Below are 72,089 nucleotides of genomic sequence, written 5' to 3' on the forward strand. Positions count from 1 at the left end.
CGTACATATCTATTCTATTTATTTTATTTTGTTAGTATGTTTGGTTTTGTTCTCCGTCTCCCCCTTCTAGACTGTGAGCCCACTGTTGGGTAGGGACTTTATATGTTGCCAATTTGTACTTCCCAAGCGCTTAGTACAGTGCTGTGCACACAGTAAGCGCTCAATAAATACGATTGATGATGATGATCATCACCTAGTAAGCGCTTAATCAACATCAGGATTATTATTATTATTGGTGACTTGGGGAGGAGGCGGGAGAGGGGCAGGGCCTCTCCCCCTGAGGGGAGCCGGCCTGCGGTTGCCATGGCGACGCGCAGGGCCTCTCCCCCTGAGGGGAGCCGGCCTGCGGTTGCCATGGCGACGCGCAGGGCCTTTCCCCCTGAGGGGAACCGGCCTGCGGTTGCCACGGCGACGCGTGGGCCGTCCGCCGCGCTGATTGGCTGAGGGCGGCCGCGGAGCATGCCGGGAGCGGCTCCGGGAGGCGAGGCCTGTTGGCATCTTTCTTCCTCCTCCTCCTCGGCCCGCCATGGCGGGTCCTGGCCGACGACCACGGCGGGAAAGGCGCCTCTCCCCGCCCCCCTGTCGCTTCCCCGAGGACCCTCAGGAGGTGGCAGCCCCGGGCCCCGCTAGGTAACCGCCTTTCCCGCGGCCTCGGCCTCCCCACGGCTGCCCTGTCACCTTGGCCAGCCATACCAATAACCATCTGTTCAGCGCTGACTATGTGCAGAGCGCTGGGGAGGTTACAAGGATGATGATGATGATGGTATTTGTTAAGCGTTTACTATGTGCAGAGCGCTGGGGAGGTTACAAGGTGATGGGGTTGGCCCACGGGGGGCCCACAGTCTTCATCCCCTTTTCCCAGATGAGGGAACTGAGGCCCAGAGAATGTGTTAAGCGCTTACTATGTGCAAAGCGCTGTTCTAAGCGCTGGGGAGGTTACAAGGTGATCAGGTTGTCCCACGTGGGACTCACAGTCTTAATCCCCATTTTACAGATGAGGGAACTGAGGCCCAGGGAATAATAATAATGATAATGATGGGATCTGTTCAGCGCTTACTATGTGCAGAGCGCTGGGGAGTTTCCAAGGTGATGAGGTCCCACGGGGGGCTCACAGACTTCATCCCCTTTTTCCAGATGAGGGAACTGCGGCCCAGAGAATAATAATGATGGTATTTGTTAAGCGCTTACTATGTGCAGAGCGCTGGGGAGGTTACAAGGTGATCACGTTGTCCCATGGGGGGCTCATAGTCTTCATCCCTTTTTTCCAGATGAGGGAACTGAGGCCCAGAGAATAATAATAATAATAATAATGGTATTTGCTAAGCGTTTATTATGTGCTAAGCGCTTGGGAGGTTACAAGGTGATCACGTTGTCCCACGGGGGGCTCACAGTCTTCATCCCCATTTTCCAGATGAGGGAACTGCGGCCCAGAGAATAATAATAATAATAATGATGGTATTTGTTAAGCGCTTATATGTGCAGAGAGCTGGGGAGGTTACAAGGTGATCACGTTGTCCCACGGGGGGCTCACAGTCTTCATCCCCTTTTTCCAGATGAGGGAACTGCGGCCCAGAGAATAATAATAATAATAATGATGGTATTTGTTAAGCGCTTATATGTGCAGAGAGCTGGGGAGGTTACAAGGTGATCAGGTTGTCCCACGGGGGGCTCACAGTCTTCATCCCCATTTTACAGATGAGGGAACTGCGGCCCAGAGAATAATAATAATAATGATGGTCTTTGTTAAGCGCTTACTATGTGCAAAGCGCTGGGGAGGTTACAAGGTGATCACGTTGTCCCACGGGGGGCTCACAGTCTTCATCCCCTTTTTCCAGATGCGGGAACTGTGGCCTAGAGAATAATAATAATAATGATGATGGTCTTTGTTAAGTGCTTACTATGTGCAAAGCGCTCTTCTAAGCGCTGGGGAGGTTACAATGATGATGATGATGATGGTATTTGTTAAGCGTTTACTATGTGCAAAGCGCTGGGGAGGTTGCAGGGTGATCAGGTTGTCCCACGGGGGGCTCACAGTCTTCATCCCCTTTTTCCAGATGAGGGAACTGAGGCCCAGAGAATAATAATAATAATAATGATGATGGTATTTGTTAAGCGCTTACTATGTGCAGAGAGCTGGGGAGGTTGCAAGGTGATCACGTTGTCCCACGGGGAGCTCACAGTCTTCATCCCCATTTTCCAGATGAGGGAACTGAAGCCCAGAGGAGAATAATAATAATAATAATAATAATAATAATAATAATAATACTAATAATAATAATAATAATGGTATTTGTTAAGCGCTTACTATGTGCAGAGAGCTGGGGAGGTTACAAGGTGATCACGTTGTCCCACGGGGGGTTCACAGTCTTCATCCCCATTTTCCAGATGAGGGAACTGCAGCCCAGAGAATAATAATAATAGTAATAATAATAATAATGATGGTATTTGTTAAGCACTTACTATGTGCAAAGCACTGGGGAGGTTACAAGGTGATCAGGTTGTCCCGCGGGGGGCTCACAGTCCTCATCCCCATTTTCCAGATGAGGGAACTGTGGCCCAGAGAATAATAATAATAATGATGGTATTTGTTAAGCACCTACTATGTGCAAAGCGCTGTTCTAAGCGCTGGGGGCTTACAAGGTGATCAGGTTGTCCCACAGGGGGCTCACAGTCTTCATCCCCATATTCCAGATGAGGGAACTGAGGCCCAGAGAAGAAGAAGAATAGTAATAATGATGGTATTTGTTAAGTGCTTACCATGTGCAAAGTGCCATTCTTAGCGCTGCTCCTCCAGCGTGGCTGGATCCATCCATCCATCCATTCATTCAGTGGTATTGATAAAGCATGTGGCTCAGTGGAAAGAGCCTGGGCTTTGGAGTCAGAGGTCATGGGTTCAAATCCTGACTCCGCCAATTGTCAGCTGTGTGACTTGGGGCAAGTCAACTTCTCTGGGCCTCAGTTCCCTATCTGTAAGATGGGGATGAAGACTGTGAGCCCCACGTGGGACAACCTGATTACTTTGTATCCCCCCAGCGCTTAGAACAGTGCTTGGCACATAGTAAGCGCTTAACAAATACCATTATTGTTATCATTATTATTATTATTACAAGAGAAGCTCGTATCTACCCCAGCTCTTAGTACAGTGCCTGACACATAGTAAGCACTTACAAAATACCATTAAAAGAAAAGAAAACAAAAAAAGAGGCTTTCCTCAACTAAGCCCTCATTTCCCCTACTCCCTCCCCTTCTGCATTGCCATCACACTTGGATTTGTGTCTTTTCTTTTAATGGCATTTATTAAGCACTTACTACGTGCAAAGCACTGTTCTAAGCGCTGGGGAGGTTACAAGGTGATCAGGTTGCCCCTCGGGGGGCTCACAGTCTTAATCCCCATTTTCCAGATGAGGGAACTGAGGCCCAGAGAAGTTGTGACTTGCCCAAAGTCACACAGCTGACAATTGGTGGAGTCAGGATTTGAACCCTTGACCTCTGACTCCAAATCCCGTGCTCTTTCCACTGAGCTACGCTGCTTCTCTTTTATTCACCCCTCCCTCAGCCCCACAGTACTTATATACATATCAGTAATTTCATTTTAATGTCTGTCTCCCTCTCAAAACAGAATGCTCCTTGTGAGCAGGGAACGTATGTATCTACTCCGTTCTACTCTCTCAAGCGTATAGTACAGTGATCTGCATACAGTAACTGCTTAAAAAAGTAGAATTAACTGATTTGATTTGAGTAGCGTGGCTGCAGTATCACTAGACCTCGGGACAGTGTGTAGCTATTTGTGCGGAAAGGAAGGGGCATTTCTGGGAAATGTCAAATAAAAATAAAAATTAACTGTCAGGGTCTAGCTGTGGCAAGGAGGGAGAGGTGAATAAAGGGTTCAAATCCAAGCGCAAAGGTGAGAGGAGATGAAGACTTAGTCTGGGAAGGCTTCTTGGAGGAGATGTGCTTTTAATAAGGCTTTGAAGGTGGGGAGAGTGAACATTAGTCGGATATGAAAAGGGAAGAAAGTCCAGGCCAGAGGCAGGATAATAATAATAATAATAATGGCATTTATTAAGCGCTTACTATGTGCAAAGCACTGTACTAAGCTCTGGGGAGGTTACAAGGTGATCAGGTTGTCCCTTGGGGATGCAGTGAGTGAGGGGTCAGTGGCAAGATAGACGAGATCGAGGTACAGTGAGTAAGTTGGCATTAGAGGAGCCCAGTGTGCGGACTGGGTTGTAATAGGAAACCAGGGAAGTATAGTAGGAGGGAACAAGGTGATGGACTGATTTGAAGTCTATAGTAAGGAGTTTGAGGCGGAGATGGGCCACTGGAGGTTCTTGAGTGGGGAAACATGGACTGAGTGATTTTGTAGAAAAGTGATCTGGGCAGCCAAGTCAAGTATGGACTGAAGTGGCAGGGAGGTCAGCAAGGATAGATAGGATAATGTTACTTACTGAGCACTTTGGTAATGCAATGCAGTGGACTAAATGATTTGCAAGGTACAACAGAAGGAACAGGTTGGCGTCTACCACCGCTGTTGTATTCTCCCAACCACTTAGTAGAGTGCTCTGTGCACAGTAAGTGCCAATTGATCGCCTGCCCTCATTGATGGGAAAGACAGATTTAAAGCTGTTTACGAATATAATAATTAGGAAAGCTGATAGTGTGTACAGTGGAGTTTACACTGGTTTTGAGGGTAGGTACAGATACATGTTCAAGTGCTAGAGGTAGTTGTCATGGTGATCTGACTTGGGATATTGAGAATTAATGGGGGTAGGCCTGATGGAGAACATAGAATTATAGGAGACTTTTGAAGCAGGGAAGACCTGTGTACCGACAGTTTTGAGGAAGGAGGGGCATTCTGGGCTGGGGAGCATCGTAAGCTAGGGGACTGAGATGGAAGAATCCAAAACGAGGAACATTAGAAGGAGGTAAACTTGGGAGAATAAACTGAGAGAGCTGATATGAAGGGTGAGATGAGTTGGTGGGAAACGTTGAACTGATTTTGGGAAGTCTGCTTGATGCAGAGCAATTTGGGTAAGTCAGTAGAGGATTTGGGGAGTGTTGTGTATTTAGCTATGCTTCAAGGAAATGACCCATGCAGCATTGTAGCCTGGAGGCAGAGAGACCAGTGAGGAGGCTGATCAGTCAATCAATGCTACTTATTTGGAGGCTGAACCAGTTAGCCTCCAAAGCACTTAATCACCATACCCGCCTCTTACCTTACCTTGCTTATTTTATACTACACCCCAGCCCATTTATTTTGCTCCTCTACCAGACTACTCTCTGTACCTCCATCTTATTTATCACTCCACCGACCCCTCGCCCATGTTTTGTCTCTGGCCTGAAACTCCTTCCTCCTTCATATCTGACAAATGATCACTCTCCCCACCTTCAGAGCCTTATTAAAATCACATCTCCTTCAAGAGATGTGAGAGATAGAGATAGAGAAGCAGTCTGGTCTAATGGTCAGGGCACAGGCCTGGAAGTTCTGGGTCCTGGCTCCGCCACAGGTCTGCTGTGTGACCTTGGGCAAGCCACTTCACTTCTCTGTGCCTCAGTTACCTCAACTGCAAAATGGGGATTAAAACTCCAAGCCCCATGTGGGACATGGACTGTGTCCAGCCTGATTTCCAGCGCATAGTACAGTGCCTGGCACATAGTAAGCGCTGAACAAATATCATCATCATCATTAGCTTGTATCTACTCCAGCTCTTAGTACAGTGCCTGGCACATACTAAACACTTACCAAATACCATTAAAAGAAAAGAAAACAAAAAAGAGGCCTTCCTCAACTAAACCCTCATTTCCCTTACTCCCTCTCCCTTCTGCATTGCCATCGCACTTGGATTTGTATCTTTTATTCACCCCTCCCTCAACCCCACAGTACTTATATACATAGTAATTTTATTTTAATGTCTGTCTCCCTCTCAAGACATTGTGAGCAGGGAACGTGTGTATCTACTCTGTTGTACTCTCCCAAGCGTATAGTACAGTGATCTGCATACAGTAACTGCTCAAAAAGTAGGATTGACTGATTTGATTTGAGTAGCGTGGCTGCAGTATGACTAGACCTTGGGACAGTGGGTAGCTATTCGTGTGGAGACGATGGGGCGTTTCTGGGAAATGTCAAATGAAAATAAACTATCGGTTTAGCAGTAGATTGGATATGAGAGTTGAAGGAGTTTGATGTTGGTGTGGTGGTCTACTGCAGGAAGATTAGGAGGAGGAGTAGATTTAAGTATGGGCTTGGTGGGTTCTTATCCCCGCTCAGCCTGTGTGATCTTGAGCAAGTTACTTAATTTCTCTATGCCTCAGTTTCTTTAACTGTAAAATGAGGATTCAGTACCTGTTCTCCCTCTTACTTAAACTATGAGTCCCATATGGGTCAGGGACTGTGTCCAACCTGATTAACATATCTACCCCAACTCTTAGAACAATACTCTATACACAGTAAGGGCCTAACAAATACTATAAAAAAAGGATTAAGTTTGAGGTGCCAGTGGGATAGCCCAAGAGGAGATGTTTCGGAGACAAGAAAAGATGAAGGGTTACAGGCTAGAGTGGTAGATTTAGTAGTTGTCTGCATAGAGGTAGTAACTAAAGCCATGTTAGTCTTTGAGGTCCTTAAGAGAGTAGTTACAGAGTGAGAAGAGGAGGGGTCCCAGGACAGAGCATTGTCCATCAACAGGAAGGGAATGAGAGGCAGCGAATGAAACTGAGAAAGAGTTGTCAGAGAGGTAGGGAAACAACCAGCCTAGTACCACATCTGCAAAACCAAGGCCTGAAATAGTTTCAGTGTATCCTGTAACAATATGTCCAGTAAGGATATGCAGAGATCTCCATATTTTGTTATTCCCCATATTCTCTGGGGCAGTATTCAAATAGTAAATCATCAGTAGACGTTGTAAAGCTCTGTTGAAAAAAATGGCTTGGGGGGAAAAAGCCATCCCAGCTGCTTTATCCCCCTCTGGCCTTGGGGATAGCAATGCACATTTCAGCAGTCATGGTCTTTGCTGCCGGGATTAGGTCACTCCTCAGATATCCCCCGATCCTGTCCTCGTCTCTATCAGGATGTTTGGGATTCCACTGCAGCCCTCGCCCCATTGTTTGGGTTTTCGGACCAGAGACCCAGTTTTAGAAACAGGAGAAGCAGCTGGGGCATGGGCCACCATCTAAGGCAGTGATGAAGATTCTGGCCAGACGAGAGATTGTGAGACACATAATAATCATAAAAGAATAGTAATAATAATTGTGGCGTTTTGAGTTCTTTCTCTGTGTTAGGCAACGGGCCGGATACATGAGAACTAGAGACCTAGCAAATAGAGCGTGGGCCTGGGAATCACAGGGACCTGGGTTCTGATCCCAACTCCGCTACTTGTCTGCTGGGTGACTTTGGGCAAGTCACTTCACTTCTTTGGGCCTCAGTTTCTTCATCTGTAAAATGTGGGTTCAGGCTGTGAGCCTCATGTGGACATGGACTGTGTCCAACCTGATTAACTTTTATTTACCCCAGTGCCGCGCACATAGTAACGCTTAACAAATACCATAAAAAAAGATGTTCAGGTTGGCCACAGCCTCTATCTCACATGGAGAACTCACCATCTAGAGGAGAAGGAGAACAGGTATTGACTCTCCGCTTTGCAGATAAGGAAACCGAGGCACAGAGAAGTGAAGTGACTTGCATGGGGTCTGTTAGGAAAGTGGCAGATGCCGTGGATCCAGCTCCATAGGATGTCTCTGGCCATGAACAAAGGCCTGAATGGGCTTAGCACTCTAGGTTAGGCAAGGCTTGGGGTGAGGGAACCTCAACCTAGTTGGGGTGGTCATGGCTCTCCCTGGAACCCCAACAGGCCTCCCCTCCCATCCCCTCCCCTCTCATCTTCCCCTGTTCCCTCCCTTCCCCAGGCTTTCGGGCTTCTGCTGACTGGTTTATAGAGCTATCTTTAATAAAAATGCTAATATGGAAGTCATTTGGTAGAATGACCACTTTCTTTTCAGTAAACATGTTAAATATCAATTTCATCGAACCGAGAGGTAGACGATTATTTGACCATCAATTCTGGGAAATGACCCCCAATTACTTTTTGGCAGTGTTGAAGCATCAGAATACACAGAAGAGGAGGAGAAGCAAGGGCCTTTATCAGAGGTTACTCTAACACCTTGGGAAGAGTGGTTCGTGTGCAAAGAAAAAGAACAACGAATCCGACTACAAAATCGAGCTCTGGAGGTAAGGGCTTGGTTGTTTGAAAGTGGAATTATTTAGATGAAATCATTTTTTGATTCCGAATAAACACATTGCAATTGCATTTGTTCTTATCAATGTTATGCGTGCGGTATGTGCTGACTTTTAAGTAATCAATGTTATGCGTGCAGTATGTGCTGACTTTTAAGTATAGATTCTTGCCCACTTGCTGTGACTGTTAAAAATTAGCAACCAAGCAGGTGGGTGAGCATTTTAATTAGGAGCATGGTAGGGTCCTAATTAAAGGACCTAATTAACTGACATAAGCCAGTTGTCCTGCCCCTGTGGAGATGGCCTAGTACCTTTCTGAATGCCTCAAAGATCTGGTGAACCAAGAGTCACTCTCTTGTGGTACTCATTGCTCCGATTTCCATTGGATTTGCAGAGGCCTGAGGAAGTTTAAAAAGACTCTTTGCTGACCAGGAGATGCTGTCCACTAGGGCTGCACTGATTGTCCCTAGCTGGAACAGCCTTTAAAAAAATAATATTTTGTTATATTTTTTATGGTATTTGTTAAGTGCTTACTGTGTGTCAAGCCTCGTTCTAAGCTCTGGGGTAGGTACAAGTTAATTAGGTCAGAAACATTCCCCGTCCCACTTAGGGCTCACAGTCTGAGTGAACTTCGGAACTTTTTAGGCCCTTTGGGACCGAGGATAATCCAGAGATGCTGGTTTCCTGGTTGCCCAGAGCGAGCCAGGACCACCTCCATCCAGAGGGCTGGTGGATCCCTGAGCCAAGCAATTTTTGACCAGCTTTGGTGGATTGCCTCCTCCAAGTTAGTCAGGATTTCCTCCTTGCAGCCACTTCTACCATTTCCAGAAGGAGGGAGGCCAGGTAGGAGGTATTACTCAGTACCCATTGGGGTTTACAGCCCAAGCAAGAAAGATTTTCTCTGCCTACATTGAGCTTTCAGATAGCACCATTGGAATGAATTATTGACTCTACAATTGATTATTCATGTATTCACAAGTGGAGAGGAAGGATAAAAGCTAGATTAACTGGTCTAACTTCATTGTAGTCTTCCTATTGCTTTGTTTAGTGCTCTGCACAGAATAGTCACTGAATAATTACTATTGATTGACTGTTTGGTAAGTGATATTTGGCTGCCCTGCTGTTGGGAGTTGGGAGATGGGGATTTATCGGGAAAGGCTTGTTAGAGGTGGTGGGAATTTAGGAGGTCTTTGAACTCTAGAGCTGTGGTCTGTCGGTTTGGGGTGGGAAGGAGATCCAGTCTGGGAATCATCATAAGCGAGAGGCCTGTGGAGGGAGAATCTAAAGCAAGAAACCATTAGAAGCCTACCTTGGGTGGGAGGAATAAAGAGCTTTGGGGGAAGAGAGCTGATCTGAAGGATAAGGAGGGTTGGTGGAGACCCTTTAGGCCCCTTTGAGGGGTCTTTGACGTGGAACTGGAGCCACTGGAGGTTTTGAAGAGTGGAGAAATGGTTGCTGAGCTGTGCTTCAAGAAAATGATCCCTGGAGAAGTAGGGGGTACAGGTTGGAGAGGAGAGAGACAGGAGGCAGGAAAGCCAGAGAGGAAGGTAATCCAGAGAAACAGCGTGGAATGATGGAAAGAGGCCAGGTCTCTAAGTCAGGGGACCTGGGTTCTGGTCCTGGTGCTGCCACTTGCCCGCTGTGTGACCTCAGATGATTTGCTAATCTGTGCCTCAGTTTCCTCATCTGTAAAACAGGGATTCAGTATCAGTTTTCCCTCCTACCTAGGCTGTGAGCCCCATGTGAGACAGGGACTGTATCTGTCCTGATTATCTTGTATCTGTCAATCGATCAATTAATGGTATTTATTGAGGGCTTACTGCGTGCAGAGTACTGAACTAACCACTTGGGAGAATACAATACAGGAGAGTTGGTAGGTACATTCCCTGCCCACAAGGAGCTCACAGTCTACAGTGAGAGACAGACATTCAAATTAATAAATTATGGATATGTATATAAGTGCTGTGGGGTTGAGGGTGGAGTGAATATTCATTGCTTAAAGGGTGCAAGATGTAAATCCATAGGCAATGTAGAAGTGGGAGGGACCAGGGGAACAGAAGGTTTAATCAGTTAAGGCCTCTTGGAGGAAATTTGATTTTAAGAAGACTTTGAAGGTGAGGAGAATGGCAGTCTGTCGCATATGAAGAGGAAAGGAGTTCCAGGTCAGAGGGAGGATGTGGCCAAGGGGTCGGCAGCGAAATAGAGGAGATCGAGGTAGGGTGAGTAAGGTGGAGAAGCTGGCGTTAGAGGAGTGAAGTATGCCAACTAGGCTCTAGTAGGAAATCAGCACGTTAAGGTAGGAGGCATAATGCTATTGATGCCCGTCTACTTGTTCTGTTTTGTTGTCTGTCCCCCCCTTCTAGATTGTGAGCCTGTTGTTGGGTAGGAATTGTCTCTATCTGTTGCTGAATTGTACTTTCCAAGCGCTTAGTACAGGGCTCTGCAAGCAGTAAGTGCTCAGTAAATACGATTGAATGAACGAATGAATGAGCTGATAGAGTGCTTTAAAGCTGATGGCAAAGCGTTTGATGTGGAGGTGGATGGGCAACCACTGGAGATTCTTGAGGAATGGGGGATGTGGACTCAACTCTTTTTAGTAAAATGATCCAGGGAGTATAGTAGAGTATGGACTGGAGTGGCTAGAGACAGGAGGCAGGGAGGTCAGCGAAGAGGCTCATTCAGTAGTCAAGGTGGGATATGATAATTAGTTGGATTGGCCTATTAGCTGTTTGGATGGAGAGGAAAAGGTGGATTTCTAGCAATGTCGAGAAGTTAAAACTGACAGGATTTGGTGACATTCAATATGTGGGTTGAATGAGAGAGATAAATTCAGGATAATGCCAAGGAAAGGGCTTGTGCAGTAGGGAGGAGAATGGTGTTGTCTACAGTGATAGGAAAGATGGGAGTAGGACAGGTGGAAAGGTGAGGACTTCTGTTTTAGATATGTTTAGTTTGAGTCATCATTGGGACATCCAGATAGAGATGTCCTGAAGGCAGAAGGACTTGCAAGACTACAGAGGAGGAAAAAGGTTGGGGCTGGAGGAGTAGATTTGGGAATCATCCTCATAATACAGTGCAGTAAGTGCTTAACAAATATAATAATTATTATTATCCATTAGTCCAACCACAGTGTGACAAGAGATTGGTAGCTGTTTGGGGTGGAGAGGAATGGTCAGATCTCGGAAATGTTGTTTAGGAAGAACCAACAAGTTTTAGCAGGAGATTGAATTTGGGGCAGGTGGTGACGGGAAGGGAGAAAAGGACAGGGGAAAATATTTTGAAGGAAGTCAGACATGGCTTAAGTTTGGTGACATTCAATGACACTTTTAAAAATTTCAAACTGGCTAACCGTGTTTCGTGGCTGTTAAATTTCATGCTACTTTGAAAAATCATTGTATAAATTTTATTTATCCGAGTGATACTCTTCAGGTTAAAAAGATTAAAACATTCTTCTGTAATTGGTAGCTTGATTTTCCTCATCATTACATATGCCTCCATTTAAGCAATAAAACACGATAGGGCCTGTGTAAGTTTGTAAATCATGCCAAGAAACATTGTTAGCCATAGGCCAAAGTGCCGTCAACCCCCCCACCCCCCAGATATGTTATGACTCAACTAATTGGTAGCTCACACTGGGTAGGCATGGTATAGTCTCCTTCCACATCTTACTCATCGTTCTAGTTACTGATCAGCACTGCTATTTATTTATTTTTGTCTGCTCCCCAATAATTTCTTTGGTATTGGTGAGATAGTAGCAGCCAAGATGAATCTTTATCCTTTTTTCTGATATTGTCCTTTCCTATTTTTTTTTAATTGTGTGGGTTTTTAAAATTACCATGTACTTAAATAGGAAAAACATCTCCCTGCCCTGAGTGCTTTGCATATAAGTTAAAAAAAAATCTTTTGGCCTGCAAAGGTGAGCAGGACCCTGAAATTCCTAGCACTGCCCAAACTTTTCATTCATTCATTCATTCATTCATTCATTCATTCATTCAATTCATTTGTATTTATTGAGTGCTTACTGTGTGCAAAGCACTGTACTATGCGCTTGGAAAGTGCAAATCGGCAACATATAGAGACGGTCTCTATCCAACAATGGGCTCACAGTCTAGAAGACTGGTTCATAGGCACATTGTATTTGGAAGTGAACATTGCTAGCCCAAATGTATATATTTGTGTGTGTGTGTGTGTGTGTGTGTGTGTGTGTGTGTGTGTGTATTTTATCCCCCAGTGTGGAAGGTCATAATATTCTGTCTCTGTACAGCAAGATTCATTTTAGACCTGACCAGTTTATTTCAAAGTTTAGACTATGTGCTTAGACACTGAGCCTTTATTCATTTGCAAGGCTGCTCGACTAATTCAGAACACTCAGGTTCATTTTTCCAGGGGCTGATTATCTTGTTGGTAATTACCCAGGGGTTTAGCTTCTCTTCTTGTCTGGTTGTGTGCCTTGTGACCCCTTTGTAACCCATGTGTGCTTTCAGGAGAGAAGTGGTTGTAACAAGGAAATGGAGGGAATGTGATAAATCATGTTTTGGCTGCTATTTCCCTTTCAAAGCTTCTGAGACAGGTTAGTTACATTTGAATACCCTAATTTTGGATTGAATCACATAGGAGCTTGCGCTTCTGGGGATTCCTTGGTCAGTGGACTTTTGAAGTGCAGACAAAACCTGGCAGATCATCATCATCAGTGGTATTTATTGATATTATGTGCAGAATCATCAGTGGTATTTATTGATACTATAAGCAGAACACTCTACTAAGCACTTGGGAGAGTACCATACCACAGAGCTGGCAGACACATTCTCTGCCCACAGTGAGAATACAGTCTAGAGGGGCAGGCAGAGGTCAATATAAATAAATTCTGGATATGTACAGAAGTGCTGTGGGGTGCTTAGTGGAGGCTTGGAACAAAAGACTCTGGGATGAATGGTTAGACACCATCCAGGGCTCAGGTCCAGGTCTCCAAGTTTGGGGATCTGATTTGGATGAGAATTCCCAATGGGATCCATCGGGCACCACAATTGGATGAATAACTGAGAAGCTATTATATTGGTAAATTAACTGTAACCCGTCGAAATTCCGTGCAGGGCCCAAGGGAGATTAAAGAGGTTGTCTGTCGGGGAAATCAGCAGGCAATCTTCCACAGGAGGCTTCTAGGGCAGGGGAAAGATATTCAGAAGGTGGAAGGCTGTGCTGGGACAGAAGTTTCCAGGAGTGGGGACAGCATTCCTGGAGGGACAACCTAAAGTGGGGTATACTTTGGAGTTGATACAGGTTAATCCAATTACAGTTACAATTAATGCAGTCCCTGTCCCACAAGGGACTCAAAATCTGAAGGAGAGGGAGAGCATGTATGAAATCCCCATCTTTAGAAGAGAAAACTGAGACACTGAGAAGTCAGGTGACCTGCCCAAGGGATAGAACCCAAGTTCTCTAACTCCCAAGTCCCTGCTCTTTCCCCAAGGCTGTGTTACTTCTTCTAGTTGTTTTGTAAAGAGCCGTTCAAGACTGGAAATGCGTGGTTTGGCTTGAGCTCAGCATCTAGGTCCAAGCCAGAGTGGAACTTTTGGTTTTACCCCTGCAGTGTGGCAGCATCCCAAGAAATGGGCTATAAGCCCCCAAGGCCCAAAAGTTCTGGGAAGTTCCAGAAGCTCCGGAAGAGTACCTGAACTCAGCCTGATTATGGCTTGGTATTATGCCATACCCACCCAGCTCTAGGTGCCTAAAGACCCACAGACCACACTGGCCTGCCTAGAGCTGTAGTTAGGAAGGTTGCCCGAGGTGGGATAGAGAGAAGACTCTTCTTGGAATAATGGACTGTGGGATGTGGGGCGTATTGTCTCTCAGAAGAAGGAAGGTTTCTTCCTGGCCTGAGAAAGAGACAGCATAAGAGTGGGCGTGGAGCCGGGGAAAGGAAGGGAAGAATTAACCAATAAATATGTCAACTCCTAATGGAATGCAAACTCAGAAGCCAGGTTTGTGCAGTCTCTCAGCTAATGCGATTTTTATTTCCCTGCTGAATGACGAGCTGGTGACAGTCAGCGTGTAGCCTTACGTTAGGCATATCTTGTACATTCTTTCCCCTACGGAAATGCCCAAACGTGCAGATTCAAGTGATGGCAAGGCACTGTTAAGCTGGGATATGAGGAATGTGGTTTTGTTTCACACCCCAGCAACTATGCGATCAATTCACAAGTCCTCTGAAGATTTTTTTCTTGCCCAAGAGAGGAAAATGGGAAATAAAATTCAATTTTCTAGGATGATGCGAATTAAATATGTAATTTCATACATACTGTGCATATTACAAATAGGAAACAACATGGCCTAGTGGTTAAAGCATGGGCCTCGGAGTCCGGGGCCCTGGGTTCTAATCCCGACTCCGTCACTTGTCTGTTCTGTGACCATGGTTAAGTCACTTCCCTGTGCTTCAGAGTCCTAATCTGGAAAATGGGGATTAAGACTGTGAGCCCCTTGTAGGACATGGACTGTGCCCAACCTGGTTAGCCTGTATCTACCCCAGCGCTTAGTAGTTTGCTCCCATGGCTTCAACTACCACCTCTATGTGGATGGTACCCAATTCTACATCTCCAGTCCTGATCTCTCTCCCTCTCTCCAGTCTTGCATCTCCTCCTGCCTTCAAGACATCTCTACTTGGATGTCCTCCCATCACCTCAAATTTAACATATCCAAAACAGAGCTCCTTATCTTCCCACCCCCAAACCCTGTCCTCCCCCTGACGTTCCTATCACTGTAGACGGCAACACTATCCTTCCTGTCTCACAAACCCATAACCTTGGCATTACCCTTGACTTTTCTCCGTCATTTAATACACAAATTCAGTTCGTCATTATATCCTGCGTACATATTACTTGCGTACATATATGTAATTTTATTTGATTTATTTATATTGATGTCTTTCTCCCCCATCTAGACTGTAAGCTCACTGTGGGCAGGGAATGTGTTTATTGATGTAATGTACTCTCCCAAGCATTTAGTACAGTGCTCTGCACAGAGTATGCTCTCAATAAATACAATTAAATGAATGCATGAATGAATATAGTTCCTGGCACATAGTAAGAGCTTAACAAATTCCATTAAAAATTAAGGAATATTTTATTTAATTATTCTTTATCTTGAGGAAGAGCCGTAGATCCTTTTTATACCTTGGAAAAAAACCCACTGGGTTTCTTCAGCATCTTTCTACAGTGTGAAGTACTATACAGAACAGTGTCTGGCCCAATGTAAGTGTTTAGCAAATACCATAAAAAAATGGACACTTGGGAAAGCTGATTTCCCTGAATAATGTTTAACTGTTATTGGAAATGCTTTGCTTTCGAGTAATTATTGATTCTTCTTACTCGACTTATTACGCCAAAGCACTCCCTTGTTAAACCTATTGATTTAGTAGTGTTCAAGGCACTGTGTTGAAGTTATAAAGTTATTTTTTGAATAGGCTATGAATCTACAACTAGAACAAAGAAAAGAAGCGCAAGAACGTGAAAAAAGAAAAATGATCGCCGAAGAAAAACACAAGGAATGGGTTCTGAAGAAAAATGAACAGGTATTAATTTCAATAACAAAAAATGTTCCTTTATCAGAAGCAGTGGTTATGGTCAATTTGTTGGATCCCAATGAAAAATGAAAATTATTTATGTAATTTTCCCAAAGCTTTTTCTCATTTCCCAATTTATAATACTTCTGTATCTTAAAGCATTTCCTAAGTTTTTACATTAACATGTCCATAACCACGCTGTATCTAGCCCACCTACGAAATTCCACTTTTGCTTTTTTATTAGGTCTGAAAAGTCACCCCAACTATATTCTTCAGGTGTTTGTTTGGCCGTTTGTTTCCTTATTGTTCTTTAAACCTGTTAGTTTGGGTCTGTATTGTAATGGGATGACCAGTTAAGCAAGAGTGTGTGGTGCAGTAACCATTTGAGGTGTAGATGGAACTGTTTTGCTTTCCTTGAAAATGTTATTCTTGTAACTCTGTAACCTTGCTACATCTGTCTTTGCTGTATTTCAAGGTGAAATTGTTAATCAGTTTCTGTTTTTTCCTGTCTACTACTTTGGGCATATTGGTGGTATCTCAGCTGTTGCTGTTGTGTGTCCCCCCACACACAAACACACACACACACACACACACACCCCACCCCTGCAAGTCAGACTGGAATGGCTAATCTTTCCATAGCCCAGCGAGACCTGACCATCAGATTGGGTTGGATCAGAGAGGCCCGAGGGCCAGACTTGACCGAACCTGTTCGGAAATCTAATGCTACATCGGCACACACAAATAGCAATCACACAAAGGCAATGTAGAGCATTTTATTCCCTGTCCATCCAACTGGGGGTAGTACTTGGGAGCCAAAGCTCAAATGGATATTTCATCTTCTATTTCCCCTGGCTTTTTGTTTACAGAGGAAAAGGGATCAGAGCGTTCCACCTTTCGAGTAAAACATTGGTAGATGTGTATACCTTGTTCCCAAGTTTATCTTTGTTCCAAATAAATACATTTGTTTTCAGGGCTCATTTACGTTAGGAATTCTTGTTAAAAAATCTATGGAAAATGTTCGATTTCATTGTTTCGGTGAGCTTCGTGTCACTTAACTCCAAAAGGAATAATGTGTTAAGGTTGCAGAATAGAGTAATATCATATATGGTAAATTGCCTCTTTTGCAAAGCCAAAGAAATTTAAATTTATGTCACATGGGCAAGCTCCATCCAGAGGATTTTTTTACTATCGTGGTTGATTATATAAATTGGGACATAGCAAATAGAACATGAGTTTTCAGGATTATTGCCTTTTTTGTATTACACAACCACAAGAGGTATATATTTTCATTTAGGTAAGAGTAATCAATGGATAATTTTGGAACAAAAGTGAACTAGAGTCAACCTACTGGCACAGAGATTTAAAATTTGGTTACAAACAGTAGCCAAACTTAGAGTACCCCGCTTCGTACTGATTTGGAAATATTGTTGCCACACAGAGCTTTATGAAAGTAGGTTTTATGAAAGGAATTTGGTAGTCAAGTTTTGTTGAAGCCAAGAGTCATAACCCCTGAATTTGTTTCTGAATTAGTTCAGATTTGACAGTTTTATTAATTAGTTCATTCTTTTAACTGTGAAAAAGAATTGTTTTTGATTAGATGCCAGCTCAACCTAAAATAGGTGAACATCACAAAGGCTCTTTGTTCATGTACTTTTGAAATTTATACTTGTGAAATGACTTCTCCCCTAAACATTTTTTCGTTACTAAAGAACCTTTATATCTTATCTTTCAACTCCATGAAGTTAATTTTACCACACTTAGCCAAACAAAACAGCTAGATTTCCAAAAAGAGCATAATTGGTATGAGGTGATTCAGTCAGTATTTAATTAATGACAGTCAGTCTTATCCGGTGTTGCAGTTAATGTGAGAAAAATGTGTTCCCCTTTGGAAGTAAATTGTTCATTTATCTGACAGAAATTAAAAGAACCGAATGGAATTCCGTTGAGAGAATATTGGACCTTAGTACAGTGCTCTGCACACAGTAAGCGCTTAATAAATACGATTGAATGGATCTCTGCTGTTCCGAGCGGGTTTAGGACTTGTGTAATAAATGGGAGTTGTCTAGAATTTTACATTTTCTGTTATTCCATTATGAAAGTTTAACCCTGGGTGTCTTAACTTTGAATTAGCTAACTACTCTTATTTTTTAAAAGCCAATTATATTTCATCTGATTTCAGCGTCAATTATCTTAATATCCATTTGCTGAAGCAATTTTCCCGGTTCTTGTCTTCCTGTCTGGCATGTCATTTTTTCCTTCCTCCTCTGTTTAAATTCCTTGTGGGTGGTCCTCAGCTCCATTAAACCTCATTCTCATTTTAGGTTACTTTCTCCAGGTCATTTATGCTATGGCCTGTGTAACAGTCAAATGGAGTTGTTCCATTTGTTCTCCCTCCTGTTAGAATGTGAGCCCTATTTGGGGTAAGGACTGTGTCTGATCTGTATAACTATCTACCCCCGTGGTTAGTACAGCGTTTGGCCCACAGTAAGTGCTTAACATGCCATAATAATAATTATTACTATAGGAATAATAATTCTGTGTGCACAATAGTTCAGGTGGCCAAACCCTTTGCGACGGTGGACATCTGCCCGCCTACCAGGGCTGGGGAGGGAGAGTGTCACAAAATCCAGATGTGGCCAATGGACTAGTTCATGGAAAGTGTGGAAAGGGTTAGCCGGCGTCACTTGCAGCCTCCCGTCTTCTGCATTTTGTGATGGGCTAAGTAGGGACCTGACAGATTTGATGATGATGATATTAACTACACGTTAAACATTTGTCAAGCCCTATTCTAAGCACTGATGTAACAGGACACTCACCCCTGTGTACAGCGGCCCGGTTGTTTGGCAAGACTATCGTGAAGCTTCTAGTAATGCAGACTTTTGATAGCTGAGGATGGTCTCTGTTGTCACCCGTGACACTAATAGCATTTCTTGCAGCACCAAATAACTTTAAACTGGTTGGGCCATGTTTGAAAGATTTTAGTAAGCAGAAACTTCAGTTGAAATATTTGACATGAAAACAAGCGGTAATTAGTATTCCACACAGATGCAGTGTCTCCACATTCATCATTGCTGCTCTGCAGTCTGTGAATAAAATGCGGCAAGAAGTCATTCTCTGTACATTATAATTAGAAAATGTTTGCTACACTGCCACAGTCTTTCTCTCTTGACCTTTCCTCCCTTTCTTCATGCTGCTTCATTTTTGTCACCCTAATTTATACCCTGACATCAACTCTCGCCTCTCATTTCCCAATCAATTTAAACATCTCCTCTCTTTTTTTGTAATAAAGCATCAGCAAATGGCCTATAACTTCTTGTACTACCATCAGGTACAAAGTTCCTCCTTCAAATACTGCAACCTTTGTTTTTCCCAAACTCTGCCAAGATTTCTTTCTTCTCTAGGCCATGTGTGATATATTTACAAGCTCTTTATTTCTCACTCGGTCTTTACTACTTCCACATCTTGTTTCCTCCATAGCCCTTGTCTTTTTCCACATATTGGTGAAGTACGCTACAGTCTTCTTAATGCCCTTCATGAGCACCCTCTTCTGAATTCTTGTATTTTTATAAAGTGAAAAATTATCTCTAAATTCAGCTATTTAAGGAGCAGTTGTGGATTGATTTAAGGTAGGAGGACTCTCCCTTACTTTGTTTCCCACTACTCAATTTTTTTAGACATTTTCAGTACTAATGACCACAAGTTTTCATAATAATAATGGCATGTATTAAGCACTTACTATGTGCAAAGCACTGTTCAAACGCTGGGGAGGATACAAGGTGATCAGGTTGTCCCACGGGGGGCTCACAGTCTTCATCCCCATTTTCCAGATGAGGTAACTGAGGCACAGAGAAGTTAAGTGACTTGCCCAAAGTCACACAGCTAACGGTGGAGCTGGGATTTGAACTCATGACCTCTGACTCCAAAGCCCGGGCTCTTTCCACTGAGGCATGCTGCTTCTCTTTTCGTGGCCTTGCTAGTGTTTTCAAGAGTTTATTTTCTAATTAGGCATCCTGTAGTACTGAGTTTATTTTTCACATCTCATAAATCATTTTGTAAATCTTCAGCTAACTTGAGGTATGCTTTGTGTTCACTTGAATTTAGCTGTGCTAATTTGAAGTAAAAATAGCAGTTGTGAAATGTATTATTTTGTAAATGATTTATAATAAAACAATATATTTTTAGTGTAGCTACATATATTTATCTGGGGGCAGTATCGAATGTGCAAGACTGTCCATTTGATCTCACAGTACTCCCTTGTCTAATTAGGAGGCAGTGCTCATGATTTAAAGCGTGGTGAAATTGCCATGATGGCTGAACCAGTACCATTTAACTTCATTTCTAGTGTTAGCATACACTTGCCTTTTAATATTTTAGCATAAATTCAGTTGCCCCTGATCCAGGAATCTTATTTTCATCACTCTTCCCTCTACTCCCTGCCAACCCTCTCCTCCCTCTCTTCCCTCCTGGAGTTTTGATCCACTGGGGACATTTTGATCTAGACTAGGCCGTAAACTCGTTATAGGCAGGGAACGTTTCCACTAATTCTGTTTTACTTTACTCTTTCAAGTGCTCAGTACGGTGCCCTGAACATAATAAGTGCTCGATAAATATCATTGATTGATTGGTTATACTATGCTTTAAAAAAGGCTCAGTTAACCAGTGTCCGGGAAATGCGGAGGGCAGTGGAAGATGGTTGATGGGAGACAGACAGAACACTTTCTGCAAACCCTGTTGGCTAACAGCTATTTTCAAAGAAACAAAGAAAGTCACAGACTAGAAGTGAAGAAATAATTAGCTCAGTGTACACATCAAAGACTCCAAGATATAATTCTGTAACAAAACTGCATTTTAAAAAATGCTACTTGATTTCAGGCTTTTGACTGACTCAGACTGCCCTCGCCCTCGAATCTAAATGAGTTGGTTTTATTGCAACTTGATGTTACCATAAGTGCTTTTAGAAACACTGTAACTGTAAAAACACATTTAGAGGTGTTTTAACATTTTTAGGAAAGAAAAGAAAGGGAACTGAAGCTTAGTAAAGAAATGGAAGAAAAAGCAGCCAAGGAGAGAGAGAGAGAGCAGTTGCAGGAGAAAGCCAAAGAAAAATATCAAGAATGGCTGAAGAAAAAGAACACTGAAGAATGTGAAAAGAAGAGAAAGGAGAAGGTACAGGACCACTTTTTCTGCTACATTTTCTTTCGGGATGTTGTGTATTGTGGGGTGGTAATATGCTAGGCTGAAGCTCCCGACATCTAAGGGTCCGTTCTACAGCAGGAGGGGGACAGGTTCCATCTCAGTCCCTCTCAAGCAACCCAGTGACATGCCAGCTATCTAGAGACCCCAGAAATCAATCAATCAATCGTTTTTATTGAGTGCTTACTGTGTGCAGAGCACTGTGCTAAGCGCTTGGGAAGTACAAGTTGGCAACATATAGAGACAGTCCTTACCCAACAGTGGGCTCACAGTCTAAAAATGTCTCCAGTGTCTTGCAACCAGTGTCATTTTAGGAGAAGGGGAAATTGTACTTTGTTGTTTGGTTGGTTGGTTTGGGGATATATGTGTGTAGGTGGGCACAATCAGGAGGAGAGAGTACCACAGTTATCTGTTAGCATCCTTGCCCTTCCTCCCGCTAAAGGCACAAAGTTATTGTCTAAATCCGTCCCACCGGTTCTGCCAGTGGATTGACCAGGGAATTCTAAATGCAAACCGTTGGGGCCCAGAGCACCAATGATTAGCTCGTTTTTTTGGATCAAGATTTTAATTTCCAAATCTTTGGGGGATGAATATTGAGTAACCAGGCTGCCTAGAGTAGTTAATATTCTTGAAAAGAATGATATAAGAACATTTACAATCCTACCAGCCCAGGCCCTGTGATTTAATTTAATACTGCTGGGGGTGGGCACTGTTAAAAGCATTATCAAGATTAATGGCATGTAAGCCACCCTAACTCTGTGTTAGTGTGAAACTAGTTGTCCTTGGGGTGGGTATTTATTCAATAGTGTTTCCTGAGTACCCACTGTGAGTAGAGCTCTGTACTAAATGCGGGGGAAGAATCCCCTCAATAGTACTTTCCCAAGTGCTTAGTACAGTGCTCTGCACACAGTAAGGACTCAATAAATATGATGGATTAATTGATAAACAAGACCAGCCCTGGCCCTCAAGGAAGTTGGCTATAGGCACATGAGGAAAAGTTGACTTTATAAAGGCGCAGAGGCATAAGAACTCAAGATCAATGATAGAAAATGTTCTTGTTCAGAGGAACCTTTCCCAGGCCCCTCAGCACTGATAGGGCTGTCCGGAGTCGAAGTATAGCAGAAAATCTCAGCAACGCCAGCTCAGGTAGGAAATGACCAATTTCCCTTAGAAAATGATTGTGTTTTTGTCGTTTTAAGGAAAAGGAAAAACAAAGGTTAGCAGAATTGCAGGAGAAAAAGGAAATATCAGAGAAGAAATTTAAAGAATGGTTACAAAACACAAAGAATAAACCTCGGCCAGTTTTAAATAGCTATGGTTGTGCCATTGAGAAACTGACAGGTTAGTACTTGCTTTAAACAGTGCTTGCTTTAAAAAGTGAAATGATCTCATGACTTGGAAGCAAATTTTATTGTTTGATTTTGGGTGGCATAAGTAGCCTCTCATTTGAAAATTCTCCTTTTCCCCAAGATGACCTTTGATCCAGGTGATAATGTGGATTATGAAGTCTTTTCGTAGAGGAATGATAGATTTGGTATAATCTCTGATTAACATGAAACTTCCTTCCTCATTGCAGATCTATGTTTTTTAATTAACTTATTCTATGTGGCAGATAGGCTTTTCTTACTTAGGTGGCAGTATCTCCATTCCCTTTTGAAGGAAATTATTTTTGAACTTTGGAATTTTGCTTTGTATTCTCACCGTGCCCATTAGTGTGGGTCGTTTTGAGACTTCACTGAAAATGTTGTCCTGGAAAGTCAAGTACTCTCTAAGCAAAGAAAATCCTGAAAAGAGTTTCATAATTTTGAATTGTAATTGGCATTATGGGAAGATTTCCAGGTTTAATCTTGAGAAGTGACATCGAAATTTTCACATTTCTATTCCATGGATCATGGACTTGGAAGTTGTTCTAGTGTTAGCCTTCCTCCTTAGGGGGATTGCCGATCTGTTCTTGTTCTTCTCAAAACAAAGCAGTAGGCAAACAACGCATGCACCAAACACAAAGCCAGTTACTCTTTTAGCTTGGTCTGCTTGTTGATGGTGATGCATTTTTTTCTTCGTGCTATATGTTGGAACCTCATACCTTGCTGACAGCTGCCGTCACTTGTCTAAGTGATTTATTAAAAATACTCCCATTCTGCTCTGTTCACACAGCAGAACATATTCCAGACTTTGTTTTGACCACCCTGGTGAAGTGTGTGTTGAAATTTCTTCACAAGCGAAGTGGACTGCCATTGTATGAGTGGCACATTCCTGCTGTCAGAGTTTAGGTTTCCTTGTATGGCACCTCGGTCATCTGTTTCAGATACTGAGCATATTTTCCCTTGTTTGAAGAAGGCTAATAATTAAATGGTGGCCAAACCAAATGGTGGGGTGTGGAGGCAAAGGCGAGGGGGGCAGAAAGACCTGTTTCAGTTGGGAGTTTGTGAAATGAGTGACTTTTACTTTGCTATTCCAAATTCTTTAGCATATTGAATGTATTTTTCCTTAAAATCTACGTATGAATGTTCTATAATCTGGGCATGTTCAGTGTAACAAAAGGTAAAGGAGCAGGGCCCTAGCAGAGAAGATGTAGAGTTGATAAGATACATATTTGTGCAAGCGCGTGCGCACACACACTATCTCTCTCTCTCTGTCTCTGAGTTGAAAGCAGAGGCCCAAAAGAAACCCAGAGAGAGACAGTCACTGACAAACCTAATTTGGGGGCACTTTCATATTTACCAGACTTCCCCTTCTAGTCTGTGGTAATGTTTTTGGAGCCACCTACCATCAGTCTTGCATCAGAACCATTAGCCTTGCATCAGAACTTACCCCTGAAACTCTGGTGTCATCAGCACACCCTCGCTGATTTAAAAATGGCTTTCTGGCATTTTTAGCTCCCGACTGTATACATCCACCCCACCACAAACTCCAGGAATCTGCAGTGGGTGACGGGAGAAGAGTGTTCAATTCCCAATTCTTCCAGGAACACTTATCAGACAGTTGGTCAGTGGGCCAAACGTGAGACACAAACTAGTTCTTTTCAGCCCAATAAACCCTTTCTTTGCGACCTCAAAGACAGTTTTCAGTGGGTCCATTTCAGCTCAAGTTTGAAAGCAGCAGCAGTGATTACCTTTTTTTATTCTGCCTAACGGGCGACTGGAGCAGTTACTCTAAGAAACAGATGGATTCTGCAGGGATTTTTTTTTCAACTGAATATTTTGCTCTGAAACAAGCAAAAAAAAAAATGCTTCAACTAGTAAAGGGAAAAGCTAAGCAAAGAGCGATCCCTGGAGACATTCGGGAGAAGCAGTATGGCAGAGCATGGTCCTGGGTTCTAATTCTGGCTCTGCCACTTACCTGCTGGTGACTTTTTAGTAATAATAATAATGGTGGTATTTGTTAAGTGCTTAATATAGTCCAAGCACTGTTCTAAGCGCTGGTGGGGGGATACAAGGTGATCAGGTTGTTCCACATGGGGCTCACAGTCTTAATCCCCATTTTACAGATGAGAGAACTGCGGCCCAGAGAAGTGAAGTGACTTGCCCAAAGTCACACAGTTGACAAGTGGTGGTGCTGGGATCTTGTACAAGTTACTTCACTTCTCTGCTTCAGTTCCCTCATCTGCCAAACAGGGTTTCAGTACCTGTTCTTCCTCATACGTAAACTGTGAGCCCCATGTGCGACCTGATCTTCTCGTATCTACCCCAACACTTAATACAGTGCTTGAGACAAAGAAAGCGCTTAACAAATACCACAACTATTATCATTCTGATGTTAAGTGCTTAACAATACGCAAAGCACTGAATTGAGCTAGTTATATGAAAATACATTTAGAATGATCCCTGGCCCACACAGAGCTCCTAGTCTAAGGAGGAAAGAATTCACCAAAGAAGAAGAGTGGAATGCAGTCAGTACAAACAGGATCAACAAATTCGACAGTTAAAGATACCATTGGTAAATTATGTCAAACTATACTTAGAGCACACAATCTTCAAGAAACAGCAGGTAAAGCGTCCTTGGTGAGGAACTGCTGCCACAACCTTCCCTATATTCATACTCATATGAATACAGTATCATATATTCATACGATATTCCCTATATTCATATCCAAAATCCACAGAGCTCCAATGAAGAGGAATCCTAGAAGTCAGTTTTTTGTTGGTTGTTGGTTGTTTTTTTATGGTATTTGTTGGGCACTTTCTATGTGCCAGGCACTGCACCAAGCATTGGGGTCGATACAAGATAATCAGGTTGGACACAGTCCCTATCCCATGTGGGGCTCACAGTCTTAATCCCCATTTTACAGATGAAGTGACTGAGGCACAGAAAAGTGAAGTGACATACCCAGAGTCACTCGGCAGACTAGTGGTTCAACTGGGATTAGAATCCAGGTCCTTTTTGGCGCCCAGGCTCTACACACTAGGCAATGTTGCTTCTCGTGCGGTGTAAAGTTTCTTTCCAGTCTTGGCTCCTGCAAGGAACAGAGCTCATTAGGTGGTAGATGTTGAGTTAATGTTGGGAAGAGTGGTGACAAAGAAGAAAAAGCAGTGTTAATTGTCACAAAAACACCAAAAGCCAAGAGAAAGCTTTGAACGAAGAGCCAGGCACAGTGCCTAGTAAGCTTCTCTGAAAACACTGGTTATTTCACTGATTTTTGTCTAGTGAAAATGAATTTATCAAAGAAGTGGCTAAAAGTTTCCAATTAAGTGTATTTTTTGTGCCATGTTTTATCGAAGCTTGCTTTCTTTAATTGTTTAAAAAAAGTTGCCTATGAAGATGGTGACAGTGCTAATGGTGATCAGATTTAGTCTTTTTATTTTGTACACGGTTGTTTTAAGCTATGAAGGTCATAACCATTAAATGCTGCATGTTCATTCCCATAGGAAATGTATAATTGGCGTATTATTGAAATTAGTTTGCATATAAATTGGCAGTCTTGGATTAGTAGTTTAAAATTGGGGGGGGGGGGGCAGTAAATTATGTACTTACCTGTTTTTTTTTCCAAATTTTAGGTTGCTACGGCAGATATTCCTATCCAGCACCCACTTTTTATAACCCAATTCCATGGAAACCTATTCACATGCCTCCTCCTAAAGAAGTTAAGATGCTTCCAGGGAAGAAAAATAAGAGACCTTTTTCCAGTCAGTCATACAGGTCCTCATCGATGGTGATACCCCAACCCAGGAACAATCTTTTCCTTGGAACTCTGCACAAAATACAAAGATAACTTGAATGAGTGGCATATAGTTTTTAACTGAAGCTACAGTGGTTTTTCTTAAAACAGAAAACTATTTTTGGTAGTATCTAATTATTTTCTATCGGGACATTCATTTTAGGTAAGTAGGCACTCTAGAGAAGGGAAATATTTTACATTTTTTTACTTTTATGAAAGTTTCGAGAAATAATATTTAGAATATCTTAGATGCTGCTTAGTACATCTTTTCAGCATTGAAGATGTGCATCACTGCAGCTAAGTTTGTAGTTACCCATAGTGCTGTATACTCTGTGATAGAAATAAACAATCGCTTACAGTTGTGTTTTTCCTTTTTTGTTTGTTTTTTGGTATTATGACTAGAAGTTCAACTGCAGTCTTTTAGAAATGCTTTTTTTAAACTACCCGCTTCAGATGATCCATAAAATCATTTCCTTAGAAAACAACAGGACTTTTGGAATCAGGCAGAGCATGGGCTTTGGAGTCAGAGGTCATGGGTTCGATTCCCAGATCTGCCACATGTCTGCTGTGTGACCTTGGGCAAGTCACTAACTTCTCTGAGCCTCAGTTACCTCTTCTGTAAAATGGGGATTAAGACTGTGAGCCCCACGTGGGACAATTTGATCACCTTGTATCCCCCCCAGTGTGTAGAACAGTGCTTTGCACATAGTAAGTGCTTAACAAATGCCATTATTATAATATTATTATTAATAGATGATTTTAACTGGTTTTTTTTTCTGATTATTGTAGGGCTGTGCAAACAACAACAAGAAAAAACTAATTGGAAATGTGATTTGTAGCTATAGTGAGGAGAGAGCAGAATTTGTGAAGGAGAATAATTAAAGAGTGTTTCCAACCATGAAATTGGGATTCCTTAGGGAGAGCCAAGAAGCAACAGTTTTTATTGTACTTTGAAAACGTATCAGCGAATTGGGATTAATTGTTCTGGTTGCTATTGATGTTGGTAACAGTAATGTTATTTATTAAGCCCTTTCTAGGTGCTAACTGGTGAAGCAGATATAGGATAGTCAGCCAGGATGTAGTCCCTGTCCTATGCTTTTTTTTTCCTACAATATAGGAAGTGCGGGTATCCTATTCCTATGTTATAGATGAAGAAACTGGGAAGTTGAGTGATTTGCCCAAGTAGGCCATTGGCAGAGCCAGGATTTGAACCCAGGTGTGACTCTCACTCCATGTTCTTTCCACTCGGGTGTGCTGGCTCCCTGTCCAGTGGGAAGGGCCAGAGGAAGAGAAGGAGAAGGCAAGGTAACTTTCAGACGAGGTAGATAGCCTCCTAAAAAACTGATTATATAAAAATACCCACACAACACACAAGTGCCTGCACTCTCTTCCTCCTCTAGTCTACAGGCTTCTTGTGGACAGGAAATGTGTCTATTGCTGTATCATACTCTTCCAAGTCCTGAGTACAGAGCTCCGCACACAGTAAGCATTCCAGAAATATGATTGACTGACTGATAGGAGGCATAAATAATTGAAAATTACATTAAGCATGATGTACTCATGGGTGTGGCTGTCATTACTGTGGGGGAATCAACCTTGCAGCCAAATATTTCTCATTGCTGAGAAATTGTATGTCCTGTCAAAAAGTCTAATGTGACATAGGTCTTGGGAAGGAGATGGGATTGAAAGTGGAGTCTCCAGACTCTCCTGCTGGTGAGAGATCCTTCTATACTTTTACCTCTCATCCCTGTAATAGTGGGTGTTTTACAAGATCTTTCTGGTCTGTCTGTCTGTCTCTCTCTCTCTGTCTCTCTCTGTCTCTGCCTCTCTCTCTTTCCCACCCCCTTCCCCTCAACACCTCTCCTACTTAGCATCTCCACTTACCTCCAGGGCATCTCCATCTGAAAGTCACTGTGGTACCTTAACTTAATGTGTCAAAAATCAATCAATCCTAATCATTCCTCCTAGACTCGCTCCTATTAACTTCCCTGTCTCTGACAACCCAGAATTCCCCTCCCTGTCCCAGAAGCCCACCATCTTGGTGTTGTTTGACCCTTTCCTGTCTTTTAACTCTCAAATTCAGTCGGCTGTTAGACCAGTCTGTTATTAAATCCTGCTGGTTCTTTCTCTACAGTATTTTTAGGTTCTACCTTTCCTTTCAACTGACCACCACCCTCTTCATCTCCCATACAGACTACTGTTTCAGCCTCCTTACTAGTCTCTGCCTCCAACCTCCGTCCTCTTCGGGCTATACTCTGCAGCTCGGATTATCTTCCTAAAACGTTGGGGTACTCACATTTCTACCCTTTCTCGAAAACCTCCAATAACTACCCATTTCTCTCCACATCAGGGAAAAACCACTGGCTTCAAGTATCTCTCTCCTTACTATTTACCGCCTCTTTCCACTACCTACCAGCCCATGCTTTATATTTCTCCTAAGTGAACTTTCTGAAGGTCATTCACGCCTCTGCTATCTCTGGCCCTTTGCCATCCCCATACATGCTGCCTGACCTCCCTCTTTTCCTGTCTTCAAAGCCTCCCCAACTCCATTTTTTTCTAGGGAGATTTCCCTGTTTAATTCCCAGCCCCCTAAGGTGTGTTGTCCAAAAGCCATTCTTTGCAGTTGTGCCCTCGTCTTATGCTGTCGAGTCATTTCCGACCCGTAGCGACTCCATGGACTCATCTCTCCCAGAATGTCCCACCTCCATCTACAGTCGTACTGGTAGTTGTCTTGGTGAAAATACAGAAGTGGTTTTCCACTGCCTCCTACGCAGAAACTTGAGTCTCTGCTCTTGACTCTCTCTCACGCCGTGGCCAGCACAGGTGAGTTTTGACTTGTAGCAGATTGCCTTCCACTCGCTAGCCACTGCCCAAGCTAGGATTGGGATGGTTATGTCTCTGCTTGATTCTCTCTCCTGTAGCCACGATTGGTAGAGTACTGGAAACTCTCCAGGTGCCATCCTGAGAGGGGAAGTTGTACCCTACTCAGATATATATATATATATATATATCTACTCAGTTTTCAACACTTCTATATATATATTTGTGTCTGCCTGTCTGCCCATTAGATTGTGAGCCTCCTGAGAGAAAGACTCATGACTTGTTTCTGTTGTTCTCTGAGCTAGTAGTGTGATTCTCTGCACTTATTAGGCACTCAGTAAATACCACGGACTGACCTGTATAGGTGGACTTTGGTTCACAAGTGGGAGTCCTTTGGATCTGAGCTGGGTTGGCCCCAAACCATAACCAGGGTATTGAGCCATTTGCGAATACCCAAAAAGCTGTGTCGCCTAGTGGAAGGAGCTTGGAGTTAGGAGTCAGAGGACCTGGGTTCTAATCCCAGCTCTGTCAACTGCTTGCCCTTGGGCAAGTCACTTAAATTCCTGTGCCTCCCATTTTCTCAACTGTACAATGGGGATTAAATCCTTCTTCATCTTAGACCGTGAGCCCCAAGTGGGACAGGAACTGTGTCCAACCTGATTAATTTGTATCTACCCCTAAACTTAGAACAGTGCTTGACCAGTACCGTAATAATAATAACGACTCTCCCCACCCATTGAATAGAGGGAGGAGAGAACATGATGGTAAAAGGTGGTATTGCTCGTGTGCCTTGTGTCAAACATAAATGCCCGAGTGCTGAAGTGGATAGTAGATGGCATGACTGGAAGATGAGAGAGTTAAAAGGAAAAGGTTTTGAAAGAATGGAGGATGCAGTTTGATGAAGATGAGATGGAGGAAAAGGCAAATTGCAGAGTGGACCTAAGGGACTAATTGCATGCATGAAGACCCAGGCTTGTGCAATAGCAACACCTGAAAGTGAGGCCTTCTTGTCAGGTTGGTGAGGGCACAGGCGGCCCAAGGTGTTGGGCCAGATGGTGTTGAACTGAAACTGCAGGTAGGACAGAGCCCAAGAAGGGACCTAATAATGATTATGGTATTTCTTAAGCATTTACTACCATGTGCCAAGTACTGTACTAAGTGCTGAGGTGGATATTAGCAAATCGGGTTGGACACAGTCCCTGTCCCCCATGGGGCTCACAGTCTCAATCCCCATTTTGCTGAAGAGGTAACTGAGGCCCACCGAAGTGATGTGATTTGCCCAAGGTCACACGGCAGACAAGTGGTGGAGCCACTTCCGTGCACTGCACGAAAAGGTGGTCATACTCTCTTTTCTCCCAACTCATCAGATCTTGTAGCCATGAAGGAAGGGCAGGAGGCATGGACCTCCGTCCTTCTCTGCGCCCCTTCACCCCCATCCCTCAGTAGCTGCGGTCACCGTTACTGACAAAAGAAACACTGCCCACTGCACAGCTAGTGTAAAAGCAAACACAAATCATAACACTCCCCACAGCCGTGACGTTGCTCCTAGAACAACCTCTCTGTCTTTGACTGATAGACTGGGTAAATATTTAAAACACATTTCCAAGACTTGGAGAGAAGAAATCCTTGCTAGTTATGCCCTTTGAAGGAGAACTCTACAAAGCTATCATTTATACATCTCCTTTATTCACTGGGCTTCAGAAGACTTCCTTTTAGTCCTCATATTCTGTAGGGTTGTTGTGTGACCTGACCGGTCTTTTCTCCTAGACAGGCTCCAAGAGAACTCCAGGTTCTTGTACAAGGGCAGCTAAAATAACGTCTCTCCACCAAGCCAGCATCCCGCTTCTTCAGTGTGAATCTCAATCCCCTCAATCCCTCTTCCCAGCCTCCCTCATTCATCCCAACTTCCTTCTGCCACTTTCCTCTTCCACTTGGGGTGGCAGTTACCGAACAGGTTCATTTTCTATTTTGCTTAGAAGTGCATTTGAATAGATTGTTTCCACAAGAGGAGAGCCTCCCTTTAGGAAGAGGGCAAAGGAGTAGAATGGGCAACTCGGCCTTGTAGCATTTTGAGAAGCATCATGGCATCATCATCATCATCAATCGTATTTATTGAGCGCTTACTATGTGCAGAGCACTGTACTAAGCGCTTGGGAAGTACAAATTGGCAACATATAGAGACAGTCCCTACCCATCAGTGGGCTCACAGTCTAAAAGGGGGAGACAGAGAACAAAACCAAACATACTAACAAAATAAAATAAATAGAATAGATATGTACAAATAAATTAAATAAATAAATGAATAGAGTAAAAAAAAAAAAGTGGATCCAGCACTAGCTGGAAAGTCAGAAGGTCATGTGTTCTAATCCTGACTCTGCTACTTGTCTGCTGTGCCATCTTAGGCAAGTTACTTAGCTTCTCTGTGCCTCAGGTACCTCATCTGTAAAATGGGGAACAAGACTGTGAACCCCACATGGGCTAGGGACTGTGTCCAACCTGATTAACTTGTATCCACCCAATGCTTAAGTGCAAAGTAAGCACTTAACAGATACCATTATTATTATTATTATTATTATTATTATTATTATTATTCCATACTCAATAGCATGTAGACTGTAAACTCCTTGTTGGCAGGAATCACAAATACCTACTCTGTTGTACTTTCCCAAGTGTCTAGACTGTGAGCCCACTGTTGGGTAGGGACCGTCTCTATATGTTGCCAACTTGTACTTCCCAAGTGCTTAGTACAGTGCTCTGCACACAGTAAGCGCTCAATAAATACGATTGAATGAATTAATAGTACAGTGTTGTACACAGTAAACACTCACCACTGATTGATTGACAGCATCGAGTGCTGACTCTGCAGAGCTACGGAGAGCATACCGCAGTCATGCTCCTAATAGTAGGAGCTCAGTAAGGAGCACAGTAAGCGCTCAATAAATACGATTGATTAATAATAGTCTTGTCTTAAGCCATCGAATCATCTCCGACCCATAGGGAAGCCATGGGCACATTTCTCCCAGAACGCCTCACCTCTATCTACAGTCATTCTGGTGGTGTATCCATAGTGTTTTCTTGGTAAAAATAAGGAAATGGTTTACCGTTGCCTCCTTCCAAGCAGTAAACTCGACTCTCTGCCTTTGATTCTCTCCTATGCCGCTGCTGCCCAGCACAGGTGAGTTTTGGCTTGTAGCAGATTGCCTTCCATTCACTCGTATTTATTGAGCGCTTACGGTGTGCAGAGCACTGTACTAAGCGCTTGGGAGGGAATGGAATGGGTAGGCCTGTGCCTGACTCTCCCTCCCGTAGTCATCATCATCATCATCAATCGTATTTATTGAGCGCTTACTATGTGCAGAGCACTGTACGAAGCGCTTGGGAAGTACAAATTGGCAACATATAGAGACAGTCCTTACCCAACAGTGGGCTCACAGTCTGAAAGGGGGAGACAGAGAACAAAACCAAACGTACTAACAAGATAAAATAAATATATTTTATATATATTTTATAATAAATAGTCGAGACTGGTAGAATACTGGAAACTCTCCAGGTAGACCCTGAGAGGGGTCTAATAATAGTAGTATTTATTAAAGCTTACTAATACACTAATAATGTGTACTGGGAAAGGGTATATAAGTGGGAATTAGTCTTGGAACCTGTCCCTCACGTGGCTCAGTATACTGGCCCGTGGTGTCTTTTGGGGTTGATTGGATTCTTTTGACTTAATTTTGACGAGATTCGGGCACTGAATAAAATAGCTATTATTTCCACTGTGCCAGGCTCCAGAGGGTGCCCATTTGGCGGGGGTTGAAGGACAGCATGCTGCTTATAGTTACCGACCAGAGAGGCTGCGTGTCACCTGCCTCTTCTATTCATTCAGTTCAGTCGTGCTGAGTGCTTAGTGTGTGCCAAGTGCTGTATTAAGCTCCATGTAACAATGAGCAGACACAGTCCCTGTCTACAACAAGCTTACAGTCTAAGAGGGGGATATAGGCTGTTGGTGCCCACACCTGAACAAGGCCTTGACAGACCTCATGACTGTTCCAGGCTTGCATTGGTCCAAGTCATTCCTATCACTTCCCCTATCCCACTGGGACTTCTGCATCACCCTCCTCTCCGACCTCCTCGCCTCCTGTCTCTTTCCACACTTATCCATACTTCACTGTGCTCCCTGGATCATTTTCCTAAAAAAAAAGAAGTTCAGTCCACACCTTCCCACTCCTCAAGACCCTCGAAGGGTTTGAAAGGCTTGGAGGGTTCCCGTGGAGTCTTGATGGTGAAGCAGGGTGGCTCAATGGAAAGAGCCCGGGCCCACTCTTCTAGACTGTGAGCCCACTGTTGGGTAGGGACTGTCTCTATACGTTGCCAACTTGTACTTCCCAAGCGCTTAGTACAGTGCTCTGCACACAGTAAGCGCTCAATAAATACGATTGATTGATTGATTGGGAGTCAGAGGTCATGGGTCCAAATCCCGGCTCCGCCAATTGTCAGCTGCGTGACTTTGGACAAGTCACTTAACCTCGTGGCTCAGTGGAAAAAGCCCGGGCTTTGGAGTCAGAGGTCATGGGTTCAAATCCCGGCTCCGCCGCTTGTCAGCCGTGTGACTTTGGCCAAGCCACTTTCACTTCTCTGTGCCTCAGTTCCCTCATCTGTAAAATGGGGATTGAAACCGTGAGCCCCCCAAGTGGGACAACCTGATCACCTTGTAGCCTCCCCAGCACTTAGAACAGTGCTTTGCACATAGTAAGCGCTTAACAAATGCCATTATTATGATTATTTGTTATTCTCTGTGCCTGTTACCTCATCTGTAAAATGGGGATGAAGACTGTGAGCCCCCGTGGGACAAGCTGATTACCTTGTAACCTCCCGAGCGCTTAGAACAGTGTTTTGCACATAGTAAGTGCTTGATAAATGCCATTAAAAAAAAAAAACCTCTGCTTCTCCAAGCCAGGGGCATCCCCAGTCCATCGGGAGCTGGTCAGGACTGCTCTTCCTTCGTCATGGCCCTCCGGAGTCTGAGCCTGACCCGTCCCCTGACTCGGGAAGGAGGAGCCCTCCGAATTGAAAGATTTGTCTAGGTGTTGGGCCAAATGGTGATGGGCTTTGGTCTCCTTCAAAGGCCACGGTGACGTGACAGCTTGCTCCATCGGCTCCTAGAGTGGTTACCAGCAGCAATAGCAACTTTTTATGTTAAAATGGTATTTAAGGGCTCACTACGTGCCAGGCACTGTACTAAACTCTGAGGTAGATACAAGCTAATCAGGTTGGACACAGTCCCTGACCCACCCAGGACTCACAAGTTTAACTCCTATTTTACAGATGAGATAACAGAGGCACAGAGGTGTTAATCAATCAATCAATCGTATTTATTGAGCGCTTACTGTGTGCAGAGCATTGTACTAAGCACTTGGGAAGTACAAGTTGGCAACATATAGAGACAGTCCCTACCCAACAGTGGGCTCACAGTCTAAAAGGGGGAGACGGAGAACAAAACCAAACATACTAACAAAATAAAATAAATAGAATAGATATGTACAAGTAAAATAAATAGAGTAATAAATATGTACAAACATATATACATATATACAGATGCTGTGGGGAAGGGAAGGAGGTAAGACGGAGAGGGGCACGAGGGGGAGAGGAAGGAAGGGGCTCAGTCTGGGAAGGCCTCCTGGAGAAGGTGAGCTCTCAGTAGGACCTTGAAGGGAGGAAGAGAGCTAGCTTGGCGGATGGGCAGAGGGAGGGCATTCCAGGCCCGGGGAATGACGTTAATAATAATAATGGTATTTGTTAAGCACTTACTATGTGCAAAGCACTGTTCTAAGCGCTGGGGTTGATGCAAGGTAATCAGATCATCCCATGTGGAGCTCACAGTCTCAGTCCCCATTTTACAGATGAGGTAACTGAGGCACAGAGAAGTGAAGTGGCTTGCCCAAAGTCACACAGCTGACGAGTGGCAGAGCCGGGATTAGAACCCATGACCTCTGACTCCCAAACCCGGGCTCTTTCATTCATTCATTCATTCATTCATTCATTCACAACTGAGCCACGCTGTTAAGTGACTTGTCCAAGGTCACACAGCAGACAGGTGGTGGAGGTGGGATTAGAACGCAGCTTCTTCCGATTTCCAGGCGTACTCTATTCACTAGGCCACTGTTCAGAGGTAAACTCCTTGAGGGCAGGAATCGTGTCTACCAACTCAATTGTACTGTACTCTCCCAAGCACTAAATACAATGCAGAGAAAGCACTCAAATGTGATGGATTATTATTATTACTGCTGTGTTTGCTAAGCACTGTGCACCAAGCACTGTTCTAAACACTGAATTGATTGATTTTAATATTCTTCGGCTTTAATGATGTTTAATGTTTTAATGTTTAATGGCTTTAACAAATGCCATTATTATGATTATTTATTATTCTCTGTGCCTCAGTTACCTCATCTGTCAAATGGGGATGAAGACTGTGAGCCCCCGTGGGACAACCTGATTACCTTGTAACCTCCCGAGTGCTTAGAACAGTGTTTTGCACATAGTACCACTATTATCAATAATGGTAATATATAATATTTAAGAGCTTCCTTTGTGCCAGGCACCGTGCTAAGCTCTGGGGTGGATACAAGCAAATCAGGTTGGACACAGTTCCTGTCCCTCATGGGGCTCACAGTCTTAATCCCCATTTTCCAGATGAGGTAACTGAGGCACAGAGAAGTTAAGTGACTTGCCAGAGGTCACAAAGAACTCACATGGAGGAGCCCAGGATTAGAACCCAGGTCCCGCCGACTCCTAGGCCAGAGGTTTGTCCGCTCGGCCATGCTGCTTCTCTGTATTGTTAAGGGCCTACTACGTTCCAGGCATTGTATTAAGCAGTGAGGTAGATATAAGATAATCGGGTTGAACACAGAGCATATCCCACATGGGGCTCACGGTCGTCACTCCCATTTTATGGGTGAGGTAACTGAGGCACAGAGAAGTTACGTGACTTTCCTAAATCCACCCAGCAGACAAGCGGCAGAGCGCGGATTAGAACCCGGGCCCAAGCTCTATCCACTGGAAATCCCCTGGAACTCAACAGGAAGAGCCCAAACTCTAAAAAAAAAGATTCTGGCAAACTTGACTAGCTGTTCTCTATTTGTCTACATCATACAGAAGAAGCGTGGCTCCGTGGAAAGAGCACAGACTTTGGAGTCAGAGGTCATGGGTTCAAATCCCGGCTCCGCCAATTGTCAGCTGTGTGACTTTGGGCGAGTCACATAACTTCTCTGTGCCTCAGTTACCTCATCTGTAAAATGAGGATTAAGACTGTGAGCCCCCCGTGGGACAACCTGATCACCTTGTAACCTCCCCAGCGCTTAGAACAGTGCTTTGCACATAGTAAGCGCTTAATAAATGCCATCATTATTGTTATTATCTCCAATTCACCCAGGCTAATTTTGAATTTGACTGCAATCGTTTGTTCGATTTCAGGTGGTTTAAGGTGCGTTGGAGGCGGGGATGTCTTCCAGGGTTCTTGGAAGTTATCAATTGACTGATTAATGCTCACGTGTGATGATTATCGTTCTGCTTATGGCCATAGTTCCATTTTCTTTATCCAGGCATGGAACCCATTTAAACGCCTTGCTGGTATGACCCACATTAGGGATGATCCAAATTATTGATGATCCGGCCCCAAGTGGTCGGGCTAATTGAGGTTCTACTATAGTTAAATGGGCGTTTAGCCTATCCCTCCCTCTCACTGCTGAGTTTGGCCCGGGGATATGGCAACAGGAGACAGGCCTGCTTGAAATCAACAAGATTTGGTTTTATGCCACCTACCCTAACCCCAGTTTTGGCAGGGCCTTCTCTGTTGACTACATTCCCAGATGTTCACAGATGGGCGATGTGTTTACTTTTGTGGCTATTTGCCTGCGATCAATTTTCCGAAGTACGCGCAACCTCGCAGGGCGACCGAGCGCCTGTTGGACGTGGGCTGAGCACATGCCGCCGTTGCCGGAGGCTTCGGCGATAGATTTGAATTATCATCTGCCAGAAGAAATAATGATGGAAAACCAAGCAGGCTTGCGTTCGACTAATCTGTCAACAGAGCCCTGTGGACTGAGGTGCACAATGACTAATTGTTCACTGATTGGATTGGGTCTGCATGGGGCAAACCTAGGAACATGTTGAAATCACCTCTTGGATTCTTGTGTTTTAACTGCACCTGCGCTATCAAATTCAGTAGACAGCGAATCAACCAATCAGTAATATTTATTAAGCACTTAGTATGTGCAGAAACATTTGAAAGAGCTCAATATAACAGAGTTAGTAAACACAGTCCCTGCCCATGATGAGCTTACAGCTAGAAAAGGGAATTTGGGGCCACAATTCAGAAAAATAGGGGTTGAAGCCCTATGGAAGCAGCACAGCCTAGTGGATAGAGTTCAGCCTGGAAATCAGAAGGACCTGGGTTCTAATCCTGGCTCCGCCACTTGTCTGCTGTGTAGCCTTGGGTGAGTCACTTCACTTCTCTGCACCTCATTTACTTCATCTGTAAAAATGGGGATTAAGACGGGGCGCCAGGTGGGACAGGGACCGTGTCCAACCTCATTATCTTTTGTCTACCCCAGGGCTTAGAACAGTGCTTGACACATAGTAAGCGCTTAACATATTCCATTATAATAATTTTAAGCACTAGGATAGTATTGTGAGCATGCTATAGAAGCAGCATGGCTCAGTGGAAAGAGCATGGGCTTTGGAGTCCGAGGTCATGGGTTCAAATCCCAGCTCCGCCACTTGTCAGCTGAGTGACTTTGAGCCAGTCATTTACCTTCTCTGTGCCTCAGTTCCCTCATCTGTAAAATGGGGATTAAGACTGTGAGCCCCCTGTGGGAAAACCTGATCACCTTGTAACCTCCCCAGCACTTAGAACCGTGCTTGCACACAGTAAGCACTTAATAAATGTTATTGGGGAAGCAGCGTGGCTCAGTGGAAAGAGCCCGGGCTTTGGAGTCAGAGTTCATGGGTTCAAATCCCAGCTCCGCCAATTGTCAGCTGTGTGACTTTGGGCAAGTCACTTAACTTCTCTGTGCCTCAGTTCCCTCGTCTGTAAAATGGGGATTAAGACTGTGAGCCCCCTGTGGGACAACCTGATCACCTTGTAACCTCCCCAATGCTCAGAACAGTGCTTTGCACATAGTAAGCACTTAGTAAATGCCATCATTATTATTATTATTATTATTATAGCACTTCCATCCTTTCCAATAGGGCCAGCCCTCCACTGGAATGACAGACATGAAGTCCATTGTGGATGTTGACTTTGGCCCTGCCACCCACCAGCCTAATTGTCAATCAATCAATCCTATTTATTGAACACTTACTGTCTGCGGAGAACCGTACTAAGTGCTGTCTCTCTGGAGGCTTTCACGGGGCCATCCGTTAAATAGAGGAGGGAAGAGGACTAGAACTGGAGAGGAGAAAAACCCTACCTTGGATCCGTGAAGCAGACAGCAGGCCGTCATCAAGTTTCCAGGGTTTCCAACGTAGTTCCCGTATCTGCAGGGAGCAGTCCCTTGTAATGTGAGGTTGTGCTTAACCTTAGACAGGACCTATGCAGATTCAGCCCCAAACCAGAAATTTTGACCAAAGCATTTTCCACCAAAATCATCCTTGTCCCCTTTAGTGAAATAACTGCTTGAGACTGAGTCTCCTTGAGTGAGACTCCGAGCCCAAACTGACAGTTGGGTTGTTGAGGTCCCGACCGTCCCACTGTTCAGTGTGGTTACGTGAGTGGATCCAATGGGGCAACGGCTGGAATTCACCAGTCGAAGTATAAAATGTGGTCTGAAGTGGCACCATGCTTTGCTTACCTGCTACCAAGGTGTCTGAAAGACTAAGTTTTGTTCTGTTTCTACCCTTACCATTAAACCCCCAAATCAGTTTGGCCTAAATTACCTTCTCTTGACTCAGTTGCCCACTGCTGGCATCTCGGCCTTCCCATCGGTCCAACGCACTGCTGCCAAAGAGATCAAATTCCATCTTCTTCTCGGGAAAGCTCCAAGCTGCCATGTGATCCGGCTATCTGTTGATTTATCTGCTCCAATTAGTGGTCACACCTGGCGAGTTAGCGTGACTTGAGTAGGAAAGTTTGTCTCTTTTATACACGCGGGCCTGTTTGGAGGCTTTATTGCAAATGGAATGGAACCAAGCGGCGTGAAGTTGCCCCTAGTTTTAGTGAAAGAGGTTGAGGGCTGGGAAGGGGAGACAAAAGGCACAGAGACCAAAATTCAAGTAAATCCCGATTCCCTTTTTTGCAACTGACACCTCTATTTATCAGAACACTCTTAGCCCACCTACTCACAGACACCCCATTTTCATCCATTCCCAAAGACACGGTATTCTTGCCCCTGTTTGATGCCATGATTCCCATTTTGCTGCACTTGATATTGAAACCGCTCAAGAGGAGATATGGTTAGGAAGTTCAGATGCCCTGTTCTGTTACCCTCGCCACCAGATCTCTCCAACCCAATTCCCATAGAGTGGTAGCTAAAGGGGTAGCATAATGTGTCTGTTATATTGTTGTGTTGTACTTTCCCAAGCACTTACTACAGTGCTCTGCAAACAGAAAGTGCTCCGTAAGTAGATTGATTTGGTGTTGTGCAAATTACTGAATTACAAATCAATCAATCAGTCGTACTTACTGACTCTTACTGTGTGCAGACTACTGTACTAAAGGCTTGGGAGAGTACAGTAGAACAAGGTTGATGGACATATTCCCTGCTCGCAATGAACTTACAGTCCAGAAATAAAAAACTAATAATAATAATAATAATAATAATAATGGCATTTATTAAATTAATGATGGCATTTATTAAGCACTTACTATGTGCAAAGCACTGTTCTAAGCACTGTGCACTGTTCTAAGCACTGAGCACTGTTCTAAGCGCTGAGCTTACTATGTGCAAAGCACTGTTCTAAGCGCTGGGGAGGTTACAAGGTGATCAGGTTGCCCCATGGGGGTGTTCACAGTCTTAACCCCCATTTTACAGATGAGGTAACTGAGGCACAGAGAAGTTAAGTGACTTGCTCAAGGTCACACAACTGACACAGCCGGGATTTGATCCCATGACCTCTGACTTCAAAGCCGGGCTCTTTCCACTGAGCCACATTGACAGACATTGGGATAAATAAATAAATTCTGGGTATGTACATAAGTGCTGTGGGACTGAGGGAGGGGTGAATAAAGGGTGAAAATCGAAGTGCAAGGGTGATGCAGAAGGGAGTGGAAAAAGAGGAAATAAGGTCAGGGAAGGCCTTTGGAGGAGATGTACCTTCAGTAAGGCTTTGAAGGTGGAGAGAGTCATTGTCTGTCAGATACAAAGAAGTAGGATGTTCCAAGCTGGAGGCAGGACATGAGTGAGGGGTCAGTGATGAGAGAGACAAGACTGAGGAGCAAAGTGTGTGGGCTGGGTTGTAGTAAGACTGCAGTGAGGTGAGGTAGGAAAGGGCAAGGTGATTGCTTTAAAGCTGATGAAAGGGAGTTTCTGTTTGATGTGGAGGTGGCCGGGTAATCATTGGAGGTTCTTGAGGAGTGGGGAAGCATGGACTGAATGGTTTTATAGAAAAATGGTCCACACAACAGAGAGAAGTGGGGAGAGACAAGAGACAGGGAGGTCAGCAAGGAGGCTGATAGAGTAATCAAGGTGGGAAGGGATAAGTGCTTGGATTAATGTTGTAGCAGTTTGGATGGAAAGGAAAGGGCGGATTTTAGCAATGTTGTGAAGGTTGAACCCACAGGATTTAGTGATAGATTGAATATGTGGGTTGAAAGAAAAAGATGAGGAGGTGGAGGAGCAGAGATTGGGTCAGGACAGGTCAGGAACAAAGGGAAGTGTTCCCATAACAGAGTGGGGGTTCCACAAGCTACACTTGGCTGAGGCTGCAGGGGAGGGAATGGCGCCAGGGATGGTGAGGGGTTGGATGGGAGTGAGCTGATGGGGGCTGGAATGCGGGAAGGGGATGAGGGATGGGGCTGGGAAAGGATGATGGGGAGGGACTGGGTCGAGTGGGAGGATTAGGGGTACTAGGAAGGGAGGACTGGGATGGGTCAACTGGAGGGTGGGAATTGAGGGGTCATGGTCAGGTCAGGGAAGTTTAAGGGTTGTGGGTGAGGTTAGCAGCAGCAATAACTGCTTAATCCCGTTTTTCCCTGGGAGGAAATTGTCGAGTTGTATGCAGGTCCTTGAGAGTGAAGAGGGGAATGTTTAGGAATAAACTGAAGGCTGGTTTGACGTGAAGGCAGGCAGGGGTTGATATGTAAAAACCTGTATCTCTGTCACCTGGGTGTCAGACAAAATGATAATGATAAAACAAAATGATCCCTGCCCACAAGGGGCTGAAGTGAAGTCAAAAAGAAACATGTTTACAACACTGTCAAAATAAATGCGTTGAGCAGACATGAAAGCTAAGGAGCATGTCAGTAAGTTCCTAAGTGCTTGAGATGGCAAGAAGGCTGATGGGCTGCGACATGAAGTTCCATGTAGAAATAAAGGGATGGTGAGAGAGTGGCAGTTCCTATTGTTAAACAGTTCTGCTCCCTTTATTCATCACCAACCCCTCCCTCTCCCAGCTCCACAGCACTCACGCACATATCCATAATTTATTTATACTAATGCCTGTCTCCCCCTCTAGACTGTAAGCTCGTTGTGAGAAGGGAACATGTCTACCAACTCTGTTATATTGTACTCTTCCAAAAACTTGGTACATTGCTCTGCACACGGTAAGTGTTCGATAAATTCGATTGATTGATCACTCTTTGACAGACTTCTTAGTACTCTAGGCTTGGATTGATCCAAGTCATTCTAAGGATTTCCAGGTTTACCAGGGATCTGATAGTTTTGGGGGGATTGCTGTGAAGTTTCGATGGCGAGGCCTCTCTTTCTCCAAACCGGAACCACCCTAGTCCACTGAGAGCTGATCAGGATCACTTTGCCTTCCTCACGGACTCTGATCTGGACCCTTATAATAATAATAATAATGATGGCATTTATTAAGCGCTTACTATGTGCAAAGCACTGTTCTAAGCGCTGGGGAGGTTACAAGGTGATCAGGTTGTCCCACGGGGGGCTCACAGGCTTAATCCCCATTTTACAGATGAGGTAACTGAGGCACAGAGAAGTGAAGTGACCTGCCCGAAGTCACACAGCTTACACTTGGTAGAGCCGGGATTCGAACCCATGACTCCTGACTCCAAAGCCCGTGCTCTTCCCACTGAGGGACCCGCAGGGCCCGTCTGGAATTTGAATCCCCATTTGTGCTGGTTCGACATGGTGAATCTGTACTGTTTAACATAAAATAACCGTGGAGAGGGCCAGGGTATGGAATCTGATGCAAACATTTTTCATAACCAATTTGAATAATAAAGAAAATTGCCCATCCAGATAAAGGATTCAAACTGCTAGCCAAATGCTGTGTTTCCAAATGCAAACATTGTTAGTTTAACGCGCTTGACCCCAAACATTTATTTTCCCTTCTTCTAGCAAAGCAGCTTTAACATTTAATATCGACCTTTTATCTGGTGGTGTGTTTCAAGTGGAGTTTTTAAACACCCAAAATGGTGACTTTTAAGATGAAGTCAACTCCCCTTATCTCTAGGGTCTGAAACAGAACTGTACTCAAACCAACTCATGAATAAGTCAAAGGCAAGATAGGTCATGAGCGTGCACGTTGGCTGCAATTCATTCAGCATAATGCTTTTGCTGAGCAGAGGAGAAAAGCACTGCTTGGATGGTTTCCAACAGGATATCAACCACAGAGAAAAATGCTCGGGTCTTGGAGCATAATATAATTTAGGAGTGTACACTCTGAGGAGGACTGTAATTTCAGGCTCTTGGAGAAAAAAACATGTTTTCTGCTGTACTTCCCCAAATGCCAAGGAAGATTAAATATCCAGGTAAAAGGCTATACTGCATGCTCTCCCGGCGCCTTGTCTCTGGGACACTGTGGATCCCAGAACTGCGGATCATTGCATGCCCTTCCAAGTGCTGGAAGTGAGCTCTGAGTTCGGGTCACAGAATCCTCCTCATGCCAAGTGCTGTTTGCCCTCCAGGTGGTTCTACACTCTATTTTATTTGTACATATTTTATTTTATTTTGTTAATATGTTTGTTTTGTTCTCTGTCTCCCCCTTCTAGACTGTGAGCCCACTGTTGGGTAGGGGCCGTCTCCATATGTTGCCAACTTGTACTTCCCAAGCGCTTAGTACAGTGCTCTGCACACAGTAAGCGCTCAATAGCTACGATTGAATGAATGAATGAATGAAAGAATTTCCTTTTTTTATCCTTTCCTTATCCCTTGGCTGCCCGGTGTCAGCCTGCGTCTGGCATTCCATAGGTAAAGCCCCCGTCCTTTCAGAATTCGTAATTAATTGAATTAAGAAATGGGCTACATTAATAATAATGATGATAATAATGATGGCATTTATTAAGCACTTACTATGTGCAAAGCACCGTTCTAAGAGCTGGGGAGGTTACAAGGTGATCAGGTTGTCCCACGGGGGGCTCACAGTCTTCATCCCCATTTTACAGATGAGGTAACTGAGGCTCAGAGAGGTTAAGTGACTTGCCCAGAGTCACACAGCTGACAATTGGTAGAGCTGGGATTTGACCCCTTGATCTCTGACTCCAAAGCCCGGGCTCTTTCCACTGAGCCACGCTGCTTCTCCATGGATGGAAAGGACTGTGTGCATATATTGCATACATTAACAGTTGCTGAAGGCAGAGAGTCAGGGTGTCATGGGTTCTAATCCCTGATCCACCACTTGTCTGCTGTGTGACCTTGGGCAAGTCAGTTCACTTCTCTGTGCCCCAGTTATCTGTAAAATGAGGATTGAAACTGAACGGGACAAGAGACTGTGTACAACCAGATTTGCTTGTATCCACCCCAGCGCTTAGTACAGTGAGCACATAGTAAGCACTTAACAAATACCACAATTGTAATTGGAAGGGAATGGGTCCGCTAATTCTGTTGCATTCTCTCAAATGCTTAATGCTCTGCACATAGTAAGCACTCAGTATATACTGTTGATTGATTTCAGTAGTGTCCTTCATTTTCAAAGATGACACTATAGATAGTAAGGCTCTGTCAATGTGGCAAGATGAAAGATTTACCAGGCGAGATCACCCAGGATGATTTTGGTGAGGCAGGCGATTTTAGGGTACCCTTGCTAGCTCTGCGCCATTTGTGTTTTTTTTAATGAGATTTCTTAAGCGCTCATTATATGAAAAGCACTGTTCTAAGCGCTGGGGAGGTTACAAAGTGATCAGGTTGTCCCATGGGGTGCTCACAGTCTTAATCCCCATTTTACAGAGGAGGGAACATGAGGCCCTGAGGAGTTAAGTGACTTGCCCAAAGTCACACAGCTGTCAACTGGCGGAGCCGGGATTTGAACCCATGACCTCTGACTCCAAAGCCCGGGCTCTTTCCTCTGAGCCACGCTTGAGCAGAGTGTTCCCAAATCGGGCTATTGAGACGCTCAGGGTGTCGCCGAGCACTGCCCAGATTCATCGGCGATCGGCCCCTTCCTTCCTCTCCCCCTCGTCCCCCTCTCCACCCCCCTCATCTTACCTCCTTCCCTTCCCCACAGCACCTGTATATATGTATATATGTTTGTACGTATTTATTACTCTATTTATTTTACTTGTACATATCTATTCTATTTATTTCATTTTGTTAGTATGTTTGGTTTTGTTCTCTGTCTCCCCCTTTTAGCCTGTGAGCCCACTGTTGGGTAGGGACTGTCTCTATATGTTGCCAACTTGTCCTTCCCAAGCGCTTAGTACAGTGCTCTGCACACAGTAAGCGCTCAATAAATACCATCGATTGATTGATTGATCTGGACCCGCCTATCTACATGGAACTCTTGTCCTTGAGTTGTTCAGCAGTAGTGATGGCTGGCGTGGCACCATCCCCAGAACTCTCTCGCATGGCTTTACCCAATGGTCAGCAGCAGGCACTGTGAGATGGCTGATCGGGGTTAGAAGTGCATTCCGTGGTCGTGGGTAAAATATCCTCTTCTAGGTCTCTGTGGCACAATCGGTTAGCGCGTTCGGCTGTTAACCGAAAGGTTGGGGGTTCAAGCCCACCCAGGGACGGTGGCTTTATTGTTTAGCCACCTCCTTCCTCTCCCCTTCCTCCCCCTCCCCACCCCTGTGAGGATGTGAGCCCACTGTTGGGTAGGGACCGTCTCTATATGTTGCCAACTTGTACTTCCCAAGCGCTTAGTACAGTGCTCTGCACCCAGTAAGCGCTCAATAAATATGATTGATGATGATGATCCCCCCCCGCCTTACTTCCTTCCCCTCCCCAAAGCACCTGTATATATGTATATATGTTTGTATGGATTTATTACTCTATTTTACTTGTACATATTTATTCTATTTATTTTATTTTGTTAATATGTTTTGTTTTGTTGTCTGTCTCCCCCTCCTAGACTGTGAGCCCACTGTTGGGTAGGGACCATCTCTATATGTTGCCAACTTGTACTTCCCAAGCGCTTAGTTCAGTGCTCTGCAAACAGTAAGCGCTCAATAAATACAATTGAATGAATGAATGAATGAATATTTGCGTGCACCCCTTTCAGCAGCAGGAACTGCCATGCCCTTATTTATGCATTTGTGTACATAATAATAATAATGATGATGGTATTTGTTAAGCGCTTACTATGTACAAAGCACTGTTCTAAGCACTGGGGGGGGGATACAAGGTGATCAGGTTGTACCATGTGGGGCTCACAGTCTTAATCCCCATTTGACAGATGAGGTAACTGAGGCACAGAGAAGTTAAGTGACTTGCCCACTTATCCTCTTAATTTACATACTCGTTCTATGTCAAGCACTGCATTATTCATCCATTCATTCAATCGCATTTATTGAGCGCTTACTGTGTGCAGAGCACTGTACTAAGCGCTTGGGAAGTACAAGTTGGCAACATCTAGAGACAGTCCCTACCCAACAACGGGCTCACAGTCTAGAAGGGATAGAAGCATTAAGCTCTGGGGTAGATAAAAAATAGTTGATTTGGATCTGGTCCCTATCCCACATGGGGCTCACAGTCAATGACTGTCTGGACAGCAAGGTTATTAACCCCATTTTATACACGAGGAAACTGAGACACAGGGAGGTTGAGTGACCTGACCAAGGTCACACATAATAATAATAATAATGATGGTATTTATTAAGCACTTACTATGTACAAAGCACTGTTCTAAGCGCTGGGGAGGTTACAAGGTGATCAGATTGTCCCTCGTGGGGCTCACGGTCTTCATTCCCATTTTCCAGATGAGGTAACTGAGGCCTGGAGAAGTGAAGTGACTTCATTCATTCATTCAACCGTATTTATTCATCATCATCAATCGTATTTATTGAGCGCTTACTGTGTGCAGACCACTGTACTAAGCGCTTGGGAAGTACAAATTGGCAACATATAGAGGCGGTCCCTAGTAGTAGTAGTAGCTGTAGTACAAACCGTGACTATGACGAGTAAAGCACCGTGCTATGCCCTGGGTACACGGATGAGGTGGAGAAAGGGCCCCAAGGGCTTCCAATTGAATCAATCAATCATCAATCGTATTTATTGAGCACTTACTGTGTGCAGAGCACTGTACTAAGCGCTTGGGAAGTCCAAGTTGGCAACATATAGAGATTTGCCCAAAGTCACCCAGCTGACAAGCGGCGGAGCCGGGATTCGAACCCATGACCTCTGACTCCAAAGCCCGGGCTCTTTCCAATTTGTACTTCCCAAGCGCTTAGTACAGTGCTATGCACATAGTAAGCGCTCAATAAATACGATTGATTGATTGATTGATTTCCACTGGGCCACGCTGCTTCTCTACGCTGCATCAGGCCGGTAGCAGGCTGAGACTAGAACTTGGGTCTCCTGATCCTCAGTCCCGTGCTCTTTCCACTAGACAACACTACAAATTTATTGTTCACTGTACATAAAGTGAACTGGTCCTGGTTATAATTCGTGGGGTTGGGTTGGGGAAGGGAGAAGGACACAAATCTCATTCCCAAGCGGCCTTCCCGGACCATCCTCTTATTTCTTCACCCTATTCTCTTTCCCCTCCGTGTTGCCTACGAACTTGGATCTGTACACGGCTTAGTGGAGAAGCAGCGTGGCTCCGGTGGAAAGAGCCCGGGCTTTGGGAGTCAGAGGTCATGGATTCAAATCCCGGCTCCGCCGCTCGTCACTTTGGGCAAGTTGCTTTTCTTCTCTGTGCCTCAGTTACCTCATCTGTAAAATGGGGATTAAGACTGGGAGCCCCAAGTGGGACAACCTGATCACCTTGTAGCCCCCCCCCAGTGCTTAGAACAGTGCTTTGCACATAGAAAGCGCTTAACAAATACCACCATTATTATTATTATTATTATTATTATTATTATTATCTTCTCTGTGCCTCAGCTACCTCATCTGTAAAATGGGGATTAAGACTGGGAGCCCCAGTGGGACAACCTGATCACCTTGTAGCCCCCCCACCAGCGCTTAGAACAGTGCTTTGCAAATAGTAAGCGCTTAACAAATACCACTATTATTATTATTATTATTATTATATTATTATTATTATTATCTTCTCTGTGCCTCAGCTACCTCATCTGTAAAATGGGGATTAAGACTGGGAGCCCCAAGTGGGACAACCTGATCACCATGTAGCCCCCCCCACCAGCGCTTAGAACAGTGCTTTGCAAATAGTAAGCGCTTAACAAATACCACCATTGTTTATTATTATTATTATTATTATTATTATTATTATTATTATTGTCTTCTCTGTGCCTCAGCTACCTCATCTGTAAAATGGGGATTAAGACTGGGAGCCCCAAGTGGGACAACCTGATCACCTTGTAGCCCCCCACCTCCAGCGCTTAGAACAGTGCTTTGCAAATAGTAAGCGCTTAACAAATACCACCATTATTATTATTATTATTATCTTCTCTGTGCCTCAGCTACCTCATCTGTAAAATGGGGATTAAGACTGGGAGCCCCATGTGGGACAGGACTGTGTCCAACCCGATTTGCTTGTATCCACCCTAGTGCTTAGTACAGTGTCTGGCACAGAGTAAGTGCTTAACAAATACCATCATTATTATTATGACTTTGATATTCACTCCACCCTCAACACATAGCATTTGTGTACGTAATAATAATAATAATGATGGTATTTGTTAAGCTCTTACTATGTGCAAAGCACTGGGGGGATACAAGGTGATTAGGTTGTCCCACGTGTGGCTCACAGTCTTAATCCCCATTTTACAGATGAGGTAACTGAGGCACAGAGAAGTTAAGTGACATGCCCAAAGTCACACAGCTGACAATTGGCGGAGCCGGGATTTGAACCCATGAACTCTGACTCCAAAGCCCAGGCTCTTTCCACTGAGCCACGACACTCTGCCATTTCCCCTTTATGTAATTTATTTTAATGTTTGTCTCCTGGATCTACCAATTCTAGTGTATTGTACTCTCTCAAACACTCAGTATACTATTCTGCACACAGTAAGTGCTCAAGCTCAACAAATAGTATTGATCAAAGGGCAAAGGGACCCAAAGCATAATTTGTGCTTATTAAATGTAATTTGGGGAGCAAATACCGATCGGGAAAATTCTATTTCTGTGTCGAACACTTTACCTCTGTGGTCAATCTGAGATCAAAAATATGGAGAAAAAGAGGCTTGGCAATGTGAAACATTTTCATTGTTGGGTACTTAATGGGGCATGTGGGTTTCATTATCGTTGGTATTTCTAAGCCTCCTAAATATCATTTGTGCTGCTGGCATTACCTCAGTCTAATCACCGAGATTTATAATCAGCCTCCAGCCTGCTCTAACCATGCCTTAAAACACTGATTAAAAAAAAAAAAAATTCACAACTTCAGCACTTTGGCTAATCACATTCTTTTTATGTGTATGTCGATACTGCTGGGCTTCATCTTCTAAATGAGAAGTTTCAAATCAAGATAGAGCTGGGCTCTGATTAGATGAGCAAATACGATTGAATGAATGAATGAATGACTGAGCCTTTAAACATTCCTTATATTTCAATGGCGACCACTACATTCATTCAGAAATCAAACCGATAATAGGTTGTCAATTCTTAAATTGCAGAAATCTGAAGAGACACGGTCTCGTGACCTAGCTAGAGCTCTTTTAAGTTGGCTACTCAGAAAGTGGGGTGCTCGCCGGTTCTAAATAAGTGTAGAATTTTTGAACCACAGCAGGGTATAACGTCATTGGAAGATACAATTATGCTCATTGTGAGACTATGATGAGCTACGTCGAGACTGTGATTCCGTTTGCAAAGATTGAAAGCAGGTAGAAAATGATGGTGACATAATTAGCTCCAAATTATGATTAATGGTTACTGGACCTGCAAAAACTTGATGAGTTGCTTTATGGATTTGGAGGAGGACTGTGGAGATGCTTCAAGCTTCTGCTTTTGTGTATTGGACTCCTCGTTGTTAGGCCTTAGATAAATTAGCAGTCAGTCACCCCGTAGCATGCCCAAATAAATGGTATTGTTTCATTCATTCATTCATTCAATCGTGTTTATTGAGCGCTTACTGTGTGCAGAGCACTGGACTAAGCGCTTGGGAAGTACAAGTTGGCAACATATAGAGACGGTCCCTACCCAACAGTGGGCTCACAGTCTAGAAGGGGGAGACAGAGAACAAAACAAAACATATTAACAAAATAAAATAAATAGAATAAATATGTACAAATAAAATAAATAAATAAATAGAGTAATAAATACGTATGAACATATATACTCATTCATTCATTCATTCAATCGTATTTATTGAGCGCTTACTGTGTGCAGAGCACTGTACTAAGCGCTTGGGAAGTACAAGTTGGCAACATATAGAGATGGTCCCTACCCAACAGTGGGCTCACAGTCTAGAAGGGGGAGACAGAGAACAAAACATATTAACAAAATAAAATAAATAGAATAAATATGTACAAATAAAATAAATAAATAGAGTAATAAATACTTATGAACATATATACATATATACAGGTGCTGTGGGGAGAGGAAGGAGGTAAGGCGGTTTAGGTTTCATCTTTCCTCCCTCTTCCCCCACAGTTATTCTTAGATTGTGAGCCCCCCACAGACAGGGGATGTGTTAAATCCCACCTGCACGTTCACCCCACCATCTAATACAGTGTTCCACACATATTAAGCACTTAATAAATACTAAATGTTATCACTGAGCCTCATGGGGCCCAGGGATCATGTCTAATTCTCAGCCGTGTATTTTTCCATAGCACTTACTATGGTCCTTTGCACACAGTAAGTGCATTATAAATACTATTACTGCTACTCTCGTGAAGTTATCATCTTGATAAGGGATCATTCCTTTGGGGTAGCAAATAACAGGGAAGTAAATGGCGGTTCTAGTTTTTTCTGCCAAACCTTGCAAGCGCTAAGCCAAACTGGGGCCTGCTCAGAGTAGGTGGAGGTTGTGAAGGGTAAGATTTTGGGTTTCTGTGTGAAGCAGTGTGGCCTGATGGAAAGAACATTCAATCGTATTTATTGAGCACTTACTATATGCCAAGCACTGTACTAGCGTAGGCCTAGGAGTCCGAGGACCTGGGTTCTAATCCCGGCTGTGTGACCTTGACAAGTCACTTAACTTCACTGTGCTTCAGTTTTCTCATCTGCAAAATGGGGATTCAATACCTGTTCTCCCTCCTACTTAGACTGTAAGCCCCATGTGGGAACTAATCATGTTATATCTACTCCAGCACATAGCACAGTGCTTGGCACATGCTATATGCCTAGCAAATACCACTATTATTATTGTGATTATTATTATTAGTAGTAGTAGTAGTAATAATGGTATTTTTTTAGTTCCTGTTGTACTAAGTGCTTGAGACAGTACAATAGAAGCCCAAGATACAGTCCCTGCTCACAAAAGAGTTTACATTTCAACAGGGCACAGACATGAACATAGTGACGAATAGAATAATCACAATAAGTAAATTTATGTGTAATCAACTATGTTGGGTAGGGACTGTCTCTATATGTTGCCGACTTGTATTTCCTAAGCGCTTAGTACAGTGCTCTTCACACAGTAAGCGCTCAATAAATGCGATTGAATGAATGAACATGTGCTGAGGATATTCCATTCTTCTTTTCTCTTTCCCATTGGTGATCAGTAAGTACTGTGGGTCAAAGTTGAAAATTCAGTGGAATCATAGAAGCAGAGTTTGAGAGGTCAACTAGTCCAGTTTTCTGCTTCCAGGAAAGTTAATTGAACAACCTGGGGGAGGAGTAGTTTCTTTTTTTATTTTTTTAACATCTCCAGGGATACAGCACATCCCAACCTCTCATGGGAGTGTCCTATTGCAGGGGGTTGTGATGCTATTTGAAAGTTCTTCCTCTCTTCTTGTTTTCCTCATGAAATACCACTGGTCCACCGCAATATCCTTCATATGCTTGAAGACAGTTATTATATCCTCTACTTTGTCTTCCCCTCAGTAGCCCAAATGATGTTATTGTTCAGATATTTTTAAGAGTTGTTTTAAATGATAATCGATAAGTGCTTACTATGTGCTAGGCACTGTATTAAGCCCTGGAATAGATATAAGCTAATCAGTTTGGACACAGTCCATATCCCACATGGAGTTCACAGTATTAATCCCCATTTTATTTGTATATATGTTTGTACATATTTATTACTTACTCTATTTTACTTGTACATATCTATTCTATTTATTTTTTTTGTTAGTATGTTTAGTTTTGTTCTTTGTCTCCCCCTTTTAGACTGTGAGCCCACTGTTGGGTAGGGACTGTCTCTATATGTTGCCAATTTGTACTTCCCAAGCGCTTAGTACAGTGCTCTGCACATAGTAAGCGCTCAATAAATATGATTGATGATGATTTTACAGATGAAGTAACTGAAGCATATTATTATTATGGCATTTGTTAAGCACTTGCTATGTCCCAAGCACTGTCTAAGCATTGGGGTAGATACAAGGTAATCAGGTTGTCCCACCAGGGGCTCACAGTCTTAATCCTCATTTTACAGATGAGGTGACTTAGGCACAGAGAAGTTAAGCGGCTTGCCCTCGGTCACACAGCAGACAAATGGCAGAGCTGGGATTAGAACCCACATCCTATGACTCAATCAATCATTCATTCATTCATTCAATCGTATTTATTGAGCCCTGACTGTGTGCAGAGCACTGTACTAAGCACTTGGGAAGTACAAGTTTGCAACAAATAGAAATGGTCCCTACCCAATAGTGGGTTCACAGTCTAGACTCCCATGGCCGTGCTCTTTCCACTAAACCATGCTACTTCTCCCAAGTGACAGAGGTGGGATTAGAACTCAGGTCCTCTGAGACCTGGGCCTGTGCTCTTTCCATTAGGCCATACTGCTTCTCTAGTTAATTTTTAAGCACAATAATAATTATGATAGTATTTTTAAAGCGGTTACTGTGTGCCAAGCACTGTTCTAAGCACTGGGGTAGATACAAGGTAATCAGGTTGTCCCAAGTGGGGCTCACAGTCTTAATCCCCATTTTACTGATGAGGGAACTGAGGCACAGAGAAGTGAAGTGACTTGCCCAAAGTCACACAGCTGACAAGCGGTGGAGCTGGGATTAGAACCCATGACCTCTGACTCTTTCCACTGAGCCATGCTGTGCTTCAAAAATCCTATTCCCTCCGACTAGACACTGTACTAAGTGCCGGGGTGGATACAAGCAAATCGGGCTGGACACAGTCCCTGTAACATGAAGGGCTCACAGTCTCAATCCCCATTTTACAGATGAGATAACTGAGGCACAGAGAAGTAAATTGACTTGCCCAAGGTCACACAGCAAGCAAGTAGCAGAGCCGGGATTAGAACCCATGACTTTATGACTTTATTGACTTTATGACCTTATGACTTTATCCCAGGCCCATGCTCTATCTATTAGGCCATGCTGCTAGACAATATTCATCTTAACCTCAAAATACTTGTAGGTTGGGGTGGTTTGCAGGCTCGTGGGCAAATACTCTCTTTTAATAAAATACATTTTTTTTTCAGCATTTTTAAGCTAACTGGAAGGGACTCTCTCCCTCAACCAAGATCTGGTTTGGAGGAAAACTTTGGTGAATACTTTCAGTCCCCCCCATCCTTTAACAAGAAATCCTAATCGGTCAACTGGGTTTTCAAGGATAGGAGATGAGAGTCATGGAAAATCCTAGAGAAACCGGACTCAACAAACCCCAATCTTTGTGCTGAGTAAAGGAACTCCACTAGCAAGAGAGCACACAAGCATGAACTTGCCAATACTGTAATACCAGAAAGATAACTCCAATTTAGACGCCAGTTTCCATTAAAGTGTCAGCTTTCTTTCTCTTTTCTCACATGCAACTTTTTCAAAGCAGTTGTCAGGACGTTTGTTAAATTCATGCTTGTCGTCCGGCCATGGGAACAATTTCTGCCTCTGAATTGGTCAAGTCGAACTGCTTTGAAATCGGTAATCTCCTGCTGAATTAGCTGCCCTCTTTCATGGTACTCCAGAATAAACAGATCTCTTTTTAAAAATCCCTGCTTTTTGTTATTTCAGGTGGTTTAGGTATGTTATTCTTGCATAAATATGGTAGGGTTCCTCCTAAAGGCCTTCAAAGACCGATTTCAGAATTAAAATGGTAAACAGAGTTTAATGCTCAACTTCAACATTATGGATCCTTATGAGGAAAAATTAGCCCACATATGGTCATATCCTTGTGTTGTTAGCCCTCTGCAGACAAATCATTTTGTTGGTACTGTTTTCCTTTGGAAGTTTGACTTTTAAAAATCAAGGAAGTCTGATGATAGTCCTTAATCTCATGTATGGCTCTCATCAAGGGGCGGAAATTCCAGAATGCAAGGTTTCTGGGAAAGGAAAGCTGGGAAACTTTAGTATGCATCTCATGTCCGTAACGAAGTCTCCTTCCTAGCTCTGAGTTGTGTTATTCTGACATTGGCCTTTACAATAATGATTTAAGGTGAAGGCCTTGTAGGGGATATTTCAGATAGTAAAGGCAGCAAATCAATTCCGAGTCAGGTGGGTTACAAAGCTGCTGCTTCTTGTTCTTCTACAGGGCCAGTTAAAGGTTATATTATAATATTTTACTTTGATTCTATCCAGCAATTGGATGGTAACAGCGCATTGCTACATGATACAGTTTTAAATGGCACAGAAACACCATCATGTGGTCCGAATCCCAACAGATGATTTATTTTGCTGTCCTTTAGTCTGGCTCTTCCGTTTATACTTTTGTCCCCCATCATTTTTTTTTTCTAATAGTCAAGATTCAACTAGTGCAGATTTGATATTGATTTGGTTTTTGAAACCTCTTTATGTGCGTGGGCGCAGGAGTTCCTGAGTTGTCGACGACGAGGGTTGGGGAAAGGTGGCTAAGGGAACTTTGGGGAGGAGTAGCGGGGGACAAAGGTTGTAGACTCTAGACTTTAAGTTTATTATGGGCTGGGACCGTGTCTGCTAATTCTGTTGTTTTGTACTCTCTAAAGCACTTACTACAGTGCTGTGCACGTAGTAACTGCTCAATAAATACGATTGATTGATTGGTAAAGAGGGGCCAGCGCTCTCACTGTTCCCTCTCTTCTCCTTCACTTCTTCCTAAAGTTCGCCTGAACTGTTGCTATTGCTCCTGCCAAGATTTCTACCCGCCTACACCCCCTCACCCTCCCCACAGTATAGAAGAGATCTGTTAATCAGACATAGGTAAAATAAGTTTGAAATGCATTAAAAACAACACATACGCGCAGCACATCCATAGTCACCAACAACACTCAAAAACCCAACAGAGTAGGGACAGGAATGATGAGGCTTTACTGGTTTTTGGCATTAAAAAGGCTAAATATTGTTTAAAGCTGAGGTGCTTGAATCAGGGTGGCTTATTTCATCCTAAAGAAGAATCTTTTGTCTCATTAGTAAAACCAATTGTCAAACATAGTACATGGAGTATGTATGGAGATGTGTTGCTTTATCTCTTTTGCGTCAAAGAAAATTAGTACTATCCATCCATGTGAGACATTCTCAGGCAAATTCTCACAGAGGCACACTATTAAAACAAGCACATATGAAATGCAACCAAAGCAAAATACCCAATTTAAAACCTTACCAAAGTGGTTTCTGAATTTACTGTCTCTATGAAGTCAGGAAATGCCCCACGGCTTTTTAGCATCATTTTTGCATCATTTAAATGGTTTCATTATGAAGAAAAGCCTCACGTAGGGTAGCTTGGAGAAGAATGGTATCAAATAAAAAAAACCCTAATATTCCCTCCTTGATTATGAACTTCTTGAGGTCAGGGGTCATGCATACTAATTTCTATTGTACTCTCTCATGCAGTTAACACAGTTCTCTGTACACAGTCCGTGCTCAATGACTGATTAGACAAAATTTCTTCCCTGAATGTATTCTGATATGTCATCGGCATCATGAACAGTGTTTATTAAATGCCTCCTGGATACAGAACACTGTAAAAGGGGCTCGAGAGATATTTAGAATAATAGGACCAGTCCCTGCCCTCAAATAGCTTACCATCAAAGGGAAAAGTCACATACCCGTATGTTGGTAAAATAATAAGTTCTAGGTATAAATGACCACTCGTGATGTAAATATTGTTTATGCTTGCCTGCTCCATTCATTCAATCATATTTATTGAGAGTTTACTGTGTGCAGAGCATTGTACTAAGCGCTTGGGAAGTGCAAGTTGGCAACATATAGAAACAGTCCCTACCCAACAGTGGGCTCACAGTCTGGAAAGGGGAGACGGAGACCAAAACAAAACATATTAACAAAATAAAATAAATAGAATAAATATGCATAAATAAAATAAATAGAGTAATAAATTCATACAAATTTGAAGTATATAAAACATACATACTCTGCTCCATTAGAGTGTAAGCTCATTATGGTAAGGAAACATCACTTCTTTATTCTGTACTTTCCAGTCCTGTACACAGTGTGCTGCACTAACTGAATGCTCAGTGAATGCTACTATTACCAAACAATTAACTAATTTACAAAACTGGTTCAAGAAGTGAGTCATGCTCTTTCAGCACCCAAGGGATCTTTTCCCTCATCAATGAATCTCCTCTTGCACTTGATCTATTCACCCTCGCGAACACAAAACAAAACTAGTGATGTTTCTTGCTGTCCAATGGGTGGGTTGATGTGTTGATTTCCAATCCTCCCCCAGGCCTCCACCACCAAATTCAACCTCATTAATGGCCTTGGCTTTCTTGATAACTATGTGGATCTTGTGAATGCTGTTAGGACTTTCTCAGTGGCAAGGTTTTCTCCATTAGCTCTAAGATAGCTGACACAGTCAGCTAGTGACAGATGGATTTTCTCCTAGTACTCTTAGTGCCCTTTTTCATGGAAGACCCAAAAGCTTTACGTCGAGGCCTTATAAATAGGCTTCTTACTGTAAGAGCACATGGTCATAGTGCTTCCTCATTTACTAGCCAACTGTGGGCTGGGAAATTGACATTTTCCTTGACACGACTAACAGCTTGTCTGGACTCTAGGCATCTCCCTGAATAACAATAATAATAATGATGATGATGATGGTATATGTTAAGTGCTTACTATGTGTCAAGCACTGTTCTAAGTGCTAAGGTAGATCTAATCAGGTTGGACAGAATCCCTGTCCCACATGGGCCCCACAGTCTTAATCCCCATTTCACAGATGAGGTAACTGAAGCACACAGCAGACATATGATGAAGCCGGGACTAGATCTCTCTTACTCCCAAACCTATGGTCTATCCACTAGGCCATGCTGCTTTCCCGATGCTCTCCCAACCCATACCCTAGAACTATGGAACTATGAAGAAGCTATTAAAATTTCCATATGACCTGCTGGTGGACTTTTTTTATGGTATTTGTTAATCAATCAATCAATGGCATTTACTCAGCACTTATGGGCAGAGCACTGTATTAAGTGCTTGGGAGAGTATAATGCAACACAGCGGACAGGTTCCCTGCCCTTAACGAGTTTACAAGACGTCCTATGTGCCAGGCACTGTACTAAGCCCTGGGGTAGACACATTCTAATAATGTTGGACATATGGGCCCACAAGGGGCTCACAGTCTTAATCCCCATTTTACACATGAGGTAACTGAGGCAAAGAAAAGTGAAGTGGCTTGCCCAAGGTCACACAGCAGGCAAGTGGTGGAGCTAGGATTAGAATGCAAGCATTTTTGATTACCAAGTCCATGCTCTATCCACTAGGTTAGGCTGCTTTGGCTCAGTGGAAAGAGCACGGGCTTTGGAGTCAGAGGTCATGGGTTCAAATCCCAGTTCCGCTAGTTTTCAGCTGTGTGACTTTGGGCAAGTCACTTCACTTCTCTGTGCCTCAGTTACCTCATCTGTAAAATGGGGATTACGACTGTGAGCCCGCCATGGGACAATCTGATCACCTTGTAACTTCCCCAGTGCTTAGAACAGTGCTTTGCACATAGTAAGTGCTTAATAAATGCCATTCTTATTATTATTGCCATGTCTGATTTTGTGGGACTGATACTTTGTAGTACTTGACTTCTAAAGCATTATTCTTATGAATGAGAAACTCCTTAACAGTGCTAGATTAATGGTAGATATTTGATGTGCCTTTAAAGAAAATTTTTATGATACTTAGGTGTTTACTCAGTGTCAAGCACAGTACTAAGACTGAGGTAGATACAAGATCATCTGGGTTTTGTGTTTTTTTTAGTAGCAGAGCTGAAAGGACCTAACGGCCTGGAGGGAAAAAGATGAGTAGTAATTAGTTGTGACAATGGAAATAAATTGAGGAATTCTGAAGTTGCTTTTGTTTCCAGGTTGCTTCCTGTGAGTGCCCACAGTGGACCATGGGGAATGGAAAATACACGCTTGTTTAGTGTAGATTATCTTCCATATTTTGGGGGGTAGACTAGTCTGAAATGGTTGGTGTGCGTTCTGGGACCGTAGAAGGTGCTGTAAGATTTGGGGGAGAGTTATAGTATTAAAAGAGATGGTGAGGATGGAAGGGCTATTTTTTGAAGTATTTCTATTATGTGTGAGTTTTTTTCTTACCCCCGATAAAAAAAATCTTATAAAAGAAGCATATTAATCACTGCTAGGAGCCATTGCATTTCCCACCAAATAGGCCAAATAATTCTTCCTTTCAAGTTACTGTGAAAATTGCAATCTAATGAATAATAATAATAATAATAATGGCATTTATTAAGTGCTTACTGTGTGCAAAGCACTGTTCTAAGCGCTGGGGGAGATGCAAGGTGAGCAGATTGTCCCACAGGGGGCTCACAGTCTTCATCCCCATTTTACAGATGAGGGAACTGAGGCTCAGAGAAGTGAAGTGACTTGCCCAAAGTCACACAGCTGACAAGTGGCGGAGCTGGGATTTGAACCCATGACCTCTGACTCCTAAGCTCGGGCTCTTTCCATTAAGCCACGCTGAAAAAATACCTCTTGGCTAAAGGTCCAGAAGTTGCCCTTCCAGTCCATTACAATATAATGTATGGTAAGTTCCATAACTACAGCCATCTATTTAAAGTTTGTTGGGTTTTCCCAAACTGTGGAAGTGTTGTTTCGCCTGAGCCTGTATCCTCATGCTTTTCACAGCGTGATAGGGCAGCATTTCGTGACCGCAATTCTGATTTTGTGCCTTTGGCCGAGACTAGAACAAAGGTGAGTCTTGCCGACTTGATTTAAATTCTACAGAAATATTAATGTTCACACAAGAAGTTATTTAATAAGCCAGTCCACAAGCAGATTATTTTCTGAGGTAATAGAATAGTAAGAAACTGGGCAGTTGTTCAAAAATGGGGATTGACTTCAGTGCTTGTTTATGATTCCTACCATTGGTGCCTGGCAAAACCAAATAACACAAAATGCAGGACAGAATCAAGCGTCCTGTTTCCCAGGTCTAAAATACCCTCTAGGAGACTACAAAAATTCAAAATTCGAAGAATTTCCCTCACTACAAAGCCAAAGTGGTGATCACCCTTATAAAGTTTCTCATTCCCTGTGAAAAAAGAAAATGTAAGGCCTGGGAACATTTTTTTTTTCCTGAAATGACTCAGATTGATATAGAAATGTCCTTAGGGGATCATATGCTGATGACTAGGCCAGGAATATTGGATCAAAGATTGAAGACTGCCCAGAAGAACTTCCTATTGATAGTGAGATCATCCTGTAAATATGACATCGTGAAAATTGAGCCTTCCACTTTGGAAGCACCAGGTCTAAAATCCAAACTCGATTTATAGCTGTGGGGAAAAAGTGATTTAATGAAACAGCTGAATGATATTCAATCAATCCATCAATCACTCAATTGTATTTGAAAGCTTACTGTTTGCAGAGCACTTGGTAGATTATGAAATAGCAGAGTTGGTGGAGGCATTCCTTGCCCACAATGAATTATAGACTAGATGGGGAGAGACTTTAATCTAAATAAATTGAATTACAGATGTGGATATTAGTGCTGTAGGATGAGGAAGGGGTGAATAAAGGGAACAAATTAGGATGATGCAGAAGGGAGTGGGAAAAACTAAACTGGTTTCTCTCCTATTTGTCTCAAATCAACCTCAGTGGAATCACACGTGAGCAATGGAAATTCTTCCATAAACTGCTTTATTTTTGGCCGCTAAATGGACAGATTCTCAGAGCGAGACATTGGATAAGGAGAAAGAGTGAATTACAAACCAAACTAATGAGGAGAGCAGAGCCAGGTAAGGGAAGGCCGGAGCCCTTCAGGCTTCTTTGTTTACATTTTACAAGGAACAGATGTTCCACAACAGCCTTTCAGTGGAGCTATCTGTCCCCGGCTTCCCGCTATGGCGCCATTCTTAAAAAATTTAATAGCAATCTAGGAAGAAATCAGCTAATTTTGGTTAGAATGAACTGCAGAATATGCCAACCCACATCAAGGATGGCAATACCCTTTAAAGAGAATATTTTCTCAAAAATTACCATCTACTATATCACAGTGTTCATTAATGACTGCCATCCCAGATCTATTTTTTTTAAAAAAACTTTGCTTTACAAGGGCTATTGTTCATTTTTTGCAGTTTAGAGTGATAAGAAAGTTGTAGTTTTAATTTCAATCTCTCACTCCGGCTACACGCCTATTGATTGTAGAATGAGGCATAGAACTTTTAATCCTTGAAAATCACTACTCTTTACAGAACAAAATGCTTCGATATCACCTTATACTGTGATGCAAAAACCACTTGAAAGATCTCAAGGTAGAAATTTCCTCTTATGATTCCACCTCCAATATTCAAATATCTGATCAATCTGTGTATTCTTTTTCCATACTGTTACTTATTGAAATTGGAAAACTGACCAGAATACAAAAGGGTTTCTGATTCAGGTAGATAAATGGATTTTAAACTTTTACATATGTAAGCTTTTATGGAGCTAAAAAAGCTACACAGAAAGGAAAGGGGAAATCATCTGGGGAATGGAACAGCTTGCCTTACGAGAATGAAAAGGGCTCTTCAAAATGGAAAGATGAGGGCATTAGAACCACGTATAGAACTGTGAAAGGGGTAGAACATCATCCATCCCTTGAGAAGCAGCAGGGGCTAATGAAAAGAGCTTGCGTCTGGGAGTCAGAAGACTTGTTTTCTATTTTCGACTCCACCGGTTGTCTGCTGTGTGACATTGGGCAAGTCATTTAACTTCTCTGTGCCTCAGTTACCTCATCTGGAAAATGGGGATTAAGACTGTGAGCCCCATGTGGGACATGGGACATGGACTGTTTCCAACCTGGTTAGTGCAATATCTGACACATAGTAAGCAGTTAGCATATACCATTGAAAAAAGGCTAGCCATTCATTCAAGCACATTTATTATCTACTGTGTGCAGAGCACTGTACTAAGCACTTGGGAGAGTACATTATAACAGAGTTGTAGACATGTCCTCTGCCCATCAGGAATTCAGGAGCTTCAGTTAAGAGGGGGAGATAGACAAGAATATAAATAAATTAATTATGGTTATGTACATGTGGGGCTGAGGTTGGGCTGAATAATGGGTACAAATCCAAGTGCAACAGCAATGCAGAAAGGAATGGGAGAAGAGGAAATGAGGACTTGAGAGAGGCCTCTTGGAGGAGATCAATCAATCAATCAATCAATCGTATTTATTGAGCGCTTACTGTGTGCAGAGCACTGTACTAAGCGCTTGGGAAGTACAAGTTGGCAACATATAGAGACGGTCCCTACCCAACAGTGGGCTCACAGTCTAGAAGGGGGAGACAGAGAACAAAACCAAACATATTAATAAAATAAAATAAACAGAATAGATATGTACAAGTAAAATAAATAGAGTAATAAATATGTACAGACATATATACATATATACAGGTGCCCTTTTAATAAGGCTTCCGTGGTGGGGAGAGTGATCGTCTGTCGGCTAAGAAGCTAGAGAGAGTTCCAGGTCAGAGACAGGAGGTGGGCAAGGAGTCAATGGTGAGTTAGACGTGATCTAGTTAGAGTGAGAAGGTTAGTGTTAGAGGGTTAGAGTGCAGGTTGAGTTGTAGTAGAAGATCAGAGAGTTAAAATAGGGGGCGGCAAGGTGTTTTAAAAACAGTGATAAGGAGTTTCTGTTTGAAGCAGGGTGGATGGGCAACCACTGGATGTTCTTGAAGAGTGGAGAAACATGGATGAAACCGTTTTATAGAAAAATGATCCAGGCAGCAGAGTGAAGGGTGGAATGAAGCGGGGAGAGATAGGAAGCTGGGAGGTCAGCAAGGAGGCATATGCAGTAGTCAAGGCAGGATAGAATAAGTGCTTGATTAACGTGGTAGTGGTTTCAATACCCAGCGCTTAGAACAGTGCTTTGCACATAGTAAGCACTTAACAAATGCCATCATTATTATTATAGAGAGGAAAGGGTAGATTTTAGTGATGTTGTAAAGGTTGAACCTAAAGGATTTAGTGGCAGATTGAATATGTGGGTTGAATGAGAGAGATGAATTGAGGGTAACACCAACATTATGGGCTTGTGGGACAGGGAGTTTGGTGGTGCTGTCTACAGGGATGGGAAAATCAGGGTTTGGGAGGAAAGATGAGGAGTTCCACTTGAGGTGTCGTTAGGACATCCAGGTAGAGATACCCAGAAGGCAGGAGAAAATATGAGACTGCAGAGAAGGAGGGAGATCAGGGCTGGAGGTGTTGACTTGGGAATCATCCGCATAGAGATGGTAGTTGAAGCCATGGGAGAGAATGACTTCTCCAAGGTAGTGGGTGTAGATGGAGAATAGAAAGAGACCCAGAATTTAGCCTTTGGGGATTCTCACACTTAGGGGGTGGCAGGCAGAGGAGGAGCCTGTGGTGGAGACTGAGAATGAGTGGCTTAGACAGATAGCAGGGAGATCCAGGAGATCTGTGTCAGTGAAGTCAAGGTTGGATTACGTTGTCATCCTGGGACTCATGCTAAGCAGACTGGCCTTGGACCAGAATGCTCACTCCATCGGATTTGTGCTTGTGGACCCAAATACTGTCACAAATGCTGGCCAAAGTTGAATTTCCAGCCCCTCTTCTCAAGGTCCTGTGTGATTTAAGTCCTAAATGAAACTTAGCGTAGAAATTTGAAAATATTCTTTCACTCAGTCGTATTTATTGAGCACTTACTGTGTGCAGAGCACTGTACTCCTGGGGCTTTTCCCATAACAATGCCAGTGAATGGGCCTCCTCTGTGGATTCTTGACTAAGATCTTCTCCCTCACATCCTCAAAGTGAATAGCAGCCCACAACAGGTGAGAGCACAGGGTTAGCTAAGCTTTCTGAGCAAGTTTGTGCTCTCTGCCTGGGGTAACATCAACTGAAAACTTTGGTTTCCTATAATTTTGGTTTCCTAAAAATTGGAAAAATAAACGATAAATACTATTTTCTAGGAGAGTTTTCTTATCTAGGGAATTAGAAAATTAACTGTTGGCTTCAGCATCCTTCAGAATAGCAGAGCTTGATCATCAAATCATCAATCATTCTGGTGGCGGTTGAAGTGGGGCTAACCAAGATGATCCATTAACAATTCAAACATGTTTTTTTTTCCAGGAGTTTTACTGAGCGGGTAAAAATTTGCCCAACTCTTTAATGGGATGAAGAGCATACAGTTAGTTTTGAGCTATAAACCTTTAGCGCTGTTCCAGTAGAATGGGCGGGTCGTATGGGACTCTTACCTGGGAGATGGCTCTAATGTCATCATCCACAGCCATCATAATATTACATATTATATGGTGGGAGTCCTGAAAAATCCATTAGCTCTGGGGCCAAAATAAGAGTGAATGCAGCCCTCCCTCTTGGTGCTACATCATGCCCCCAAATTTGGGAACCCATGTTAAACATGACTTATGCTTAGTATGATGCTTGCAAAGAGTTAGCACATAAATTGACAATAAATAAGGTTGCCTTCTAGATCTACCAAATACAGATTACCAACTAATTGTGCTTGGGTGACATCACTTTGCCATGAAGAAAGAAAAACAACTAAAAGTTTTGGAAATTGTCATAGACCTTAGGTTGCTTTGATGGGGTAAAATGTTGTCGAAATCCCAGATGTCTCTTTAATCCTAAGCAAGCTTGTACCCTAGACTTCCTAAACAGTAAGGCTTGCAGTTTGTAAGTTCAGTGTGGGGTGACAAAAGTTGTTCCAATGTCGGAATTGCATCAGTCTCACTTTCACCTTGACCAACATTTGGGTTAGGGTAGCTCATCATATGATAAAATACAATTTGGGTAATTCTGGTTTATTCAAACTAACCCATAATTCAAATTGCTTCCCTCAGCCATCTAGATTCTCTAATGGTAACAAAAATGTCACAAGCTCAAATTCCAAATTAACCCTACATTTATTCAGGGTTCAAATTAACCCTGAATTTATTATTCCCTGGGGTCTGGACTTGGATTTTGTAGAATATAGATGATGATGATAATAATAGTAGTGGTATTTGTTCAATGCAAACTGTGTGTCAGACACTTTTCTAAGCGCTGGAGTAGATACAAGACATTCAGGTGAGACATAGCGCCGGTCTCACACAGGGCTCACAATCTAAGTAGGCGGGAGAACAGGTGTTGAATCCCTAGTTTAGAGATGAGGTAACGGACACAGAGAAGTTAAGTGGCTTGCCCAAGAAAACACAACAGGTTCATGATGAATCCCGGATTAGAACCCAGGTCCTTGGACTCCCGGGCCCATCCTCTTTCCATTAGGTCACACCACTCAGGTCGTCTGCTCTCCAGCTCTGTTTTCTTTGGGAAAGAATGACTTACACATCTGTGGGTAGCCAGGTCATCTTGTGTACACCTTCACTGAGGCAACTTTTCCAACACGGCTGGAGTCTGGGACACCGGACAGTCAGGATTCCAAGTTGTAGTCTTTAGTGACAAACTGGGAGCTATCTCCAGACATCTTCCAAATCCAGTTTGAGATATATTTTTTAAAAAGTTCAGTCATTTCCCCCATTGCGCATCTTTGTTCTACTACATGTAAGCTTGAGAAATTAACTAATCATTAAATGAAGTATGGAAGGTTTCAACGAATGCCACTCTTTCGTTCACATTTGTATTAACAGGAGCCTCTTCGAACCTTCCTTTCTGTCTTCGTCTGGTTTCTTTGTTTTTTAAAATTTCTTTAGCTAAAATCCATACCTCCCTTTGCTGTGATATTATAATGACACCATACCTCAGCGCCTCTCCTCCTACTGCTTAAAACACCTAGATAATCTGAGGTAACGAAGAAATCCGCAGTTACAGAACAGGGCAGAAAGTTACTCTCTGAGAATATATTATGAAAACAAGCATTTTCATCCTGCTTGTTCTATCTTGGGACTGATTTGCAGGCATCTATCACTCCGGTGGAAGCAAGCCCTCTAATTACCTTGAACTCTGAAACTTGTGTGTCCTTTGTGGTAGTATTGTCCTGCAATGAGTTCCATCCAATGATGTAGTCTGTGCATCTAGAGATCCGGCTAGTGTTGCCTCTTAATAATTTTACTAGCTGGCCCGACTCAAACTCTTCTGGCCCTCTGCCAACCATCTGGTGACCAAATTAGATCACTGTTCAGATTAGAAGTATCCCCCTTTCTGGTTTTTGCCTTCACTTTATTTCTCCTTCAGGACAAGGAGAAATATGTCAATCGTTTGTGAGCGACTCATGCTCAGAGCGGGCTTGGAATCCAGTTCCCGCTAGCCCGTGGGGCAAATGAAATAGTGGTGTAGTTTTCCTGCTTCCAGCCTTGCCCACTGATAAATGATTTACAGACATTGACACCAGAGGCATGGAAAGGAATAGTTCTTGGAAAGCAGTGGTTTGAGAAAAACTGGCCCGTCACTGCTGATGAAACTGATTTTGACATTTGGTATTCATCCGTCAGCCCCACAGAACTTATGTGTACATCAGCATAGCTCAGTGGAAAGATCCTGGGACTGGGAGTTGGAGGACTTGGGTTCTAGTCTCAATTCTGCCACTTGCCTGCTGTGTGACTTTGGGCAGGTCACGTAACTTCTCTGTGCCTCAGTTCCCTCCTTGGCAAAAATGGGGATTCAATAACCGTTCGCTGTCCTATTTAGACTGTGAGCCCTATTTGGGACCTGATGATCTTTCATCTACCCCAGCCCTTAGTACAGAGTTTGGTACACAGTAAGCACTTAACAAGTACCACAGTTATTGTTGTTATTATTATTATTTGTAAATTATTTATTTCTATTGATGTCCCTCTCCCCCTCTAGACTCTAAGCTCGTTGTGGGCAGGGTATTTGTTTACCAACTCTTGTAATATACTCGCTCAAGTGCTTAGTACAGAGCTCTGTACACAGTAAATAATAAATACAATTGATTGGTTGATTGATTGAAAAGCTCTATAGAAGAAGCTGGTTGATGGAGCTTGTGAATTTCACTTAGGTTAGCTGGAAGACTGAGTTGCATTGTCCAGAATCTGGTTTTCTAACTTGGGTATAAATGATCCAACATTATTGAAAATAGTATAGGACTGGCAAGTCAGGAGTCCTGGGCTCTAATCTTAGATCCACCACTTGCCTTCTGTGTGACTTTGGGCAAGACACTTTCCTTCTCTGCGCCTCAGTTCTCTTAGTTCTCTCATATCTAAAATTATGTGTCTTTTCTTCCTCTGGTCTGGTCTGATTATCTTTACTTAAACCCATGTATTCAGTGTCACCAAACCCTGTCAGGTCTACCTCCACAACATTGCTAAAACCCACCCCTTCCTCTCCATCCAAATTGCTACCATGTTGATCCGAGCACTTATCACGTCCCACCTCGACTACTGCATCTGCCTCCTCACTGACCTCCTGGCCTCCTATCTCTCCCCGCTTCTGTCCATACTTGACTCTGCTGCATGGATCATTTTTCTAAAAGAAAGTTCAGTCCTAGTCTCCCCATTCCTCAAGACCCTCCATTGGCTGCCCATCCACCTCTGCATCTGACAGAAACTCCTTACCATCAACTTTAAAGCACTCAATCGGGTCGCCCCATCCAACCTCTCTTCACTGATCTCCTAGTATGGTCCACCACTCACACTCTGCTTCCTTAGCGCCGCTTACTCATTGTGCCCTGATCTCATCTATCTTGCCGCTGACCCCTTTCCCACATCCTCCCCATAGCCTGCAACTCTCTCCCCCTCCATATATGCCAGACCACCATACTCTCCATCTTCAAAGCATTACTAAGGTCATTATCCACCAAGAGGCCTTCCCCTGATTAAACCCTCTTTTCCCCAGCTCGCTCTCCCTTCTGCATCATCTCTGCACCTCAGTCTGTAACTTTTGGACACTTGATATTCACCCCAGCCTCAACCCCACAGCATTTATGCTCATTCAGTCATATTTATTGAGTGCTTATTGTGCACGTAGCACTGTACTACGCTCTTGTGCATATATCTTTAAATTATATAGTATGTTTTTTATTTAATAATAATAATAATAATGATGATGGCATTTATTAAGCGCTTACTATGTGTAAAGCACTGTTCTAAGTGCTGGGGTGGTTACAAGGTGATCAGGTTGCCCCACAGAGGGCTTACAGTCAATCCCCATTTTACAGATGAGGGAACTGAGGCACAGTGAAGTGAAGTGACTTGCCCAAAGTCACACAGCTGACAATTGGTGGACCCGGGATTCGAACCCATGACCTCTGACTCCAAAGCCCGTGCTCTTTCCACTGAGCCACACTGCTTCTCTATATTATTCAATTAATAATATAATTGTTTATATTAATGTCTGTCTCCCTCTCTAGACTGTAAGCTCATTATAACTAATTCTGTTATATTATACTGTCCCAAGCATTCTTCATTCATTCATTCAATCGTATTTATTGAGAGCTTACTGTGTGCAGAGCACTGTACTAAGCACTTGGGAAGTACATTCTTCACATAGTAAGTGCTCAGTAAATACCAATGACTTATTAAACCTCAGCTTTTGGCACATAGTAAGCACTTAACAAATGCAACAATTATTATTTTTATTATTCATTGCCCCAACTGAAGCCCAAACCTGACAGCTCCCCTATGTCTAGCTCATCCAGAATGTGCTTGGACATTTAGAAACCATTGTTTGCAGATGAACATTGTACAGAAAAGGAATGAAACAAGACCTTCTTGAAACTCCCCCAAAGAGCCAAAGAGTTTGCTTTCAGATATGTGAGTTAATACAAGTTCAGTTGTGACCTTTCTTAAGGATATTCTTAAAAATGAGGTCACCCTTGGCTAAGTCCCTGGAGCTTTAAAAACACAGCTCTATTAGCTGGATTATTCTGCATTACAAATAAACTATTGAGCTGACACTTTAAGAAAAGACTATACGCTGTTTTACTTCAACCCATATGTACAGTTCAGAAGGTCAGGCATTACCACAGTATCTCTCCTGTTATTTTAGGGTTCCCCTGTGTTTTGTTTGGCCACATTTACATGGCATTTGGTTTCAGTTATTTTTTCCATGAGTTTGGCATTTAGGAGCAAAAGAGACACATTTCAAGAAAAATCCAACAAGTTGTAAAGTTCATGAAGATTGAGGGTTGTGATCTGTTTGATCGCATTTGGACAGAAACACACATATTCTTTCATTTAAAGGTCAGTGGCTGTTTAACTTAAATATAATGAATCTGAGTTATGGAAAAACGAAGGCAATCCAGCGTCTAGCTTGCATTGTTTTCGCATTGTGTTTCCTGAAGGGTATTTCTCAGTTACATCTGAAATGAGCTTGTCCATGATTGTCGTCAGGACTCAAATTGAGGGAGAAGAGAGGGAGCATGGGTTACACTGTTGAAATGAGTAATGATTAATAAATACTAAGAAATCATTAATAATAATAATGATAATAATTGTGGTATTTGTGTGCTTACTACATGCCAAGAACTGCACTAAGCACTGGAGTAGATACAAGGTAATCGGGTTGGACACAGTCCCTGTCCCACATGAGGCTCATGGTCTGAATCCCCATTTTACAGCTGAGGTAACTGAGGCCCAGAGAAGTTGTGAGACAGACATTAATATAAATAAATAAATTACGGATGTGTACAAATGTGCTGTGGTTCTGGGAAGGGGGGGTGAATAAAGGGGGCAAGTCAGGGTGATGCAGAAAGGAGTGGGGTACAGTGAGAAGGTTAGCATTAACAGAGTGGGTTAGGTTGTAGTAATAATTGATGGCATTTATTAAGCGCTTATTATGTGCAAAGCACTGTTCTTACCATTGGGAAGGTTACAAGGTGATCAGGTTATCCCAAAGGGAGGCTCTCAGTCTTCATCCCCATTTTACAGACGATGTAACTGGGGCCCAGAGAAGTGAAGTGACTTGCCCAAAGTCACAGAGCTGACAACTGGTGGAGCCAGAATTTGAACCCATGACCTCTGACTCCAAAGCCCAGGCTCTTTCCAGTGAGCCATGCTGTAACTAAGTGAGGGTAAGGTGATTGAGTGCTTTAAATTCAATGGTGAAGAGTTTCTGTTCGATGCAGAGGTGGATGGGCAGCCAAAGAAGTTTCTTGAGAAGTGGGGAAACATTTCCTGAACGTTTCTGTAGAAAAATGATCTGGGCAGCAGAATGAAGTATGGACTGGAGGGGGACACACAGGAACCTGGGAGGTCAGCAAGGAAGCTGGTACAATAATCAAGGCGGAATAGGATAAATGATTGTATTAACATCGTAGCAGTTTGGATGGAGAGGAAAGGGCGGATTTTAGCTATGTTGTGAAGGTAGGATCGAAAGGATTTAATGATGGATTGAACATATGGGTTAACACCAAGGTCCTGGGCTTGTGAGACAGGAAGGATGGTGATGCTGTCTACAGTGAGTGGGTGGAGATGGAGAATAGAAGGGGACCCAGAGCTGAACCTTGAGGGACACCCACATTTAGGGGGTGGGAGGCAGAGGAGGAGCCCATGAAAGAGACTGAGAATGAGCAGCCAGAGAAATAAGAGGAGAATCAGGAGAAGGCAGTGTTAGTGAAGCCAAGGTTGGAAACTTTTTCCAGGAGAATGGGGTGGTCAACAGTGTCAAAGGCAGCCGAGAGTCGAGGAGGATTAGGATGGAGTAGAGGCTTTTGGATTTGGCAAGAAGGAGATCATTGGTGACCTTTGAGATGGTGGTTTCTGTGGAGTAAGGGATGGAAGCCAGATTGGAGGAAGAATGGTAGGAGGGAGATGGGATGATAACTGGAGGGAACCATGGGGTCAAAGGAGTGGTTTTTTTAGGATAGGGGAGGCATGGGCATGTTTGAAAGTGGTGGGGAAGAAGGCATAAGAGAGCGAACAGTTGAAGATGACTGTAAGGAGGGAAGAAGCGAGGAGGCAAGTGTTTTGATAAGGTGCGAAGGAATGGAATCAGATGTGCATGTGAAGGGGGTGGATTTCTAGAGAAGTCAGGTGATCTCCTACTTCGCACCATCACTAAAATCTGCCCTTTCCTCTCCATCCGAACTGCTACCACGTTAATACAATCACTCATCCTATCCCACCTGGATAGGATTGCATTAGCCTTCTTGCTGACCTCCCTGCTTGCTGTCTCTCGCCACTCCAGTCCATACTTCACACTGCTGCCCGGATCATTTTTCGGCAAAAACTTTGAGGACATGTCACCCCACTTCTCAAAAAACTCCAGGGGTTGCCCATCCACCTCCACATCAAACAAAAACTCCTCACCATTAGCTTTAAAGCACTCCACTACCTTGCCCCCTCCTACCTCACCTTGCTTCTCTCCTACAACCAAACCCGCACACTTTGCTCCTCTAGTGCTAACCTTCTCACTGTGCCTCCATCTCGCCTGTTTCACCGGCGACCCCTTGTCCACATCCTGCCGCTGGCCTGGAAAGCCCTTCCTCCTCAAATCCAACAGACAATTACTGTCCCCCCTCTTTAAAGCCTTATTGAAGGTACATCTCCTTCAAGTGGCCTTCCCAGACTGAGACCCACTTTTCCTTAGCTCCCACTCCCTTCTGGGTCACCCTGACTTGCTCCCTTTGTTCTTCCTCCCACCCAGCCCACAGCTCTTTTGTACATATCTGTAATTTTATTTATTTGTATCGAGGTCTGTCTCCCCCTATCCCAGATAATAATAATAATGGTATTTGTTAAGCGCTTACTATGTGCAAAGACTGTTCTAAACACTGGGGAAGCTACAAGGTGATCAGGTTGTCCCACGGGGGGCTCACAGTTTTAATCCCCATTTTACAGATGAGGTAACTGAGGCCCAGAGAAGTGAAGTGACTTGCCCAAAATCACACAGCTGACAGTTGGCGGATCTGGGATTTGAACCCATGACCTCTGACTCCAAGCCCGGGATCTTTCCACTGAGCCACGCTACTTCTCAAAATACAACTCCTGCGTTAGCCGGGAATCGAACCCGGGTCAACTGCTTGGAAGGCAGCTATGCTAACCGCTATACAACCAACTGAGAACTCATTGTGGACTAGGAACATAGCTGTTGATTGTACTCTCCCAAGTGCATGCTTAGTACAGTGCTCTGCACACAGTAAGTGCTCAGCAAATATGATTGAATGAATGAATAGAGATAGCGCTGGAAAACATGGGAGAATTGAAGAGGGGGCAGGAGCAGGGAGGGACTGGCTTGGGGCAAGGGAGAGTTTAGGGATTTCATGCCTGATAGAGTCAATTTTCTTAATAAAGTAAGTGGCCAGGCATTGGGGGCAAGGGATGGAGAAGGCGAGAGGGCAGGAGGTTTGAGGAGGGAGTTAAATATCTGGAACAACTGGCAGGGGTGATCGGCATGGGTGTCAGTAAGGGTGTAGAAATAATTTTGCCGGGCACAGTTGAGGGCAGAGTAAAAACACACAAAGATAAACTTGAAGTGGACGAAGTCAGCCTGTTGTCTAGATATCTGCCAGCAGCACTACGGGGCTTGTGCACAAGAGTGAAGGAGGAGGACAGTGGTGGTCAAACAGTCATTAGAGGCATACCCCAGGTTACAGGCATCCCACGATAAATAAAACTCAGGGATGCAAATGGTATTAAATCATTCCTTACCCCGGTTCACAACCAACCTCAAGTCACGGCCACCCTATGATACAACCACCCAACCAATATAATTCATATTGCTCTATGTTTTACCTCATGTAAAAGCCCTACCTCTCTGGAGTTCTGAGCAAGCACTTCAGGAATGTAAATCCCTCCTTGTGTTTCCCCTCAGTCTGGGTTGAGATTAGGCAGTCAGCGATGAAGAGATCTTGGAGGAAGCTCTGCTCACAGGTTTTGTCATATTTTCAAGCTATTGAAGAGACCCCTGAAAAGATGATCAAAGGAGTTGTTAAAGTGGGGTAGCAACTTCATTTAGAAATGGGTACTGCAGATGCGGGTGAGTTAGTTTTGTCTCATTCAGAGGAATTGTTGTCTAATGAGGGTCTCGTGGAACTTCAACCAATAGTGTTTGTATCAACTATTGTGAACTATTGGGAACACTATTGTGGATAGAGCACTGCACTGAGCACCTGGGAAAATGCACTAGCATTCAATGACACAGTGATGACACAATGCCTACCCTCAAGGTATTGATAAGCCAGTTCATCAGTACACTATGCCAAAGCAGATGAAGAAATAATAGTGGGTCTTTCCTCCGGCTAAGATTTTGGGATTAAGAAATCTTGCATTCATTTTCAA

At 43.4% G+C, this 72,089-nt stretch overlaps 1 protein-coding gene and 1 non-coding gene across 2 annotated transcripts; both read left to right on the forward strand.

Moving 5' to 3' along the window:
* Positions 1 to 469: 469 nt before the first annotated feature.
* CCDC34 (coiled-coil domain containing 34) lies at positions 470 to 26,491 on the forward strand. Its single transcript, XM_038764870.1, has 6 exons — positions 470 to 630; positions 8,089 to 8,224; positions 15,687 to 15,794; positions 20,793 to 20,951; positions 22,178 to 22,319; positions 25,973 to 26,491. Exons 1-6 carry the CDS (start codon positions 527 to 529, stop codon positions 26,185 to 26,187), a joined length of 864 nt encoding a protein of 287 aa, XP_038620798.1. The 5' UTR covers positions 470 to 526; the 3' UTR covers positions 26,188 to 26,491.
* Positions 26,492 to 45,002: 18,511 nt separating this feature from the next.
* Positions 45,003 to 45,076, forward strand: TRNAN-GUU. Its single transcript has one exon. It is a non-coding gene; the product is annotated as a tRNA-Asn (tRNA).
* The last annotated feature ends 27,013 nt before the right edge of the window (positions 45,077 to 72,089 follow it).

Source organism: Tachyglossus aculeatus, chromosome 22 (assembly GCF_015852505.1).
Source record: "Tachyglossus aculeatus isolate mTacAcu1 chromosome 22, mTacAcu1.pri, whole genome shotgun sequence".
Taxonomy (NCBI): Eukaryota; Metazoa; Chordata; class Mammalia; order Monotremata; family Tachyglossidae; genus Tachyglossus; species Tachyglossus aculeatus.

Excerpts from the sequence above, each read along its gene's own strand:
- CCDC34 (XM_038764870.1), top strand. The coding sequence starts at position 527 with ATGGCGGGTCCTGGCCGACGACCACGGCGGGAAAGGCGCCTCTCCCCG. Across the intron at positions 15,795-20,792 it reads TTCTGAAGAAAAATGAACAG|GAAAGAAAAGAAAGGGAACT; the intron begins GTATTAATTTCA and ends TAACATTTTTAG. Across the intron at positions 22,320-25,972 it reads TGCCATTGAGAAACTGACAG|GTTGCTACGGCAGATATTCC; the intron begins GTTAGTACTTGC and ends TCCAAATTTTAG.